The 72,089-nt window shown below is 41.2% G+C and overlaps 6 protein-coding genes across 8 annotated transcripts; 4 read left to right on the top strand and 2 right to left on the bottom strand.

The window, feature by feature from the left end:
* Positions 1-14,365: 14,365 nt before the first annotated feature.
* On the top strand, positions 14,366-32,532 carry RB195_014459 (uncharacterized protein; the record flags this gene model as incomplete). Of its 3 annotated transcripts, XM_064204739.1 has the most annotated exons (14): positions 14,366-14,435; positions 16,465-16,600; positions 17,571-17,668; positions 17,797-17,876; positions 19,385-19,483; positions 19,554-19,671; positions 19,727-19,812; positions 21,194-21,342; positions 21,688-21,824; positions 23,706-23,788; positions 23,849-24,009; positions 24,548-24,597; positions 24,659-24,787; positions 29,246-29,364. In XM_064204739.1, 14 exons carry the CDS (start codon positions 14,366-14,368, stop codon positions 29,362-29,364), a joined length of 1,515 nt encoding a protein of 504 aa, XP_064060622.1. The 3 variants fall into 3 exon arrangements, with proteins under 3 accessions (XP_064060622.1, XP_064060623.1, XP_064060620.1); XM_064204741.1 differs by lacking the exons at positions 23,706-23,788; positions 23,849-24,009; positions 24,548-24,597; positions 24,659-24,787; positions 29,246-29,364 and adding an exon at positions 22,506-22,648; XM_064204740.1 differs by lacking the exons at positions 14,366-14,435; positions 16,465-16,600; positions 17,571-17,668; ... (4 more) ...; positions 21,194-21,342; positions 21,688-21,824 and adding exons at positions 31,692-31,766; positions 31,902-31,958; positions 32,239-32,359; positions 32,478-32,532 and having other exon boundaries at positions 23,711-23,788; positions 29,246-29,326.
* RB195_014460 (uncharacterized protein) lies at positions 29,460-31,944 on the top strand (the record flags this gene model as incomplete). The annotated part of the gene is made up of 4 exons (XM_064204742.1): positions 29,460-29,536; positions 29,710-29,828; positions 31,715-31,766; positions 31,902-31,944. 4 exons carry the CDS (start codon positions 29,460-29,462, stop codon positions 31,942-31,944), a joined length of 291 nt encoding a protein of 96 aa, XP_064060621.1.
* Positions 32,533-39,371: 6,839 nt separating the features above from the next.
* RB195_014458 (uncharacterized protein) lies at positions 39,372-44,574 on the bottom strand (the record flags this gene model as incomplete). Its single annotated transcript, XM_064204738.1, has 5 exons — positions 39,372-39,469; positions 40,153-40,259; positions 41,784-41,963; positions 44,253-44,410; positions 44,479-44,574. 5 exons carry the CDS (start codon positions 44,572-44,574, stop codon positions 39,372-39,374), a joined length of 639 nt encoding a protein of 212 aa, XP_064060619.1.
* A 1,406-nt stretch (positions 44,575-45,980) lies between these two features.
* Positions 45,981-46,196, bottom strand: RB195_014457 (uncharacterized protein; the record flags this gene model as incomplete). Its single annotated transcript, XM_064204737.1, has 1 exon — positions 45,981-46,196. The coding sequence occupies one exon, from the start codon at positions 46,194-46,196 to the stop codon at positions 45,981-45,983; it is 216 nt and encodes a 71-aa protein (XP_064060618.1).
* Positions 46,197-48,247: 2,051 nt separating this feature from the next.
* On the top strand, positions 48,248-48,475 carry RB195_014456 (uncharacterized protein; the record flags this gene model as incomplete). Its single annotated transcript, XM_064204736.1, has 1 exon — positions 48,248-48,475. The coding sequence occupies one exon, from the start codon at positions 48,248-48,250 to the stop codon at positions 48,473-48,475; it is 228 nt and encodes a 75-aa protein (XP_064060617.1).
* Positions 48,476-53,762: 5,287 nt separating this feature from the next.
* Positions 53,763-53,978, top strand: RB195_014455 (uncharacterized protein; the record flags this gene model as incomplete). Its single annotated transcript, XM_064204735.1, has 1 exon — positions 53,763-53,978. One exon carries the CDS (start codon positions 53,763-53,765, stop codon positions 53,976-53,978), a length of 216 nt encoding a protein of 71 aa, XP_064060616.1.
* Positions 53,979-72,089: the final 18,111 nt, after the last annotated feature.

Genomic DNA, 72,089 nt, shown 5'->3' with positions numbered 1-72,089 from the left:
ATTTGAGATGGTACGGATTTCAGGTGGAGTATTTGTATACGGGATCGTAGATTATGGAGAGAAGACTGACTCCGTCCATTGATTGCTAATTGGCATAAAAAGGGCCCGGAAGATCGGCGTGTGCACATGCCTGGCGCGCTCCAATCGAACTCTTTGTAGGAAATAGCGCGCCGGAACGCTCGAAACCGTATCTTCCGGGCAGTTTTTACGGTAATTAAGAAGAAATGAAGGAATCACCCCTCTCCTTAATCTACGATCCCGTATACGAATACTTCACCTAAGATCCGTACTACCTCAGATTCGTGGGGTGATGTCTTTAATGATTCCGACGTGACGGTTTCGGTCTGACCAGTCCGGATTTCAACTCCATCGGAAATTTGCGAAACTTTATCATCCGAAGAATTAAAGAGTATGTCCAAGTGAACACCCAACACAACGCCTCAACAAGCTACTCGTCAGAGCATGGAGAAAACTCAAACCCAAAATATTCGACTACCTTGTTACTTCATTTTCACTGAGAGTAGAAAAGAATTGTTCGGAGTTCTTGAAAGAAAAGAGCTAAAACTGGTATTTGAAATTCTGTACTGTGTACTTACTTCTATACCTTTTGCAATGAAGGTCTCTGCTTCTTCTGTAAGGGATGCTGTGAAGTCGGGTCGAAACGATCTGAAGCCTGATACAGTTCCGTAAGAGGGGGATGTTGGCCGAAATGTTGGCCGCAATGAGAAGAATTGAAAATTTTGGCTCTGCCAAGGTGTGTATTTTACATTTCTCAGTAAGTGAAGTACCAACAAATTGCTTGAGATTTCCCTCTGCTTCCTGAGAGCTCTGAATCTTCCCAAGTTTCTATTCTTCTACTTTGGCTCCAAATTATGGACTAGACAATCTTCTTGAGCTGGTCATTTTTTTCAACCAGTTCAGAAATTGGCTAGGAACGATATTGATGCAAAACGCTAACCTTCTGCTCCATCATGCCTGTCCTGGCACACTTTTTCCAAGACTATAAAGTGCAACTCTAAGAAGTAGATTTTCCAATTACTTTAGCCAGTATCTTGTACTATCATACTTCGAGATGTGCAAGAAACATTTCTCCTCTGGAAAATTGGTATAATTTATTAGCGTTAACGTAACTGTGATTCTATGAATTGTATGTTGTCATTACCTGGACAAGTCGGAAGCATTTATGCTGTGTCAAATCTGGTGGCATTGACGAAGACTTGTGGTGACCTTCATTCAACACTTTAAGCATAAAGGATAAAGTGCACAACGTTGACCAATCCCGATGTTCATGCGCCTACGCGTTTGACTTTAATTCTGAACCGTATTAAGTTTATGAACATGCGCGCAGCATTACAATGGCTGGCGGGAGAGCCAATGAGTCAAGTTAGCGTTTTTATCCTCCAGGAAAAGTCCGGTACCAATCTATTGACTCCGGGCTTGGTTGAGACTTGGTTAGCAGAAGAGTGGTTGGAAACAACGATCCATCGTACAGCCGCAACGGAATCTCTTACCGACGGCGCTACACCGGCCCAATGTTGCACTTTATTTACTTTATTTCTGGTAGAAAGAGAATATCGACGGGTTTGGCCAATGTAAACAATTTCAGCATTCTGCTGCAGTAAGAGTGGTCGAAGCATAAAGTCGCTGTGCTTTTATTACATTGGCAACCATCATTGGTTTTCGCCTTTTCTTCTCAGGGACTGCGCATGTGTTCCCTTCCCTGAACGTGACTGATTTTGGATCTTGTAGTTGTTTTCTTCCAAGCTTACTATTCCTCTTTGTTATTATAGCTATTAAGTGTTGAAAATTAGTTTAACGAAATTTCTGGACAAAAAACTGAAAAACCTATTTCATAGTATTAAAACGTTCCTCTTTCGTCTTACAGAGTTATCCACACCTGAGTGAATGGTAGACAACACATCAAGCCATAGACCGATGACACAAAGTAGAAAAAGCCACAAAAGCAGCTGACTGCGGTGATGATTCCTCTTTTATGTCTTGCGTGTTTTCTTACTCCTTTGTGAGTCCGCAAGTTTGCGTAACGAAACAGTAGCAGCATTATTTACGCAGCGCAAGTAGCTTCTGCTTCTCTTAACCATTGAAGTTTCACACAGTTTCTACTAAGAATATTCTGGTAAGAACACATTTTTTAAGGAAAGAAACTGGCGCATCGTTTTCTGCACGCCTGCAAATCCCAAGTTTTATATTAGTGACGTCGTAGGCGTATAGTAGCGTCAAAACGACATGAACCACGTACGCGGCTCCTCTTGAGGCGCTTCGGAGCGTGCCGGTTAGGAGCGCGGTGATGACCTAGCTGGAACCACCCATCGCTGCAGTTTGCGACGGCCCCACCTCGGTCGCAACTGCTGCCTCCGCCGCGCCGTTTCGAGCGCGTACGGAAATACACCGCAACGACAGTCGTGATTCATGTTGTTTTGACTATAAAAAACTTTAACTATACGCAGCAGACATGCATAACCTGACTCACATCTTTCTTCAAAGGAGACCTGACTCAAGGTGAAATTCTTCCTTCCCACGATCGGTTTAACAACCATCTGAGCACCTTTTTCTCTATGCAGCTACACCTCAACTTAAATCTTTCGAGAACGGTAGCCAACCGTAGGAATGTCGTTGATTCGAATGACGAATTGGCCTCAGCAAACATCTTTACTGAGTAACATTCACGACTGCCGTGTAAATGAACGTTGCCGTTCATCGCTGTCGTTGTGCAACAAAAAAATCGATATGTGTAAAGTACACGCTTATTTCACCCAATTTTTTTTTATCATACGAAGGTTGGGACAATTTTAGTTTCGGAGCTTTATTTTTAGCGTTTTCGAACAAGTCATTGTTCTCAAGTGTTCTATAGATTATCTTCCCTGGATGTTCAGCCGTTTCGCGAACGGAGCAGTTGCGTGTCTTTCTGGCTGGCACACATCTCTTTCAACAGTCGGCAGCAATCGCACATTTTCTGGAAAAAATAACGTCATACAATTTCACTTTTTTCCATAAAAACACGACAACTTTGGGACGAAGAATCTTTTTTGATGAATCCCATTATGGAAAGGATAGACAATGACGAGGAGGCGTGTCGAAGCCCATTCTGGTGCAATCATCAATGATCCTTCAATTTTTAAGTTAATTCAAACTATCAAAACTTTTCAAAAATGTTTAAAAATTATTTATAATTAGGAAGGTGAAGGAATGCGCTTTCTGAAAGCTTTCACCTAGCATATTATTCATGTTTCAACCCTCACTTCGTTGTAGACGACGATAAATCTGAGTAATTAGCGCTGAAGACAGCATACCGCAAATCTTAGGTGGCAAGAGGATCGGCAGGAAAACCTAGAGATGGGGCTCCGGGGTTCCGGGGTTGTTCCGCGTATCCCTCATCCCTTCTTGAAGGCATCACCCCACGAATCTGAGGTGGTGCAGATTTCAGGTAGAGTATTCTTATAGGGGATGGAGAGAGGGGTGATTCCGTCCATTTCTTCCTAACTGCCGTAAAAAACGGCCCGGAAGATGCGGCGCCGCACAAGGCTGGTGCGCTCCAGTCGAACTCCTTGTAGAAAATAGTGCGCCAGAACGCCTGAAGCCGTACCTTGCGGGCCGTTTTTTACGGCAATTAGGAAGAAATGGACGGAATCACCCTTCTGTCCATAGTCTCCGATCCCGTATACGAATACTCCACCTGAAATCCGTACCACCTCAGATTCGTGCAGTGATGCCTTTAATCGTCGTTAAAACGGCGTAGCAACTATTTTTGATTCCTACGAGGTACGTTGGAACGCTCCTCTATGTACGCGTTCTGGTTCCTCCAGGTGCTTATTCATTTGTTTTCCTTGAATATGCTGAAAGGGACTCCTAATCAATTTCGATCGCTCGCACGCGGATGCAGCGCGGGCACAAGGGCGGCGCCTGGTAAACGATTCCACAGGAAAGAATGCTTCCGACGCTATCTTTTCTACAATGTTTTCCCTACTACGTCAATTTCCTGATACACCGCCTTTAGATTGAATTTGAACACAAGTTCGACCCAACAATCTATATGTTATGCATTTTTCATTTCTGTACCTCAATAAATGTAATATTTCCAACTCACTTACTAAAGGTTTGATGGTCATTTGGGTGTAGATTAAAAAACGACTTCGCAAAGGTAGTTTTGAAAAAGAACGGGTACGTGCAATGCGGTCCACTTAGGAAGAGGAATTGAGCGGGGTCCTCAGAGCGTAAACACGTCGGAAAGTGAATGAAACTTAGAACGTAGATCGCTAATTTCTGATCAGACTGCAATAACGGTAACGTGCACGATGCTGTTGCTACGCTTTGGAGAAAAACGATCCTACCACGTGCATTATTTAAGGAAGAAATCCGCCAGACAATTGTGTTTTCATACTAACTACAATTCACAAGCAGCGTTGCTGCATTGTACCTTTCCCCTCCTCAGTCGCGTACTACGTGGAGAAACACGGATGCCTTTTGAGACGCGGACGCAGGACGCGTGAATAAAGTAAAGCAGACAACATCTCTGCATACATTTCATGAGAAGAAACACACAAACCTGATTAATTTTCCTCTCCTTTAAGGCTTCGTTAGCTGAAAGGAAGCCGTACAACTAACATAACTTGTAAGGGTTCTCGTTTTTAATGCAGTCGCGTCGGTTCTTTGAACAAAGAGAAATGTGAAAGGAATGTTATTAGCTATGAAAGAAGTAGTATTTACGACAAAACAAACGGAGCATTTTATCTCGCTCGTCGACTTCTCTCAATATCAGAGAATCTCATATAGTAGAGTCAAAATCATCTTATCTTAGTGTCGCATTCTGTTGTCAGCTGTCTCGGGGGTTTTCACCACGGGACGTTCACTCTCAGCGTTGCTCTTCCACTGTCAAGTGAGCTTTCCGCAGCAAAGCGCTCGACAGCGGAAAGCTGCCTAGGAATCAGGTGACTCCATGTCTGTATGATAGTGGCAAAGCCACCTTTTCTCGAAGAATTTTCGAAGAATTGCGCTTCTCAACGCTCAAGAAGGTCCAAGAACTCGAGTCATACCGCGCTACTATTTGATATTTTTGAATACTACTTTGAAGAACTAAAATTCACGAGGCCTCTGTGTTCTCTATTTCTTCAAAAAAAAAACCCACAATGCCTCCTTTTTACTGTCTGCTATGTGGAACGCTAGTAATTTTCCTTCTGAATTCCTTTAGTGTACATATTCCTCGCACTCGGTGTGCTAATCGCCAATGCCGTGGTGAAGGATCGCTGCAGGAGTAGTGTTGAATGAAATGTGAATACGAGTCCATTTTCCATGTGACACATTACCGTAGTGTGTGACGCACACATTTCGCAGAATAAGAAGCTGTTAGCCAAACCAAATGCACAACTACACATGGATTTTAAGCTGCAAACACCCAGCACACAGGTAATGATATGCCTCGTGATCCCTACAGAACTTCGTGACCGAATCATTTGACAGAGTGTAAACGACCCGCTCTTGCGTTGTGATATACAACTTTATATGTGAGTAGTAAATGGAATGTGGGAGTTTTAGGCTTGTTCTAAACTAAAGGAAAGGATGGATACCCAGCACGTCCTTATCGTTATTTAAAGGTGACGCTCCCTGGACATTGTGTGTTGATTTCTGCCTGGTAGTGAATCGAGTTCTGAAAGTAGACTGCAGGTGTCACAGCTCAGAATACTGGACTTAAAATCCAGAAATCAGACGGAACATGAGCATCGGTTTGACCGACCGAACAACTCTTTGCATTCATACAAGTAATGAGATGGAAAAGCGTTCAGTAAATTCTTTGACTCACGCAATTTTTAAGACTTGCGTCATGGGATAATTTTTTTTAATCAAACCTACTTTGCGCGTATTCACTTCATCATTTGACTGGATGTAAAAAGTTTGTTTATAAATGAACTGATGGGTCCCACTCCATCTGACCTGTGAGGTTGTGTGGCATATTCTCCCTGTGATTCTCTGAAGCTTACCCTATTGTTGATGAGAACACAACATAAGAAATATCTCTTGAAGATAGGTCCTAGTTAGGAAATTTCAAGCAAAGAGATAACAATGGAAGTTTAAGTGTTGTATTTAAAGAACATTGGTGTCAGCAAAAGCTGCTAAAAGCTCTTTGTCCTTAGACGAGTAGACTTCGTGACTGCTCAGATTGAGTGTCACCTTAGTGTCCTGAGCTGATCGTTTTTAAAGGCATCATCCCACGAATCTGAGGTGGTGCAGATTTCAGGTGGAGTCTTCTTATAAGGGATGGAGAGGGGGGCGATTCCGTCCATTTCTTCCTAATTGCCGTAAAAAACCGGCCGGAAGATGCGGCGCCGCAAAAGGCTGGCGCGCTCCAGTCGAACTCCCTGTAGAAAGAGGGAGATCGACTGGAGCGGGAGAAAGAGAGGGAGAAATATTGCGCCAGAACGCCTGAGACCGTATCTTCCGGGCCGTTTTTTACGGCAATCAAGAAGAAATGGACGGAATCACCCTCCTCTCCATAATCTACTATCCCGTATAAGAATACTCCACCTCAAATCCGTACCACCTCGGATTCGTGGAGTGATGCCTTTAGGATACTAAGAGAGAACAAAGAAAATTGTGGATGTCGTAAACGTGGATTGGCTGATCTCTGATCCCTATGCCACTGTATTACGACATCTGTCGAACCACATGTCGGATATCTGAAACTTGGTGCAGTTGAGTAAGCGACTTGAAGTAGAACGGCTACCGCTTGCAATCGAGTTGGGACCATCGCTAGCTCCGCAGTCGAGTGAAACCAGCAATGGTCTCGCCCGGTATCCGACTTTGTAAAGGCATAAAAGAAGAAGTTCAGTTGTTACCACCTCCCCCTCCGTCCTTGAATTTGCGGAATTTTCTTGGTTTATCAATGCTCATTTCGCAAGCTTTCATCTCATACATTCAATGGAATATTTTCGAGGAAAACAACTTCATTGCGCTCTCTGGATTGAAAAATACCTGCTATAAAACATACGAGAACACAACTGTCCTCTTCATTATAAATCAGGACGTTCGGAACATTTCGAGAACACATTTCCGAATACATTCTCTGATTTTTCCGACATGTGATACAAATAAAGGCTGCGTTTGCATGCGTGGTAAATTGATTGTCAATCTTCTCCCGAAATGAAACTTGTTGACCTTGGAAGTCTTTGTGCTTCGGATATCCAACCACGTACGAGTCTTTCTTACCAACCAAGATCGCATTAGACAAATCCTTGCAATGCAGGGATACTTAATGTAGCACTGATCAGAGTGTCAATGCCAACCATAACAATGGAATAGTAAAGAAATGCTTACGATAAAAATCTTGTTCAGTTTAGCATTTAATTTGCGAGAAAATTAATTCAGGCCGCCAGAAGCTGTTGCAAGTCCTTTTCACAATTTCCATTTTCGAAGATTTTAAAGATCTTCTGAAAAGAAACACTCTCGCAAGATCCAAGGCAGAACAACTTGGGTTGATAGTCAGTTAACTGGCTTTCGAAGGGTGACGTTTTTGTTATTAAAAAGCACTTGCACGTTATTTTGAGAACTAAAGATTTGCAGAAAGTAGAAATATGACTTGTTGGCGACTACGATGGCTAAGTATTACAGGTTTTTTTACTCAAATGTGTTTTTGTTTCACTTACTTTCTTGTTAGGATGTACGTAACTTCGCTTAGTGCAGTAGAATCAGTAATTCTTTGACAGAAGAAAAAGTGGCGAATCCACGTTCTTTCAAAACACATCCCAATTTGATCTGTACTATAATATCTATACATCAGTAGATTCGTGTGTGCGAGCTCTATCGATTGGATATGATTAGAGCTCTTAAAATATACCACTAAAGCACTATGAAAAAATAACCTGCGGGTACACATTAACAAGGCTGAGTCCGAGATAATTGCGCCTAAAGGATGTGTGATTTTTGGAATGAATATATTTCTCGAAGAGTAATATGATTGTTACATCTTCGTAATCTACATACTATGGCGACCAGTTTGATCTCTCACAGCTGTAATATCATTGCTTCGAAGATGTTAAAAAATTGACTAAAGCAACATTTTTCAACTTTCAACAGGAATCAACGATACCAGTAGTATAAAAATTATTTTCTCAATTATTACAAAATTAGCAGGCAAGCAAACTATTTGTTCAAGGACGTTCTTCTGAGTTGAAACATGTTGCTTTAGTCAATTTTGCAACATTTTCAAAGTAATGTTGTTACAGCCGTGAGATATATCAACCACGTCTAAAATCATGTATTCCTGAGGCGACATTATATAGGAATCAGCCTTGAGCTGAAGCCGCAAAAATGTAACTTTTTCAAAAAGACGCGAATCCGCGTCTTTTTCGCCTCTGTCGAAGAATTAGCGATACACTAACAGCTCATATCATTCCAGAGAGATGACCTGGATAAAATTCAAAATGGTTCTCAAGGAGTAGAGGCCTTGAGGTTATAAAGGAACTGCAATTGACTTACTTTAAATAAGGATATCTATGTGCACGGATTGAAACCCATGTGTGAAGCTTGTATTAATAGTTAATTTGTTTACATATGGGATATCAAGAAAAAGAACAAAAACAAAGATCAAAAGTTTAGTGGAAAAATCCGCCATAGTGTCGTTAACACTCCCTCACATTAATTAATTAATTCACTTCAGTATGTCCTCATATTGCAGATCCATCAAACAAGCAGGTGCACTGAATTTTAGGCCATACTATTCAAGCGTAATGATCTTTTTTGAAAGGAAAAAACTAACCACCCTGAAATTGCAGAATTTCAAAGCACCAATAAGAATTTTTATCCCCAAAAATTTTTGGCGTGCAATATAAAAACGAAAAGGGCACTAACTTAGGAGTCATGTGCTTAATTACGTCTAGCAGAGGTTTTTTTTGAAAAATATTAGTTATCCTACTCGTTTACCGGCATACTAATCTATTACTAAATTGACTAGTCTTTTTTCCGATTCCAAAAGTCGTCTAAATCGTGAGTAATGACCATTTACCTACCACATGGAGAAATCCATACGTTTCTTAGAATGTGCTTCTTTGCTAAATCGGTCTCTCCTGGCAGTATTGGCCTCATACATGGATGTTGAATGGATTCAACTACATTCATTTTCTACGCTTGCTGCTCATGATGATTTATGAACTGCATGATTTTTAAACCAGAAGTACGCTGCAAATAGATCAATTTCACTGTGACTTCCTTCGAATTCAGTTTTACCGTCTGAGTTTACTCCGCCTGATATCCATGTTCCTAGAAACGAAATAACTCTCCTATCTCATCATCGTTCAGAGGAAGTTGCTTGCTGTGTTGGCGCTAGAAACCGTAAATATCGTCGTAGACGGCTTAGCGGCTTTGGCTTTGGGAGGACTGGAAGAGATTCGTTGCCAAGGCTAACACAGATACGATGTTATCGTATCGACTGAAGCGCACCTGCGCATCTCAGGTGAGCCGGAAATGTGCCGCATGTCAAGTAAGCAAGTTTTTTTTCTTTTGCTCCTTTTGTTTTCACAGCCCATCTATATTACTCTCAAAAACTACTTTGGGAAAACGTTGAGGAACAAGGCTCTCTTGGAATATATAGTAGTGCGCTCTTTTTTAAAATGTGCCATCTTTTGACTGAAGTTATTACCATTTCGCAAATGAATGCACTTGCTTTCCGCCATGCAGTGGCAACCATTTCTCCACAGGAAATGCTCAGTAGCTCTCCTTTTACAACGTTTCTCAAATTTTCCATCTTCCTTACCTAAATTCTGAATGTGAAAAGCGGGTTCGCATCAAGTCACAGTTTCGCTCTCCTCCTTGATCGCAGTTGGCTTGGGCCACGAACGATGTTGCACGATTTGCAGAAGCTCGAATTGGATACATTTCGTGCGATCTTCACCTTATTTCCTCTTCCTTCCCTTTCCTCGCAGAAGTCCACAAAAGAGGATTACTGACACAATCAGTCTTTACGAGCTGACGATATCGGTTAATGCTCTCTTACCGTCAGTCACCATTCTCATGTTCATTATAATTCTTCATTCATCTACAATGAGCTTCAAATCATCAGAGTCTTGGTGACCTTCAGCACATTTCAGTACTGGCTTCGGTTAACGATGCATTTCCTCTTGGTGAGTCAGAAACTAATGTCAAAGTAACATCAGTTGCTTCCATAAAACTCCTGTTATCAACTCCACAAGGAAATCTTACAAGAACACCATTGCTTGTGACGTGAGAGTTATAAACGGCATTCCAAACAAAAATTGTTGTATCCAAAACTATACTATAACAAACATCACACTCTATCGATAGTGCTCTGAATCTCCAATTTATTGAAAGCAAGGAAAGAAGGAAGCTATGCCCGCACACTCTTTCACTTCTTATAACGTGTTTTTGTTCCTTTTGCAAAAGAGTGCTGTTTAGTAGTAGTCTTTCAAAGATACGTAAAAATATACTAAGTTAAACTCGAAGGAAATTTCACGTTCTTCCACCTTTTGCTTTCTTTCTCATTCTCCATGCGCATGAGGTCAGTGTTCACGAGAATATTCGGTGTTGCCATATTTGCCATAAGAAGGAAGGAACAAAAAGTGGCTTACAAATATCAAATGCAAAACCCCATCAACAAATCCAGAAATAAGAGATCTCAATTCACACGCCAAAAGGACTCTTTATTCCCGCAGGACGACATGAAACAGCGTAGAATGAGGCGCTGTAAATGTATCCTACAAAGCTACTTCTTACGAGCGTAGGAGAAATGAAATCCATTCCATCAAACGCCTTGCTGCAAAACGTAGCCATATCATCGACTTTTTACATCAATACGGTTGAGTTGTCCGATCTGATCTTTGAGTTTCTAGTGGTTCGAGTTTTTGCTGTGATATTTCCAGACTAATTCCGGATCTTATACCCTTCTGGGAAGAATTCGATCAGCTTTCTCGAATCCTCTCTTTGATTTGTTTGTCTTTCGAAGTAATGACGAAATCATAGGTTTTTTGGCATTTGCTCCATAGCGTTAGTTTCAAACATGAGAGAAGTCAAACTAAGCTCTGTAACGAATTCGTTTCTGGTGATCAATCTGTTTTACCTTGTCTTGGGTCAAGAGAAAGGAACTATCTGTTACTGTTCGTTTTTGCTTTCTTCTGATTTCCAAAGTTTTGCTCATAGCTGGCGCCAACGACCTTAGTGGCAATGCTTTTTTCGTACAATGTTGAGCAAAAAAATACTCGAGTGCAACGTGTTGTGCTGGGCCCCATCCAATTTCTACTAACATTTCTATTTCTGTTGCTGATCATTCACTCATATATTATGTAAACTTTTCAGATTTCTTTCTTTTTTATGTGATGCTTATTTTTCATTATTTCTTTCTGAAACAATCCTTAATTTCAAATCTAAAGTTCCACATTGTTAGAGGAAAACATTGAACTCCTAGTCGAAAATATTTGCTTCCCCTGAAAAAGCAATCTTCTAAAGTGGGCGGAACGTGAACTAAAGTGCAGTTTTTATTGAATTTCCCTTACGAAATTATCCTCTGGTCTACCCGAGTTTCGAAAAACAAAAGTTCTCATTTGAACAATTTCATTTAAATTCCACTCTTCATAAATGTTTGAAGGCATCTCGATGATTATGCTTAATGAATCTTAGAGTGCTCTTCCTGTTCATTAGCTTTGACCGACTCCTCTCAATATAAATTTTCCTCTTCCGGTGATTTTCTTACCTTAAACTCAATTATTGAATCCATACACGAATTCTTACTTGAATAAGGATCACACATCCAAAGATATTTATGTACATGAGTCCATAAACCGGATGAAAAGGGTTGTGGATCTAGTAAGCTTTACGTCGCATAGGCCGATTTCTTGCTCGTGGGATGCCTCCGCCGAGCAGACCTAGACGCAAGGTTTCGTTTTTATCATTGTTTTCAAGTTGCGGTTCCCTTGTTTTGCGGGAAACGAATTTCAAACAAAAGAAACCAAGCGCAGATTTTAATTTTACATGGGTGCTTACATTAACATTTTCTTCTAAGAATTATTCTGCTTGTTCGTGACCTCCGATGGTGAGCAAAACTGCTTGCACTTTAGTACATGTTAAATGTCAAAGCTCTCCTCTCCCTAAAATGGTGGAAAAATGTAGGTACTACATAGTAAAAGGTGAATAGAGTTAAACATGCAGGATATCTTCAATTACGAATGAAACCGATCGCTGATCGGGTCACAATAATAAAAGCACACATGAGATCAGTGAGTGATTGAAATTACTTCAAATAATTATTACTTCTAACTATAAAGAGACTAGTACATTTGCTGATAGCCTTATTTATTGCTTCTTAGTTTTTGTGGGAAAATTTATTCTACATACCCAGCATGCTATGTAACAATGCTCTGTCGTTGCACGGCGTGATAATATCTCTAGATTATTTTAGTTCACAGTTCTAATTATTTTCTTTTAGAAACATGAAATACCCAATCCTAAGGCGCGAATGAAACATTTCACGTGTTTTTGTTTCGGTCGAGGAATTTCTAAGGGAGAATTGTGACGCCCTCTGCCAAAACTCATCGTGACTTCGCACTGATTACGTCTGGAGATTCGCCGTTCCTCATCAAATATCCTGTCGTAGGCTCCCACGACTAAATAAGATGGAGCAAACGCAGAACGATGCGACCCCTTACTTCGTATTCCATCCCCTTCGTGAGAAAGCGTGTCATATTGCTCGTCTCAGTATATCCTTCCCGTCCTCAACGCATCGCTTACCTCGCTCACACAGTCCACATTGAGCCTGCTTATCCTACGCGGGAGCTTTGGATTACAAAAAGTCGGCTCTGCTTGCAAATTTCAATAAATTTTCTGATTTGACCTGGCAGCAATGAAAACAAACTAGCGAAAATCCTCTTACTCTCACTTGTCTGTAGGTTTGTGTGATCATAATGGACGGTAGTTACACTGCATCTCAATTATCGGTAACTCCCATCCCTATGCTCAGCTCCATGCTTCGTCTCTCTTGAACTTTCAAAGCTTCCTTGGCAAATTCTTGTGATTTGTTTGCGTAAATTCGTGGTAGTGTTTGATGCTGGAAATATAGACGAAGTGGGAGAGATATCAAAAGTGTATGATGTTATCTGCTTAATCCCACTAGTTCATGTTTAGATTCATTATATGGGAACATATGTCTCCATAATCCATAATCCGACGTAGTTTGGAGTCGCAAGATAATTCGCAAAATAAGTGAAAAGTTGAATCTTAGGAATTTTGGGAGAAAAAATCCCTTTGCTCTCAGAATGAAGAAAAATTTAGAAGCTGAAAGAGTGACATAGTGAAAACCTTTATACTGCTGAAGTAGGACTTTCTTTTGTGGTGGAAATCTGAGATGAAGAATTGGAAAAGTTGGAGGGCAGGATTTCATGTCTGTAAGTAGCCGCATAGAAGTTCTGTTCCACCATCACAAAAGAAAACCCTACTTCAGCAGTATAAAGGTTTTCAGTATGTCGCTCTTTCAGCTTCTAAATTAAGTTGAGGTAAATTGAATTAAACTTGGACCATGTATGTATTTCATCAGTTTTTCCGTAAATAACTCGGTTTTTCCCCCTTCCGAACTACAATCCTTTTCAAAAATTCATTATAAAAATTAAGTTAAATTAATTAATTAAGGTAAAGTTTTTCTCGGTGTAATGTTCAATCTTTTTACTTACAACATTGCACCAATAAACGTTAAGCACTGACTATTATATAAACGATTACATAAAAACTCTCCATCTGCGAGATGATTCAAGCAAGAAAACGATTTGTAATAGCTTTAAGCTTCATTTGTAGGATAGGGATTAGCGCTGCACTCCATTTTACAACTTAAAATAACATTAGGATCGTTTTACGTAGGTTTCCATTCCAAATCCAACTACGGGTTTTCGTCCTAACAGGTCCTCTAAGTATTAAATCCAGTACTTGTTTTCTTGCACATTTATTGGAAAATTTGAAGTTGTCCCAATAAGTCTTCATTTTTCTTTTGCCTCATTTCAGTAGAATCCCAATATGTCAAAGCTTCGATGGCAGCCGGCCACGATGCGAGAACAAATCTCTCGAAAATAAATGTGCAGCGGTAGAATGCGCGCCGTTATTTGGCAGCATTCACGTGTTAATGAGCAAACTGTTAGGAGGCGGTGATGAATCGAAGGCTAGATAGGGCTCGAAACGCACGTTTTTTCGCCATAGCATAAATGAGGACTGGTGCACTTCTGGAGAAGTATCGAACAAAAAAGTCGTCGCAAAGATACATATTTGCTATCAATCTCTATTTTCTCTATTTTTTCTCTATCTTGATCTCTATTTTTTTTCTATTTGAGTCTTCATTCAGAAACATCCAACATCAGATGCTTTAACAAAAATGGCATCCGCCAGACAAGCGCGGTCGATGCGAGAACGACAACAACGCTATGAAAGGACAGACAGAGATGGTACGTCCTTCCGCTTATCTTCAGATTTTTGCTCGTGACCTTCCACATATTTTATTCGTATTTGGCTTAGGATAAGTCTTTTTCCAGTCCAGTGGTTTCCACATTTAGCATTTCCAATATTTTCCTCTGTGCGAAGGTACGACAAAATCGAAAATGTACCGTTTTTTCTCCGAAATTTCAATCATCATCAAAAGAAGAGATTTCTGTTCAACTTAACCTTTCCTCTCTACATCGTTAGCCAAGCGTTTGATCTCTTTGTATTGTTAATCTCTGTCTTTTTTCATGGAAAATCCGCAGAGCGAAAAAGGGCCGAAATAAAAGAAAAACGAAAGAAAAAAAGGACAACAGTAAAAAAGTAGAAACATCTTTTTAATACCATGTTCTAGTTTTTTGAATATAGAATAATGTATGCATGAACCATTTCGAGTCCAGCTACTCGCTTGACATCATCAAGCAATTATGGTAAGCTAGTGTTCAAATGAACAGTTTCCAAGAAAATCCTAAGGGATTTGTTCATTTAAATGGCTTTCTAGCCACTTCAGTCCAATTTATTTGATACTAAACTAAGATCCGAAAAAGTTTCTTTGCGCAAACTCCTTCAAATAAGAAATAGCATAGACTCCTGTTTGTTTTAGTTTTCTGATTCGTTTCTACGATAACCAGCTATTTTGGACGTATTCGGCACTCATGATTTATTTTGTTATCATGGGCGGATTCAGCGCAGTCGAAGAGCAACCTTTCATCTCTGATTCGAAAATTTTGTACCAGTCGATAAGTTGATACGCGCAAGTAATTGTAAGCTCCGTTGGGTTCACAAACCTGAAACGATTCTGAGGCGAAGTCGAGCGCGTAGGCTCATCCGTACGGATTGTTAAACACTTTATCATGTGCCCCCACACTTTATGCACTTGATTGAAGGACCCGAAGAATGTCAATATTTCTTTTTAGGAGCACCAAAAAGTTCTTCTCCAAAATCGACGACGAAACCCGAGAAATATGATATGTGCAGTTAGCATGTACTTCTCACCTTTAGGTTACAGCCTCTGAAACAGCCATTAAAAAATCTCCTAAAAGTAATTCATTGCCCGCAGAAATTGAAATGCTAACATGGCAACTTCTTTAGAGTTCTAATGATCAATTCAGCATTACTGAGACTCTTCCTCCTCATCAGGTCACATCAGGTGTATTTTCTTTATATGCCGAGCTGAGTTCGCTTCCTTCCATAGGTGAGAAGAATTTCCTCGAATAAATAGTGTTGGGGAACGATGTTTTGGTTAACGTGGACTGCAATGAAGGGTGTTAATAGTCGTGACTGACTATTGCACCACATACGTCATTGATTAGTTGGAAAAAGCGGAAACATTTAATCAGGATCAAACTGTGACTACATAGAGATCATACCTCTTTAATAAACTGAACCTTATCTGTTGCTCATCTATTTGTAATGACCATCTTCACGTCTCTAAAAGCTAAGACTGAAATTCTACGATGACTTTCTGTGAAGTTCAATTTTCTGCCCAAAGTACATCTCTGAAGCCTTGAGAGAGTGTTTTTGGCGCGCAGGCTATGGCTGTGCGTTGCGGCAGAGCGTCACGTTCACTCGGACGAACAATTTTGCGCTGACTTTATATTGTATAAAATAGTTGATGTTGTACTCCGTGGTTTGTCCGTGCATATTTCTCTTCGCTTAAGTGTGATTATTTATTATTGCATATGTATTGGAGTCGTATATCGTCGTACATTAGTGGTAGGCTCTAGGGCGAAGTGGCAGTGTAGTAGATTCTCATCCTCAGCGTTCGTTGCGAATAAAACAATAGAGCTCAAAGACAAGAGGATAGAAAATAGACAATGAAAATAGTCAAGAAAAGGACAGAAAGCAGAAAATAATATTCAATTTCAAATAATATTCAATGTTTTTAATTCCTCATGAACATGATGGTTTTTCATAACAAAGTACTAAAGAGATCCAAAAGTAAATTTGTGCTCCTAATCAATATTCTCTGATTTTTTTCCAACGAAAATGTTTTAGATATCACCACAGCAGATGACAGTGACTCTTTTATTCGTCTGAATATTGGCGGGAAATCTTACTGCATACGTAAAGACCTGCATACGGAAGAAAGGACACTGATGCATGACATCGTTGAGTCAACACATGAACAAAGGTCTGCCAAACAGCCTGTTTTTTCTAGCTTTTACCTATAAGTTTTCCATTTGCTCTCTCTTGTTTCCTCTTTTTGTTGAACAGAAAACTGAACGTCACGTAGCACTCCCCATTTAATCGCGGAATAGTAAGATTTCGAAGCGAGCTAAAAAAGAAGTGATTCTGCCCGAGAACTACATCTGTAAGACTCCACTTCCATTTCCATCGTTTCGTATTTGTAGAAATTACATTTTAGAAAGTGTTGTCCAGTGTGGCACATATGCAATATTTTTGCAGCAGTTAAGCTGCAAATTCCAGTGTTTCTCTTGCCTGATCTTCGAGAGCTTCTTTTCTATGCTTGTTTCTTCCCCTTGCACTTTACGATTCTGATCTATAATAATTTTGTCGTTCAGATGAGCGATGCATCTGCTAAGACTTTTTCCTTTATGCTTTTGTTCCAAGCAACATTCAATTTTCTAGTAATGCCTCATTGAATATTCATTGCTTTGTTTGGGTTCTTATTTTCTCAAAAGGCCCTAATTTCTCTAAATTCCTGAATTTTAGCGCCGACAGTACGATCTCCGCATTTCCTTATCACTTTCTATCATTACCTTTTTCCGTATTAGCCCCCGAAACCGACTCCCACTTCTTTGGAATCGCCCGAATCATCTTTCATAAATACAAAACAAAGTAAACTATCTGCTTGTTCTACCGAATTTCAAGTTAAAATTTTGTTTTAAAAAATAAACAAAAAATAAGAGTGTTGAAGCATAGGAATTGTACATAAGTGATAATGTGTTCGTAGATACTTAAGGGGTCTTCCTGGAAAAAAAAAAGTTCTGCAATGAAATAAACGGTTTATGGAGCCAAGTTTGATCTAATATTACTTCCAGCAAAACTTCTTTCAATTTCATCTCAGGTAGGCTTATGTATGATAAGAAGATGTACAGATGGAATGTGCCAGTTGCATAGTTGCAATCAGAAGTTTGCAGGCTGACTTTAGTGGACGGATGTGACCCAATTACTGGAGAATATTACCTCGAAAGAAACTCAAGGATAGCTGATCACATTATGGATTTTTTCGCAACAGGTATGATCACAAGCGGTTTATTTCGCATGGAAAGAATTATTCCAGGACTTATTTCATTTCAAGTAATGTTACCTAATCTTCTGTATAGTAACCACTTCTCTTGCATAATGCAGAAGCTATCTGTTCAGGCAGCCTTCACAAACCTCAAAACATGTGCATTGAGAAATTCAAGGAGGAACTGGCGTACTGGCGGATAAGCCACGACCACGTATGTTCTTAGAATCTGCATCAACAAATCTCCAAAATGATGTGGGACGGAAAATGGCATCATCATGCCTATTTATCTGGTACAACTTAAGAAGTCTTGCTCTTTTCTTGTCTCACGACAGCAATTTCCGTCTTCGGCTCGTCGGGGCTTATCTCTGAGTGCTCTAAGAAGGCCGCGTTCCATTCAATTGTTCTTGACAAATCCAATCACGCGGCACGCAAATCACGCAGCTTTCATGTCCAAAAACCACCTACGTAATCTCAAACCAGTCCGTCTTTATGAAATATCCGGGATGAGAGCAACGTCAACGGTGAGAGGTGTTACCAGAAGCATTTTAGAGAGATGTGACTCAGAAATAAACAAATAAATAAGCTCAAAAAGGGTCCGCAGCAAGCACTGTTGAAATCGTTAGTGACCAGACCTTGAGCTCTGGATCTTGCGCTTGAGTAAACGAAAACAACCAGAAAGGTTTCAGAAATAATTATCGCAAATGATATACAAAAGAACATAACCCGGCAAACTCCTGCTCAAAGCTTTTCTCAGCGCATTCAGAGTTTCTTCATATGCACTCAGAGATGCTTAAAAAGAAGGTAACACCAGTTGAGGACCGAGCGCCTGATTTCTGCATTGGAAAAGTACACCCTAGATAATATAAATGGTTGACCTCGTCGTAATGCAATTAAAGAACAACGCATCTTTTCACTCGTCCCATAAAGAAGAATCGTTGCAAAAAAGTTACTGCTTGTGTATCGCTTCAACAAATACGATATGACGCGAATTCCTTAAAGAGTTTCCAGAATATATATATATATATATATATATATATATATATATCTGCAGCCAAGGTCGAATAACTCAGTGGTCCCAGCTTACTGAGACTTCGAGACACCACAGCCAGTCATACTATCCTAATCCCGTGACCTTTAGGATGTGTGAAGTGATCACGGCTTTTACATGGTTGAAAATCTACTCAGAAGAGCTCAGTGGGTGGATGATAAAACAGACGTTTGAATGCACGTATTGTAGCGTTCTGACTTTGTATAAACTCCTGAGCGTCTACTGTGAGGCTCATGTTTTTTTTTTAAATAATTTCCAATCTTTTAGTCATTACAAGACCTCGTAAACTCGAAGTCTTGGGTTTTTTGTCGAGAAAATCGAGGTAAGAGAAAGCTAAGAAACTGCTGTTTTTCACTTCGAATCACGTTAACTCAGATGACTTGGGAGTGTGTAAGGAGCAAATAAAGAGAGGAAAAGAATAGAAGAAAACGTTGTTCTTAGTGCCACATTTTCTTCTAATAAACTCTTAACAGAAACGAGAAAAACAAACCGGAGCTTTAACTGTCAGGCGGGTTTTCGCAAATATTATTACGGTTATTATTATTACGGCTACGGTTAACAAATATTATTACAAAATAGAATGGCATTTTGGAAAACACCTTCTCTATAAACTTCACAGTTTTGGATCACCACATGATCTGGTCTTTCTTCTTCTCGAGTATTCTTTTAAGCTGTCTACCTGTTGTGCTTTCCCCAGAGATCTATCGCTGGCTAGGTCTCACCTACAACATTCGTCCACTTTCGACGACTGCGAAACGGATTTCGATGGGGTGAGTTCGGATTCTCTCACATACGTCGTTAAACCAGATTTATCGTTAAAAAGGAATTTTCAACATTCAGGCTTACTTGTACTCTTTTCGTCTCTCCACATGGCGTTTCCTCGAAGACCCTCAATCTTCCACGTCGGCGGCGATATTTGCCATATTATCAGTGCTCTTTGTATTCGCCAGCGTATTCGGTCGCACACAGAGTCTTACGATACGCACGTGTGATTTAAATGTGGTAAATTTCAGGTTTGATACTCGGCTCGATGCCGGAACTTCAAGAAGATCCGAGCAATGCATCGGCTTACCATTCCATGCATGCAAAAACTAGCGAGGTTAGTTCGTGCGGGTGATGACCTGGTCTCGATTTTCTTTAAAAAAAAGAAGGCATATCTTATGCTGTCGAACAATTCCTAGTATTTTTTTCTGGGTATAAGGAAGGCGACAGAAAGTTCAACTGATGCAAGGTACATTTTAAGATAGTTCGCATCTCATTTCGTTGTTTGTTTAGTTGTCCACGATCACGTCTGCCATCTACTTCTTTTTCGTTTAATAACACTGCTGTGAACTTTCCAAACCCGAACTACAGACGTGAACAACTAAGAAACATACGGGTCTCACCGTTGACTATGTTCGCAGGAAAAATACTGGTCGTTCATTGCTGAAATCAGATATGCAACTTCTACTTGCCGTCCTGAAAACGTTAGCACACGTTCCCTTCTGTGAACACTGATAAAGATGTATTTCTCCTCATTCTAAGACTCATTCATGTGGACAGCGTACTTTTGTACCACAGTAATTGCAGTAACCCTACGGAAGTAGCCGAACTCGTAATCATACTTCTTATAAGTAATCGTCTGATTTACCATGGAATTGAGTATTGGAGGCATGGAGCCACTGTTCCTGTTTCTTCTTCACAGCTCCGCTTCAGCGCACATCATAGTTCACGATATTATGGATTCGTTTTTCAATGATGGATTTAGCTTACGTTAATTATTTTTGATATCCAAAATAACTTTTGACGATGGCCGTCGGTTGATGTGCGAATGACGTTTACATCGTGTTTTCATTAATATTCAGTAGTTGAGGGGCCTCGAGAACTGTGTTTCCAGATGTTTCCAAATAAGTACAACCTTGACGAGGATTTTTTTGTCGAGCCAATGTCGTTTGTTTAAATTGTCAGCGTTGCCAGGATGCGAAGTCAAACATGAGAATCTCGTAGAAAAGGGAGGGCGCTTGAGATGGAACGTGATCGATAATATCGAACGAATAGTCCACGAACACACGCACATATGTGTAATTTCAAGTATATTCTGGGAAAATTTCAGAAACGTGCAGTTTAATTTGAGAGCTACCAAGATTGATTTAGAACACACTGTCTAGTTTTGACTCAAAGCTGTCCATATTGATGCAAAAAGTACTCATTTTCAATAGGACATGATAGTGTATTCTATGGCGAAGTCCCATAGTAGCACGAAAATATGGCACTTTTCCAACACAGCACCCCTTCAAATATATAATAGGTACGTTGATTTTGAGCGAAAGCAGAAATTTCTCAGGTTTTCGCTGTTCCTCAAGAACCTTTGATCATACAAACTGTGTTGACAGACATATTGATCTTCGAGTTATCGAGGAGGCACCATAAATTAAGAGGAAGCAAGGGTGTTTGTGCATACGAGCGCTTAGACGCTTACTCTTTATAGTGATTTCTTCCAGCTCGAGAAATTGAAGAAGTTTCCTTCGTCAGTCGCGAAAAATGAAGAGTTCCCCAACTTCGTCTATCGACCAACTGACAATCCTACGTTCGCATTGGTTGTTGTGGAATACGTGTGTATAGGGTGGTTCACCTTCGAATACTTCATCAGGTGTGGTTTTGGACGTCGCTTCCTGCAGTTAAAGATATTGTTTTCGAAAACAACAAAGAAAAAAAGTGAAGTGCAACAGTGAACTGTCGTGGAAACATCTATGTATTTACTCCAATCCATTATTTTTATGTGTATTTATCAATCGCATTGTTTTTATGTGTATTTATCAAGCAACAAGCAGCACTGTTAGGTTACTCTACACTGAATGCTTGTTCCTTTTTTTTGAAGTGCTATGAACAAAGAAAAACTAAAACTTTCGTGAACTGACTGTAGTGATTATGAGTTTATCAACCGTAAACCAATAGTGTTTCAGCGAATTTTAGAATAAAATGTTGACTCTTCCAGATTGCTAATCTATCCCAAACGAGGAGAATTTGTCAGGAAAACGTTGAATATAATCGACATGTTGACGATACTTCCGTTTTACTTGGAGTTGTGCCTACCTTTAGTTGGTATTCACTCTCACTTCAAAGAGTTCACAGGTTAGCTATAAAATAATCATAGTCAGTTGAATGTAGAACATACAGCAACGAATAAAACACTTCTTTCCTCGTTGTCCTTAAAACGTTGAATACTTCACTTCTGACTGCTTGACATAGCACTTTCAGTTCAGTACCTTCCTCAGTTCAATTGGTGAAAGAGATCGATTGAATTGCTGTAAAAAGTTTTATTATCCCAGAAGTCAGGGGAATTCAAGGCATATCACAAAATTGACAATGTTGGAATCTCTACGGGAAAGGATAAGGTTCGGGGTGTAGATTACGCTCAATTACCCCTAGTCATCCTGAAAAACGGCGTGGGAAATGGCCCTAGTTCCTGCGAGGTACTTTGCAACGCACCGTCTCGGTGTATTCGGGGCGTCCACGAGCGAGCGGTAGAGAATCAATGAGGTATCCTCAGCATTCAAGTAAAACCAGTAAATAAGCTGCTGATAGAACTTTAGTGACTCTTTTTTTTTCCTTTTTCACAATGCGCCGACACGTCCAAGCGCCGCTTTCCCAAACATCCTATTCATTGGTGGTAGCTGTAAAGGCTAGTGACAGAAACCCATCGATTTTCTTTTCCACGGTTGCGGATGCAGTGCGTATATAGAGAGGCACGTTCTAACGTCAACAGGGTGGGGAAAAACTGTCACCAAGGGCGTTTCCCACGCTGCTTTTCAGGACGATCGGGGAACGATCGCGAAGAGCGTGATCGCGCCCATGCTCGTGGCCAACACCCGGCACCCTTTTTCATCGCAGAGAAATTTCAACATTTTCCATTTCGTGTTGATTTCAAACAAGTTGTTGTTTCTCTCCAACAATAGATAAGGTTCGTAGTTATCAGAACAACATCTCGAAACACTTCATAGAAATTCAGGAGTAACAAATTTGAGAAACACAGGTCGTCAGTTTACCCAACGATGTAACTCATTACATCCGTAACATTGGAACTGCGTAAAATGGATTTCTTTGCTCGGCGGGTCTAGGGTTGCATTATCGGGTAATCTCACCACTTTTGCGTCAACATAAGCTTGCAGTGTTTATGGATCTTTCGATACCCAGTATTTTGCGTTCTTAAAGGCATTCTTGGAGTGGTGTAGCGCAGTTGGTAAGAGGTTGCGATGTAGCTGCGGCATGATCGACCGGACTGCGCCCTAGATAAAAACACTGACCTGTCACATCGGCCACCTGCCGCAAGTAATTGTGCAGGCTAGTTAAGTGTTCGTGAACCTCAAACGATTCTGAATTGAAGTGAACGTGGTGGTGCATTCCAGGCGGAATAATTTCGGACACTGTCATTTACTGGAATTCTTGGAAAGTACGTCTCGTACAGAACTTACAATTGAAATGAGCTCATCAACCAAAGCAATGGTGTTGTTGCACTTTTCGAGAAGCTGAAACTTGATTCAGCTTTCTGGCTTTCACTTGCAGTGGCCTACCATAGATATTCCATCCATGATGCGCTGTAAAGGGTTGTTAGACCTTGCGCTGATTACAATGATGCCACCGTACGTGGTAGCAGTGTCAAGCCTAGAGACCCATTCCTGCACAGATGTGTTCCACCTTTTCTTCACTGTGATCAAGTCAGAAAACTGTCGACCCAGTATCTACGAGTCAACCTTTGCACTTCCTACGTTCCTCAACGAACCTCCACTATTTTCGCCATTCGTTGTGATATGTGGTGTTCTTACACTTCAATAGTGTTTCCAGGCGAAGAACTTGCGAGAAGAGCACAAACATGGATCGGTAACTGTAATTTCGTTCTGTTCTATCTGTCTGATTAAATTCTGCGTCTCAAAACGTTCATACACGTCGTCTCTGCACGCAATACATATGTGGGAAATCTTTTGCTCACTAATTAAAAAACTACTTATGTTCCAGGAGCGATGTTGGTTGTTCGAGTGCTTCGTGTTCTTAGAATGGCACGTGTCTTCAAATTAGCACGGTACAGCAGTAGTCTACAGGTGAACTTCACATCTATTGGACTCTTATTCATGTATATAATAAAGTTCTTAATTCTGCAGACGTTCGGACAGACGCTCAAATCGTCAATAACAGAATTAAGCATGCTGAGCATGTTCTTACTCACGGGTATCATATTCTTCTCTACAATCATGTACTACTTAGAAAAGGACGAACCTCATTCCGATTTCTACTCCATACCAGCTGCATGCTGGTGGTGTGTGTAAGTGTTACTGCACTTGTGTAGAATAATCGTCTGAATAAGTGATTTTCTGCTTTTTTCCTACTGATGTAGAGTCAGTGAGCGGCGATTAATGCTTGGAAGACAGTGTCCCCTCTAATTCATGCCATAATGACGAATGGGACCTCTTGGATAGGTGTTAATAGAAATGCATGAAGTAGAAGTCGTGGAAAAGCTTCGAAGCGAAATCCCGAATCCGAGAACAGAACACCGGAGTGCATCATTTGAAGATAAAGGAACATAAGCTTGTAGGAGAACTCAATTCGTTATTGAAAACTAAGAAACCAAGTATTAATGCCTAAAACTTACACTGATAAATCGAAAGCAAGCAGTTTGTTAATGTCCAAAGCATTTTGAAAAAAACTACCAGTTTTCTTTCATTCAATTGAATAATCAAAGAACTTTCACTTCATGGAATCTTCAGAAAATAGTGTTGAGACATCCCAACATTGCTATTATAGTTTGTGTATAAAAGATGCACATCCAAACCCCTACATACTCTTTATAATACTTTTTTCAGTGTCACAATGGCAACGGTTGGCTATGGAGATGCGAAGCCAGTCACTGCATGTGAGTTCTACCAATACTAAGTCTGAAATGATCGAAATGAGTAACGCAACAAAAAATTCAGTTGGTAAACTGGTGGCCACCGCGACGTCCATATGCGGTATCATCGTGCTTGCTTTCCCGATCTCTATGATTGTTGAGAAATTTGCAACAGCACAACAAAAAGCTATCGAGTACGAACAAATCAATCAAGGTTGGTTCGGTTAGAAACAGGGACTGCCTTTTTTTGAAGGTGGCGTAAGAGGAAATCATGTTTGCTGCTCAGTAGCAGACGGAGTTTTGCACGTATGCGCTTTGCAAATAACCTTGGTGAAAAGCCAAAAACTGCTAAAAATCGAGGAATTCGTTCACAGGAAGACGTCATTTTCAGAAAACCAGCCCTTCGCGTCAACACTGAGACAGAATTAATGCTTCTCAAATTGGTGCAAAATAGCAACTCAACAGTAAATAAGTTACTTTAGAAGTTCTGCAGCTGCAGTTTTTGTTGCAAACGAACATAGAATAAGTCCGTAACTATTTAGCATGACGTACTTTTGCTCTAGATAGGATAAAAATGTTATCCTCACTATCGCCCCACCCATCCGGAGGGAAAACATGAGATAACAGCGTTACCCGCAAGTTAAGTTGATTAGTCGCAGACTACTAGTCGATCAAAATACATAACGTCTTGCGTTGAAATAACTGATTGACTAAAAACTTAAGCTTCAATTTTGGCCTTTTCTTTTCAAACTCAGAAATAGCATTATATGGATATATATGAAGGACGCACTGTGAGCCGTGAAAAGTTTGAAGAAAAACAAAAAGGAACGAAAACGAAAAAAAAAGTGGGAAACGACACAAGGCATCGAGACATAATATTGCGCAACCGATTGAAGGCATTGGAAACAATAGAATGGACATTAATGCACAATACACTATTGACTGATTTGCAGTGCTACATCCTGCATTCCAAAAAAAATTGAAAAAAATATTTTTTGTACCTACGGCAATTGGTAGACCGGTGTGTTCGTCTTTGAGGTTGAAATTCCCATATCTGGAGCGCGTGACAAACGCTGTGAAGTGTTATCAAGTATTACTCCTCCTCCATACACAACACCAATCTCAGCTTCAGCGACGTTATCGTTTTAAATGTTCTAAATGAAAAAAAAACATCTTGCTCCAAAAGTGTTCCGTTTTGTCCACATAGAACTCAATCTCGATAATCTGGAAAGAACAAGAATCAGTGAAACTGAGGGATCAAAACACAGAAATCTTACGGAGCGAGCAATTCGCTATTGAATGATCCCTGTTACCACTATTTATCATAAGCTACATAACACTTCGCCAACACTTTTTATTTGTATGCACATTTTCGAATTAGAAAAGAAAAAGCCACAAGCTGTCTTGTAAAGCACTTCGAAAAGGGTCTTCATGTGGAGTACATACAGAATAAATCCTACTAATGTGATTTCTATGTGGTGTAGACCAATTTCCTACTCCATGATGTCACAGCACGACAAGATCGTAATGAGAAAGGCAGCTGTTAGAAGTTGAATCCACTTCGTGATCACGATTATGTGACAATGTCAATCCATGCCAATTTCGCTAGCCTTCAACGACTAACCACCTCCACATGGAGCTGAGAGCTCCGGAGCGTTGCGAATGTGAGTTACTACTGAATCTACAAAGTGTACGATACAGCAAATAAAGAGACATTCACCTCAAACTTGGAGAACAAGAAATGTAACTTTGTGAAAATCCCGTGGTCAGTCTCATGATCCCATCCCATTTCTAGCCAGCTTGAAAGACAGGCAAACCGACCTCTTGCTCAGGTTAGAAAATAAAAGGCAATCAATGGAAGGTAGGAAGCCGTCTATTATTAGAACGCTTTAATGGAGGCAGCTTAATTCTGGAAATTTCTAAGATTGATCTAAGGATTTCATTAGCAGGAAATACGTAGGTTAATCTATTGCTTGGCCACATTGGCGGCAGAAAGAGAATGTTTGGATATTTGTTTTTTAGTGAGATCCTGCGGATCGCCCGCATATGTTGCTTACGTATCAATTTGATCACTTTGTCAGAGGTATTGTCTTACCGAGTTCATCCACATCCTTCCTTAGTTCATTACAAGCTTGCTGAGGTTTTGGTATTGTGTAGATCCATGAATAAAGCTGTCTCTATCCAATCATTCTTGATCATACGTATATTAAATACATAAGGTTTTTTTATCTCGAATAAATTCTCCACACTTTTTTTTCTGGTGGACGTTCGACTTAGCTTAACAACTTCCTCACTTGTTCTTGATCGAAAATACTCCAGCGAACTTGAAAAAACTGCCTTATCACGGTGTGATCCAACAAGTGTTATGAATGCGGTGGTAGTCATTTTGACCAAAAATCCCATTTTTATTCATCTATCGATTTTCCATCTATGACATTCCAAGCTTAGTCAGATCTCACTTACTTTCTGGAATTCTTTCTGGTCACTATGTGATACGGAAACGAAACCACAATCAATCAAATTTGTCAGAATTTGTGTTCATTCAAATTGAATTGAATGCAATTTCTTGGAACTAAACTGGGCTAAGCAATAAGCAGGAATGGTAGCCTAGTGGATAGCGTGATTCGCTCCTCTGCACTCGTTTCCTCGTACCATTCTCCTCTAGTTCTTGTTCGTCCACATTTCGTGTCTTCTCTCCAACTCTTTTCATTTCTCCTTCGGAAATAAGGTGGCATACACATGATTATTCCTGCTATTTTTTCTTCATGGTTTCCTTTGCGAAGTGAAAAGGATCAATTCATGAGGTCTCACGGCCACAATCTGAGCACACTGTTGAACCAAATACTCATTTGGCTGCATGTCGTAAGGCGTGGTGTATCGTCCATGCTCGGATATCCGGCTCCAACAAACAGGAAACATGTTGAGAAAAGAAATGCAAAAAAGTGACTTGATAGACGGAAGGAAGCAGCACCACTCAGACTCAATCTATTGCACCATCCAGTGGGAACTCCTGCCTAATTCTCTTTTAACTGCAAACTTCATTAAAGGCAGCACACCACGAATCTGAGATGGTGCGGATTTCAGGTGGAGTATCCATATAGATTCGTAGATTATGGAGACGGGGGTAGTTCCGCTCATCTCTTCCTGCATCACTGCAAGCAGCCGCCCCCAGAATGCTGCTTTGTACGACGCCATCTATTGTAACGCTCCACCCCTTGCGCCGTCCCCGCCCTGCGATTCGTCGAAAATCAATTCGGACTGCCCGATAGGCAGTAAGGGACGCTACGCATGCAGTGGTGGCGCGCTGAAATGAAAGACATCGTACAAAACAGCATTCAAGGGCCGCCTGCTTGCAGTGATTCCGGGGGAGATGAGCGGAACCACCCCGGTCTCCAGAAACGTATAAGGATACTCCACCTGAAATCCGTACCACCCCAGATTTGTGGATTTGTGGTAACCTATGCAGCCTTTAACCATACTATGTCGTTAACCTCACCTCTAGCGTCTTTCTCCTCTGCTCAAACCTCATTTGAGCAGTTTGCTTCCAAACTCTGTATGTACTCTGAACATAGGCCTTACCATGGTTATGGTCTCATCTCTGAATCAGTACTGACCCTGGCTAGGAATTTGTGTCGAAAATCTTCGTACCTCCTTTCTCTTTGCTCTTTGTAATTTTTCATCTTTTTTTTTCGAACAGTAGTGTATGAATCAGATAAAATAATCTTCCTAAGAGTCCTTTTACATTAGATTTACCGTTTGTATTTTTTCTAAGAGCACAGGTTGCATCAAAGAGATCCTAGCTTGTAGGGGTCTTATTTTTCTGTTATTGTGCACCATTAGCATCCTACATGGTCGTAATACCCCTCTGGGTACTTCAGTAGTTTTTCCTCATTGAAATGGCCTCTTCTCAGAAGTTTCGATCTGCAGGAATTGGATTTCTACAACTTCAGCCTCAATTATTGCGTAGCTGTCCATGGTAATACTGCTTCTAGGATGGACTCAGGATTTTATTATGACTCCGGTCACAAGAAAAGTTACATTACAGCAAGCGGTAATTAATTACAAAATAAAAAAGACTGTAAAAACACCAAAAAGGCGGTATGGGGAGTGCTTCGCATGATGTGAGGGGAGCTCAGTGCACACTTTCACAGAGAATGCACTGTGACCACACATCACAACACTGTTTATGCCGACTGTATACGCAGAATCGCAGAATCGGTTCTCGTCTACGAAAAAATATGCCAACTAGTTTCTACAACACTTTTATAACGCACAGAAAAAGAAAAGGTATCAAATGCCGCTGAACTGTTGTTAAACTTATGCACTCTGGAGCAGTTTTGTCCCGGTTTCTTCTAATATCGACCAGCTCTCAGAGGTCTGCAGGAAGCAAATCACATGTTCTAAAGGTGTGAGAATATGTCTCACTTGTTTGAAGCGCAGGGGGAGAGAGAACACCCATATTTGTTCTTTTCCCAAATTACCTTGAATTAAACGAATTTCCAGGGCAATTCACCGCTATTTCATTAAGTTTCAGAGAAGGTGTCAGCTCTTGCGTTTCACAGGTATGTCAAAAGTAGCTCAGTAGTGCACATCGCATGCGTTCTTTTCCCCGAGTTCTAGCTCCCCTGTACCGAATTACAGCAAATCTTTTTGCTTCATCTTGCTTTTGCAGCTCAATTATCCGCTGTCGCCAACAACTACCTCTTGAGGAGATTCCCGACGAGACGGCGGAATCGAAGAGAACGAGCTAATGGTACAACGTCTACTCCGTTCATCAAAACCGTTGCCTAGGAGATTATGATTAAGAGAATATATTAAAGTGTAAAAAATAGTGATGAGGGATAGAATATGACTGTACCAATTGGAAACGGCATATCTTAGTTTATATGAATGAGGGATATACGTATAAACGTACAATGTTTCCCTCGAGCGAGGCGTTTCAAATAAACATGAAAAATACTGAGTAATCTCAATATCGAATAAGATTTTCTACCTGTCTTCAGCCTAAAAGGACTTCGGAATATACACGTTATCAGATATGGAAATATGCCTCTGGTTTAACAATAAACGGGTTGAGAGACGACACATTGTGATGTATTAGGGTTACGCGTATCATTAAGTTGACGTAGTGTGGAGACCTGATGGAAAACGTAGAGTTTGGGTTCTGAAAAACGGGGTGAGAAGGAGCTCGTTTACACGAGGTGAGTTGGAACGTGCCACCCATGTGCTCGAGCCGCATCCACGTGAGAGCGGTGGTGAGTCAAGAAGGTCTCCTCATCAAACTATTTACTTAAGAGCAGCGGATAGGCTGTGAAGGGGATCGGAGCTTGTAAAATAAAAAAGTAAAGTAGCTCGTAGGAACTAAGGCAGTTAACACGCCTTTTTTTACGATTAGGGAGAGCTGTGCGTGCCCACGCTTTGATTCGTAAACTCCAACCAAACTTAATGTCCTGCACCAGGCTTCCTTACTACTTCGATTTTGTGACACGTCACCGAGAACGACAAGTTGCTCGGATATGTTTCCAAGGGTCCCCTCGAAGACTTTAATTCTTAGGAATTGTGCTCATATCCCACGTTTTCATGTTGTGCGTGATTATGACTCTTTTTAGCTGGATTTCAGGACTTTGCTAGGATTATAGACGCAAAAACGTTGGGTACATATAATGGAGCAGACATACCCCATTGAAAAAATCTTAGACATTTTGCATCAGTATAGAAAAAGAACTCAGAAGAGCTCGTCGTGCTCGGTAGAGAAGGACCAGTGTCCGCCTTCACGAAGGACGCAGTGTGTCACACAGGTATACAAGACACGTTCCAGATGGACTGTGTATTGTTTTCCTATTTAGTAGAATTTTTCTCTTCTTTCCTCAATATTCCTATCGGGAACGTCTTGCGGAAGTCTGATTGAATACATACGGCGCCGAACTTAGCAAGTCTTGATAAAATCTATTTATGGATGACTCATTGCACGATTACCACTATTAAGTGCAGCAGCCTGATCTCAAATTCCGCCAAAATCATCGCAGTAAACTAATAATACGCTGCAGTACATGTAGTTTTTGCTGGCTTCATAGCCCACTTTTGTTTAATTGTCCTGTCGACGTTCCAAATGCATGTTTTTCAGTGAGATCGGAATCACAGCTAAATTGTTCCACAAGCTTTCCCTCTCAGTGAACATTTTTCACAATGTATATTAGCGACAGAGCATCTGTTAAAGATAGGAAACCAGACCTTGGATGGTTCGCTAGCAAATTGATAGCATTAACGTTCTCATCATTCTCATCAAAGTTCACATAGCTTCAGCCCAGTAAGCATGAATCTTGATCGCGAGCGGACACTGTTCCTCCACCCCATCAACTCATGAGTACCATTAATGCTTCCGAAGAACGCCAACTTCACTTCCACCTTGGTTATCCAGATTTGAGTCCTCTTGATCTATGAGTATAAGAATTTGCGTCGAACGAACAACTTTGCGCTTTACACAGAAGCAGATGGAGGTGCGTCTTCGGCAGAACCAAGTCGCAATGCACTCGACTTGCTTGATGCAAACATGAAACTAGAGCAGGCAACACCTTCATGCGCTCTTCTTACCTGAGCGCAGCAATATAAAGATTGACTATATAGTCATCAATATACTCACACTGTAGGCTGAAGCGCAAAGTACCACTCCCCAATAAAGTCCTCCAATGACATACGAGGTGGGGAGAATCGAGTGGCCTTAAGAGCAAGGGGAGCCTGAATTCATGTCTCGTATTCAACTATGCTTCACTGCAATCAGAGAAGGTGGTATTCTGATAGTAAGACACCAGGAAGCTAATGTTATGCAAGTTTAGAACAATATCTAACAACAGTTTTTCGATGATACCGCAGTCGAGAATTGATGTAATTATTGAAATATGATAAGAACTGCGAATCTCGTCCAACATTACTGTATTTGCAAACTTGACCCACAATGCCGAACGCCTTGAACAGACTCGCCGGCAGCACCTAATGGAAAAAGTGGAAAATTTTAAAAGTCAAGACCACGAGTTTCTAATGAAAACCAAAAGAAAAAGAACTCTTCCTCTTTTTGTTCAGTGTTTGTTACGTTTAGCGGTGTGATCGGCTTATTTGTTTAGATACTACACTCCACCCAATTAAGGACTTGATCAGAGTGGATGGAAGCAAATTTCATGTCAGCGCGAAAATATCAGGTCAGCTCTGCTTCGGCAGTACCGCTGCTTGCTTGTTATGTGAATCTGGATCATAGCCACTGTCATGCCCTGCGTAGTTGTCACCACGTAGGGCGTGACAGTACTTTAGGAGATGAGTTTTACGTACTCTTTCAGCTATACGATTCACGGCTTGTCTCGTGGTTGCGGATGTGGTTGAGGCTAGCGACATCAGTCGTTCATTTCACCTTTATTTCTGTGAATTCTGTGTGAGAGGGGGCGATTCGGTCCATTCCTTCCTAGTTGTGGTAAAAAACGGCCCGGAAGATGCGACGCGTACACAAGGCTGGCTGCCGGAACGCCCGAAGCCGTATCTTCCAGGCCGTTTTTTACGGCAACTAGGAAGAAATGGACGAGATCACCTCTTTCTCCATAATCTACTATCCTGTATACGAATACTCTACCTGAAATCCGTACCACCTCAGATTCGATGCCTTTAACTTGAGACAGTCAGGCACTCTCTCGCCACAGAGCACATCGGTGGCTAATCGCCTGTATGATGATGGAGTCCCACCTCATCCAACAGCGTTCAACTTCACGTGCAAGGTTGCCGTTGGTGCAATTGTCGAACTGATGTATTTTAATTGCTCCTTCAAAAATCTATGTCCTCATTTTCCTTAGTCGTCATATACTCGGGCCTTTCGACGTGGAGAGAACTAGCCTACAGCGCAAGACTCAAATTTGCTGTTTCAGCCCTTCTTTGCCTTTGAAAGACAACGTGATTTGTAATAGAAGTGGTCAGCTGTGATTGTCGTTTTGAAATTCCGAGCTTGCAACTTCCTCACTTTGACTCCAGCAATTCTCCCTAAAAGAAGTCCTTCATCAGTGGGAATGATACCTTCAAGACACGATCGTTGCAGTGCTTCACCATTGTGCTGACGTCCTTAGAGCGGTGAAAGACACTTATACTTATTTCACTGCTGGTGGTTGAACTACTAGAGAGGGTGGAATATCTTTAGGACAGCTTTGCTAATTTTGGCGAAACTCTGGACATGGTGTCGCAGGAATTCTGCTGTCTAGATGGTGCAGTTTCTCAAATAGCTCATCGCAGAAAAGAAGTTGTTTACTGATTAAAAGAAAACCAGTAGCACCAATGAAGTGCCCGTACTGCTTGACCCTTTGTCGAAAAAAAAATTAGCCGAATCAAAGAAGACTCACATCCTTTAACTATACTTTCATTGCTGCCTTTTTGGCATCATCGTCAACACCTCCATCCGAATTCTCACATCACCGAATTGGACCAAGGTAGGGAAAGTACAATGCTAGTGCTTTGTGCGCTTAGGATGAGGAAGCGTTTTCAGTTGTCTGCCAATGCAAGATCTGGACAAAAGTGCATTAAAGTCTAGAAAATATATTGTACGAAAACGAACTTCTTTCTTGACTGTAGATTGTTCTCCGTTGTCGGTTACATATATGGCATCTCAGCTACCAAGACTTTTCATATTGACTGTATTCATTACTGTCCACTCCCAACAAACTTGCTTATAAGTCTTCGAGCATAGAGACAGCACACGCGGAAGTTTTCCTCACAAAGTGAGGGCACCTCGTTATTGCCCCGGGAACGTTATGGCAAGCGTCGAGCAGATCAATGTCTCTAAGTTAACCTAGCGTCTCAAATTCCTGGATTTATGGCAGAATTGTCCGTTTCCCTCGTGATATTTTCAATTACGTGTCAGATTCTAGCAACTCATGAAGAGAAACATAGAAAATCTCTGGTAAATCCGTCACCAAGAAAGAGTTACTGCTACATTGGCGGAAAACACATTCGGAACCATTGGAGGTGAACGGCATCCATGTGCGTGCTGAGTTCTGTTTCCGAGACTTCCGACGTGGTATTCGTTGCGGTATACTACTTGATACTGCAATCTTGCGGTTTTATTTAAAGGCAGCATGCCACGAATCTAAGGTGGTGCGGATTTCAGGTGGAGTATCCATATATGGGGTCGTAGATTATGGAGACGGAGGTAGTTCCGCTCATCTCTCCCTCCACTGCAAACAGCCACCCCCAGAATGCTGTTTTGTACGACGCCATCTATTGTAACGCTCCACCCCTTGCGCCGTCTCCGCCTTACGATTCGGCGAAAATCAATTCGGACTGCCACGATAAACAGTAAGGGGACGCTACGCATGCAGTGGTGGCGCGCTGCAATGGAAGGCATGATACAAAACAGCATTCTGGAGGCGTCTGTTTGCAGTGATGCAGAGAGAGATGAGCGGAACTACCCCCGTCTCCATAATCTAAGACCCCGTATACGGATACTCCACCTGAAATCCGCACCACCTCAGATTCGTGGTAAAATGCACCTGCAGTTTTTGCATGTTCCATTTCGCAACTGAACAACAAACAACGGCAGAGTAGTAAGAGTCCAAAATCCAGATGATATATCTCCCACATAATCTTTCCCAAAATCAGAAACGTTCAAGGAGACAACACACTACAATGAATTATCTAATCCAACCATATGGCAGAAGCTTCCATATGGTTGGATTAGATAATTCATTGTGGTGTGGCTGCATGTACGCTACTGCAACTGTGAAGAAAATTGACTAAGAACTTGGAGTATGTTTTTCGAAGTAGGCTTCTAAACTAGGTATATATGAAGTAGGAATATCGACACAAGGTATTAGCCAGAAAAGTGAGGAACGACGTCTTACCCTGTTTCAGCTATGTAATAAGCACACCTATGGACAAAGTAGTCTAGCCACCTATATACAGTACAATCAACATACAAATTTCCCTGCAGTCGTTTCTACTAAACAATGGCAAGAAGAGACTGCTTGTGTGCATTTTGCAAATCACTCTGCAAAAACTTCTAGAGGCTAGACTTGGGGAACGGTCAAGAGGTACCCGTATGATGTGCCGCCGCGTATCCAGGAGGCTAATGAGCGTTGTTAATTGCACCGCGCGTCTCTTGATACCGCCATGATCGCTACAGTAACCTGGTTGCTCCTCTTGTGCTACGTCTTCAAGACGCCCCGCCCACGCCACCCTCCTCATCCATTTCGCCGCGTCTGCCACTCTTACGACGATTTTCTTTCCGCCGCGCTTTCAGCTCTTATGATGCGCTTTTAAAGTCGAACGGAAAGGAAAGTACCTGGTATTAGATGTTGTTTGAAGGTCTTACATAAAGTAAGTGCTTGTAACTTTTATAAAAAAGAAAGGAAGAATGAAATAGGTTTGTATAAGTGATATGCCATTTAGAAATGCGAGTGAAAATGAAATTATCCTGTCTCGACTTGCTAGGTGGAAAACACTCATCCATTTCTGGGAATGCGAGATATGTTTCAAAAAATGTCTCACTGATCGGTGTTATGCTATCTTTTTCACTTTTTTTCTCTAATGATTTTTTTTTTGTTTATCTAGCTGGGTAAAACTGGCATCCAACGATTAACGAGGCGCGAATAATGCCTCGCAGACATACACTGTACCTAAAATTATTTTTCAAAAAAAAAAAGGTCTTTTTTCGCCACTAATACAGCTAACCTGTCATATTGATTTTATGCAGAGAATAGATAGAAATGAAGCGATAAAACGAAAGGAGTTTGAAGAGCCATACAAAGTTATAAATAAGGTTATATAAAAAAAAAAAAAAAAAAATTTTTTTTTTTTTTTTTCTTTTTAAAATTTTATATAGATATAATGTTTATGTAGAGCAAGTATTGAAATATGCCAATATTTGACATATTTCAATACTTGCTTGTACGTCTTATACAGTTTTATATAATATTTTAAAAATAGTTTTATATATAAAATATATAATATATTGTATAAGACGTACAAGCAAGTATTGAAATATGTCAAATATTGGCATATTTCAATACTTGCTCTACATAAACATTATATCTATGTAAAATTTTGAAAAGGTAAAATGTAGAAAGGAGTTTAAAGAATGTGTACAAAGTGATAAGCGCATAAAGTTGCTGTTATTATAGCTGCTGCAGTTGAAGGTTGAACACGAATTCGTTGAATGGCATCGTGACAAACACATACTTATGCACTGCTAGTTTATATAGAAAACTTAGGGCATGAAATGTGTTAAATTATGAGATGTTTGAAAATATATGCGTGTTATTCTTTTCCCTGGAGCATCTTTTTGAAATAATTTTTACTTATTCTTCTCCTTTATTCCCAATAATATGCGCTTAGTTTACTATATCCGTACATCAGAATTCGCCTCGGCAATTCGTTCTTCACTCCCTCCCTCCCCCCCCTTCAAAATTCGCACTATCCACCGCTCCCGCGCGGCGCGCCCGCGGGGGGTTTTTTTTAGGGGGATAGGGGGGGGGGGGTTTTTTTTTTTTGTGGGGGGGGGGGGGGGTTTTTTTGGTGGGGGGGGGGGGGCGTTTTTTTGCGGGGGGGCGCGGTGCGCGAGGGGGAGGACAGGAGTGGTCAGCCGGTTTTCACGGGTACCTCTTGTCCCGCACCCGCTAGACTTTTGTTTTTTTTTTCGAACTTTCAAACTTTCAATATTTTCACTTTCAAAACGCGAACTTTCAAAACCATAACAATTACTGTTTTTTTAAATTGAACGTCGAAGTCTGCATGTGCAAAAAAACCCCTTATTGTGAACTCTATCGGTTCAATAGTTTTATGGTACAGAAATTAGCAACCCGCCAGCCTCCCACCGCTGCAATTCCAACTGGTAGAAGACTAGGATGCAAGAAAAAAGAGAAAACAATAAAAAAAAGTCTGCGAACTTTCAAAACCATAACAATTACTAAGAACACAAAGCAACGAAGGCTCTACCACTGCAATAAATGATAACTGATATCCGGATCTGGAACCTCAACCAAAAACGTCCACCAAACCTTTGTTGAAACGATTATTTATCGACCCAGACTCGAGAACGGCATCCACCCTGTGTAATCGCATAGCATACAGAAAATACAGAGCATTGAATCTCACAGAATCTCGCCGTTATTCGCATGGAAGAATTAACAGGAAGGCTAATCACCAGTACACTCAACCTGCAAAGTGCTTGTATTCGATTTCTGTTTAAAGGCATCACCCCACGAATCTGGAGTGGTACGGATTTCCGGTGGAGTATTCGTATACGGGATCGTAGATTTTTGAGAGAAGGGTGATTCCGTCCATTTCTTCCTAAATGTCGTAGAAAACTGCCCGGAAGATACGGCTTCGAGCGTTCCGGCGCACTATTTCCCACAAGGAGTTCGATTGAAGCGCGCATCTTCCGGGCCGTTTTTTACGGCAATTAGGAAGAAATGGACGGAATCACACCCCTCTCTATAATCAACTATCTCGTGTACAAATACTCAACCTGAAATCCGTACCACCTCAGATTCGTGGGGTGATGCCTTTAAAAGTGATAGAATGAAACTGTAAATGTAATCAAGTTAGGGTACAGTCCAGCGAATTGTACTGGACTACATTAGGTCTTATGTGGGCACTGGCAGATCTCCATTGAGCACGACAAGTTCCTCGGAGTTCCTTTGTTTTTGTTCATGATACTTCTCCACTGTTTTTCGTTTGGCTGGGAAAACAAAAACTATCAGGTTCTTTCTCATCTATTACTTATGTGGTCCGTTCCTAATCCAGATTTTCTCTATTTTGTTCTCTTACGATTGGATTTCCGCTCAATTTTCTTGTGTAGTTGTGTAAGGTGAGCACCGTTCTTTAATGTATTTTTTGTTTTTCAAGTTAAAATTGTTACCTGTTAGTTATGAATTAGGTAAGATCAGCCTTCTTCTCAAGCGAACTTTGATATTTTGCGACTAGTACTGTAATTAAGAACGCTAATTATGCGTAGTATACGAAGCAGTGGACCAGAAATTAATCCCTGCAACCGAAACCCTGGTATCTATCTGCAAAACAACAGAACTAATGGGAAAGGATTTAGGATTATATAATCTCATTTATGCGCTATTATACAAAAAAAAAACGAAAACTCATCAGAAACAAGAAAACGAGAGCTCGGTGGAGACGGTTCATTGTCGCATTCACTGGCGACGTAACGTATGAGACTATTGTATTCTCACCGCAAAAGGAGAGAGACTAAATAACCAAAGCGGTAAAAAAGTCTAATATATAAGATTAAGATGTGATTTGATTATTATCACTGTCACAAATTCATTTCTAAACAGATTAAGATTTACGTTAAGAAAACAGAAAACAGCAACCGTAATAACCTTCTGTTGCAAAATAAAGTCGCGAGAGACAAAAAATCTCTCGGAATAAATTCCCACAAGAGAAAATATTATTCCTGATTTTGAAAAGATTGTATTTTGAAAAAATACCGAAGAAGATCAAAACTGATCCGATTTGTTTTCCATGCTTTTAAACTCTGAAACGTATTCTACATTTCTTCTATTTACTTCGCGTTGTACTTTATGGGTTCACTGGCTGGCTGTGTATGTATGGTCCGGTCAAACCGACATGAAGCACTAGTGTAGTTACTCGAACGGTCGCGCTGGAGCAGCGCTTTGTAGCCGCTCACAGCGTCCTGCGAGCGTTCTGATTGGCAATTCGCGAAAATGCGGGAAGTGACGTGATCCGGATCGAAATTGTCCGCATTTTTTTTGTTTTTCTTTCACTTTTTTGCTTTTTTCTCAGGTTTTTTGTCCTTTAAGTTCCTTTTTACGTATTTTTGTTATGTTTACTGTATTTCCATTTGTATTTCTTAAGATATTGTATCGTTTCTGTTCATGTCTTGCTTTTGAAATATGGTAGAAAATTGTGTTTACTTCCATGTTAATGGTCTTTGTTTCTTCGCCTACGCTCCCTCCTTTACGAACAAACAAGAACATTAACATGAAGTTTTTTAACACACGAACAAAACCAATACGATAACTTAAGAACAATACAGATACAATATAGATCTACATAAGAGGAGCAAATACAGCAAACATAACAAAAATACGAAGAAAGAAATATAGAACACGAAAAAAAAAACCAGAAAGAAAAGCAAAAAAATGAAAACAAACAGAAAATTGCGGACAATGTCGATCCGGATGACGTCACCTCCCGCATTTCAGCAAATTGCAAGGCAGACAGCTCGCAGGTTAAAACCGCGTTGCTCCGGCGCGACAGCTCGTGCAACTACACTCGCTTCATGTCGTTTTGACCCGACTATAAACTCCTTTTTTGTCTGGGGCTATGTTGAATGTTCTAGATGAACCAAGAAAAGCATATTAACGTCATAGATAGGAAACCTAAGCAAACTTAATGAGGATCTGGAGATACAACTTCTGTGCACTATGACCTTCTTTAAGCTGGACACCGCACTCGAGGTGAATAAGAGGAAAAACACTACGAAACTTTCCTCATGTTCTCAGGACAATAGATGTGGGACAGATAGATATAACAGATTTTGTTAAAGTATAGATTGAAAATGAAGAAAGAAAACTGATAACATCGCTTATAACTAACCTAACACATCGAATAACAGCCAAAAAAAAACAGTGGTAGAAAACATCGAAGGAAAATACACAAGAAAATGCTCAAAAATATTCACAAGAAGGATTTAACGAACAACAAATGTTCAGCCAAAGTCAGTTCAAGATGTGATAAGAACAAACGAAAAATCCCTACACTAAGAGCGGGTGAGGTCTCATTCATTGTGCATTCATTCACATCTCCGCACAACAAATCCTGGAGCAGTTCGATTTGTGAGAACATGGGAGGCGGCGTGCTAGTGAATACGAAGAGTAAGTAGAAGATGGGGCCACTAAACAACTTATAAAGGATACATGTTCACAGGAAAACCGTGTCTTCAGTGGGTAAAATCAACGACAAAATGGTAACAGTAGAGAACGAACTGCAATAGAATAAAAGCGTGCAAACGTTGTAAAACTGCATAACTTTTGAAAAAAAAAATCGAAAATACTGTTACCAAATGAACAAATGTGTGTTTGCAATGCAATAGGTGGAGCAATGAAGACTTTTTCTGCAATACAATGACTAGGAATGATATCAATAAAAAGGGTAAAGTCGCTGGCGGATCAAATCTCTTGGATGCACAAGGTTTTTTTTTTTACTGCAATTCGTTATCGCTGAGGTTTTGGCCTATACAAGGACTTGCGGAGGCCAGGCAATTATCGAGTCAGTGTTTTTATCCTCCCAGACAAGTATTGTACCGATTTATCGACACCGAAGAGATGAAAGGCTTGGTTGACACTAGGGCGGTTTCGTACCATCGTGCGGCCACAGTGGACCTCTAACAGACTGCGCTACACCCACCCCTTTACAATAATATTCCTTCCGAAAAAAAAATGAAATTGACGAAGCACTAATATATGCTAACGTTTGGGAAAGAAATAGCAGAGAAATCCAGAGAAATGTTACGCCCAACATAAACTTGTTCAAAAGAAGAGCGACAGAAGTGTGGAAATCAGTGTAGAAAAACCTTACCTGAGCACAAGTGGCGGTGGTTAAATTCTGTGTTAGGATAAGTACTCTGTGAAGAAAAGCGTCTTGCAGAACTCGGCAGCGAAGCGGTCGAAGTAGGAATTGGACTACTAAAAACACTAAGTGTGTATAGAAAGTAGCTAATAATTGGTAATCACAAGTAATTTTTTAAATTAAGATTAGGACTAATCTCTACTCATAACATTATTGCTTGATTCAACCACCGAAGCGTAACACACGCAGAGAAAGCAACGGGAAGAAAACAAAGAAGTTAGGACGAGATTGTGCTGTAGACGAATTAAAGACAGCATACCGCGAATCTTAGGTGGTGCTGATTTCAGGTGAAGTGTCCGTATGCGGTGTCGTAGATTATGGATACGGGGGTAGTTCCGCTAATCTCTCCCTGTATCATTCCAAACAGCCGCCTCCAGAATGCTGTTTTGTACGACGCCATCTATTGCAACGCTCCACCCCTTGCGCCGCCTCCGCCCTGCGATTCGTCGAAAATCAATTCGGACTGCCCCGATAGGCAGTAGGGGATGCTATTTGTGCAAAGGTGGCACGCTCAATGGAAGGCATCGTACAAGACAGCATTTAGGGGTCGGCTGCTTGCAGTGATGCAAGGAGAGATGAGCGGAACCACTCCGGTCTCCATAATCTACGACCCCGTGTACGCATACTCCACCTGAAATCCGCACCACCCCAGATGGTGCCTTTAAACTCGATAGTGGAACTCGACTACGTTCTTTGACCCATCATGGATGCGCGGAAGGAATCCACATTTGTTTTGAACACTAAGGATAAAATGGACATTGACGTGGTACAAAAGCAAAGAGTATCTCGCGTTAATCAACAAGCTTGTAATGCGCCAACGCGTTTACTTTAATTTAAAGTCGTTTGAGATTCTACGAACACGTGTTCTGCCTAAGAAATGACTTGCGAGGCGAGCCGATGTATCAGGTCAGTGTTTCATCTTCCCAGATAAGTTTGGGAGCAATTTTCGACGGAGGGATAAAAGCATCGGTTGGCACTAGCGCGGTTGAGAAACATCGATCGTCCGGTCACAGGCTAATCTCTTAGTGACTGCGCTTCTTCTGCTTTGGGTTTTTTTTTTGGCATTTCCATCCTCATTCTAATAATTCGTCCTTAGCTTTTTAACTTTGGTTAGAATATCGGTACCCCGACATCTCGCTCTTTCGTCAATGTTTACGTCCTCCTTTGTCCACACTACTTAAGTGTGCAGGCGAATGAAAAACAAAACCACCAAGCAAGAATTTTGCGTAAGAAGGTTATTTGGTCAGTATAAAGGTGCTAATACCGCTCTGACGCCGTGAAGTTTCACATTTTATAATTATCACCACGATACCTACGTATTTGCATTATGTGCATTATGTTTTCTTACACTCCCGAAGACAGCGCTCCACTTTATAAAATCTAAAAAAAGGAGACCAAAGCTAAGGTGACGTGATTTGTTGCAGTCCGCTATCTCAATCTATTTAGAAATTAAGGTGGCACATGGAAAAAAGGTTAGATTCCTTTTCTAAGTACATTGAGTGTAACTTGAAGATCAACATATAAAGTAACTCATGGAAACAATAGATAGAACTACCAATGCTTAGAAAGGAGAAACTTACTCTGTGTGATTCGTTAAGCGATGGTCTAACAATACTTGGCCAACTTCAGTAGGATGAACTTTCCATGAGGCGTCAGTTCCATCATCTGGGAGACCAGTTTGACGAGTTTCTTCCTGAGGCGACAGTGGACCGCACATTGGACTGAACCGAGCACACGAAGAAAAGCGGTGAGAGCTCTCACTAAAGCAACAGGGGTAAAAAAATCTGAAATGCACAAAGGAACATGCACATGTTTACCCCCCACGGTCAGCACATGTTTGTGCTGACCGTGGGCAAACTTTAATTTGTTGCGTCCTTCTAACGCGATATGAACCCGTCTCATCGTAAAGCGCGATAGAAAAACGCAACACATAGAGCCCTGCTAACCAGGACCTCTAAAGTGGATGTGGGCTGTTCGTTGTTGTATCTTGTTCGTTAACGAGATTATGGAAAGAACTTGGAAGTTTTCACTACGACGCAGGTTTATTTGCTCTTCCAGATTAGCACCGTCACACGACTAAGTGTTTCGCTTGATCTACCATGTACGTGGTGGTAAAGCGTCCGAAACATGCTTAAGTGTAATTTAACACTATATTCATAACCTATAAATATTCATCAGATTTATAATTTACAAATGCTTGTTCCTTTTTTTGGAAAAACAGGAACAATAACAACGCTCACATAATTTACAGGAATATATTTATTTCTTATACCAGTTCGTCATCTTGAGCTTTCCCATCAGAAATAAGAAGATAACAGCTATCAACTAGCAAACTAACTATCCAATTGAATCGAGGAAATCGATATAACAGGTGGTTCTGTGGATTTTTGCTGCAAATTAAATAGTCGTACCATGCGTAACAAGACATAACTAATTCAATTCCTTCAAATTATTATAAATACAATTAGTTAGAAGTTCCATGAGTTCTTTCGCGCAAGGAGAATGGGTAGTGGTCTGTTCTGTCATTTTTGACAACTACAGCATACCGGTAGTTGTGTGTATATTTACTGTTTTTTTTTTTTTGAAAATTTTAACCACGTCCAATCTATGTTCTTCCCTCTTCAACCCCATTCCAGGTCAATGCTGAGCAACTGAGACACAAAAGAAGAACATAGATTGGGTAAAATTCTCGAATAAAACTCTGTAAATGAAGACATAGCACGCGACTACGAATGTGCGTTGCTATTATCTACAGCAATCTTTAGTTGGATGAAAACGACATGAAGCTCAGTGCGCATGCGTAGGCAGCTACACTCGCAGCGGCGCGATCGAGCTAGCGGTTGGAATCAAGGTGGTACTATCGCGAACTGCAGCCATGGGAGGTGTTAACAAAGGTCCCACTTCGTTCGTAAACGCTGCGCTCTATCGACCGCTTCGAGCGCACCAGCTTGGGGGCATCACCCCACGAATCTGGAGTGGTATGGATTTCCGATGGCCAAAGACAATACGGGGTAGTAGATTACAGAAGCGAATGGCACGTCGCTCATTTCTTCTTAATCATAGTCGAGAACGTCCCGGAAGATGCCGCGCGTACACAAGTGTGGCGCGTTCCAATAGAAATTCGAAGAACTCGTCGTAGAAAACGGCGTGCCGGAGTGCTCGAGTTTCTATTGCGCACGCGCCGCATCTTCCAGGCCGTTTTTTTACGGAGATTACAAAGAAATGAGCAAGACCCTATCCGTTTCTGCAATCTATGACCCCGTATGGTCTTTGACCAACTGAAATCCGTACCAATCCAGATTCGTGGAGTGATGCCTTTAAGCAACTGCACCTAGCTTCAGGTTGTTTTGACGAGACGGGACGAGGAAGTCAACCGCACTCTTGCACAAAGCTTGTATGGTGAGGCGTCTGTGGTGGGAGAAGTAGGCAGTGATGTAGAGTCCTACACATTTAGAAGTACTTAACTATGCAGGGTTGGATTGGTGAATAGTGGTTACACCGTTACAGCGTGCTTAGAAAACGGCCGAAACTGCATATGTACAAATGCGAATTCCAGCTGTATTTTCATCTTCTGCCTCCTGTTTCTGTTCCAAGTAGGAAAGCCATTTCTGTTTGGCCTTGAGAAGAATAGGTGAAACAACAAGAAGAGGTGGTAGTTTAAAAAAAATGTCCGGACATGAGGAAGGCGTACGAGTAGGATTAAGAGGTGTTTGCCGTCCTACAGTGATGTTGAGAAAAAAAAAACTTGTTTTTCAGCTAATAAGACAGCTTCCATTTGTGTTCTTAAGATATAGATATTCTTAAGATACCTTAATACAGGGTCGTGGACTAAAAATTTTTCTTTGTTTTTAATACTTATAAGAAGTGGCGTCTGACGTCTCACACCGCACCGGCACCTACGCTTTGGAACTTCTCACGTTCTACCACATTTTCAATGTCGTTTAACGAACGGAAAGAGAACACAGGATATCATTAGATCAGATCAGTCCAAAAACGAAATGTAGCTAATTGTAATTGTGGTTGCACTTCAAAATACCAATTGAACTCACCGCAGAGGCCGTATTTGGATCAGTTTTGAATTCCTAATCATAGGCTGGAGATGAATCATGGAGAGGACGACGGACTCCACATTTCTGAATATTACAAGCGCATGCATCAGTGTACCATCTGGATTCTCCTTGAAAATTATCTTTTCCACTGGTCCAACCTTAAAATATGGTCTATGGTGCTAGTCAGAGCTGCTTGTGTCACTTCTTTTCGTAATGTTCAAAATACCTGCTTCATTAATTCGTATAAACCATCATCAGTAATGGATTTGTCTATCATCGACACGAACACTGTTCGCTCCCTTCTATCGAACGGGTTATTCATTGCTGAAGTCTAACAGTTATCCAGTATTAATGAAATTGCGGGAACAACGCATTACTAACACGTACAGTGAAATCGAAATATCGAAATAATTAATTATGGAACAAAATAGTCTTTTAAGCTTCTGCCGGATGTTAAGAAATAAAAGAGCATGGAAAATCGAAAGAGAGTCGATTAAGTACATTTGCTACACAGTCCCAAAAGTGTGGAGCACAAGGACCCATCCAAACTCTGCAAACCGTTCAAGTGTACGTGAAATTAGGGCTCCCAGCAGGGGTTAGCTGCTGTAGGAAAGGGCCGCTCAACCGCGCTTTTAATTCTGGAAGCTCTGTCTTCCTTTTTCCTCTTAGTAGCTTTGGCGTTCATGGAATAGATCCGCTAACACATGCTCAGATCTTAGGGGCCCGACTGACTTAGTGATAATTCCAGAAACAGGAACGCGGCTGAATTTCCTCCCCACAACTACACGTTGCCCCTTCCAGCAACCTAAAACTGCTTCTATAGTCCCTCCCCAAACGGGACACGGCTATCCACCTTGGCGCCTTTGATTTGCCGCGCGGCAACGCCAATGGCAGGGCACCAAGCCGTACGAGTTCACAGAATCGCTCAGAAAGCTAAAAAAAATGGCAAATACATTGCCGCATTTTTATTCCTAACCATACGGCTGAACTGGACGCGTAAAATCTACGAAACACCGGATCCTACCACTTGTTTTACTAACCTTCGCAAAGCGCGTTAGCACAACCTTGCAAGCTGATAGCTGACTCATCTTATACTACTTGGAACTGAGGAATACACAAGAAATCGCCGAAGGGAGGCCGAGAGGGATCGACGACCAAACTGTAAATCCACGAGAAAGTAGCGCGAGAATCTCGCGGCACTGACGCTCTGATTAGCTGTGCAGGATTCTCCGTAATTACACGAGCTGCGCAAACTACAGTCTCGCCAGAAATTCAGTACCTGTTGCGCTGCATATGCTTCCTAGCAGTGCGTGGATGTCTATCTGTCACTGTGGAAGTTTCGCTCAACTCCGCTCTCTAAGATGAATACAGTCACCAGCCGCATCACATTGATGTGCCTGCAGCCATCTGCGAGTGTTTGGGAACCTTGCCGACTTGTAATTAGCCGCTCATCTGCGGATAACGCATCATAGATAATTAATTAAAATATCAGGTCGTCGGGAAAGTCATGACATATTTTTCCTGTTTTCTAAAGTCATTTATTCGTATTATTAATTATGAACAAATACCAATCAGTGATATACTGCCCGTTTTGTTCCATGACTTTTTGCCATCTTTCAGTGAGCTTCAGATTTCTCGTTCATGGAAGGATCTCTCTTTATCGGCGCTAAACTGAGACCAGCACCATTTCGTGACGGAATGTTCTCTTCGCGAATGAAAAGTGTACTGTCATTTATCTGCTTTGCTCTCTTGCAGATCAATAACGTAGAATTTGGTACCCTCTGCAGCTCCGAGAAGGGCATGTAGGGCAGCGTCTGTGGCAAATTTTTCATGGCGAGTTGCGCACGTATCGCTTTGCTCCAAAGTCAAAGACGTCCTGAGCGACCAGAGATGATTTGATTGTCTCTTACCGGTCGCCATCACTCCCGACGTCTGCGAGAGCATCGCCTAGTGTGTAGGGTACGGTGTGTATACTGGAGCTGCAGGTGCAGACTTTTCCCCGTACTAAACAGCTCTGCTATGGCGAGCTTAGCTTTCATCGCAAGTCGTCGTCCACATGGTGTGTTAGAATTTAGTTTTTCTTATTTTCGTCGGTGACTCTGTAGCCACTAGCGTCTTTAAACGACTGCAGTCAGGTCAGAATGAGCCAACTTGTAAGGGAATTGCGGAAACTGTTTTGCGCTACCGGTGCCGCCACGCGTTTCTGCTACCGAGACTTTCTACGTTCGTAAGAAGTAATCACATTTTTGCGAAATCATTCTCGTTTTTTGCCCTGAGACAGCCACTGTCATTGAAAAATGTTCGAGCAGCCACGTCCGTCACCAGCACTCAATCTCAAGGACCATCAGTTCTTCCTACCGAGTATACATTCCCTGCATCCAACTTCACTATGAATTCATTAACTGAATTGTCCTTGGATGCTTTTTTTCTTTGTAGTAGTAGTAGTAGTTGTAGTAGTAGTAGTAGTATATATATAATATATATATTATATATATATATATATATATATATATATATATATCATGCTGTATAATAACACGCTTTCTGTGTGTGTCTGTGTCTGTGTGCGTGTGTGTGTCTGCGTGTGTATGTGTGTGTGTGCGTGTCTGTGTATGTCTGTGTGTGTGTGTCTGTGTGTGTCTCACGAAAATACTCCATGATGATGCAAAACTTTGCAACGGTGAGGTGCCGAACATCGCCATGCAGCTGATAGGCAAGCACTCTACCTCTTCACCTCTGTCCAAAGCTGTGGAAAAATATCTACTGAGTTTGATAAGGCAAATTAGTTTCTCTCATATGTTAGTGAGGATAAATACAATTTTATGTGAATGTATACTTCCAAATTTGCAAAATATCATGCTATATAATAACGGGCGTATTCTGTCACGTGTGTGCGTCTGTGTATGTGTGTGTCTCAGTCAAGAAGTTCCAAAAAGAGAGGGAGACGGGTACCATAGCGTTGGTTTGGTGCGCTCTAGCCTCAACGCGGTAGAATTGGGCGAGACGGGACCTACGGCGTCGAATTCGTGCCCCGGACACAGATAGCTGTAAAATGGGGTGGGACGGGTCCCACGGGGTCGGAATGGTGCGGCGGTGCCAGAAAGCTAAAGAAAGGGGAGAGACTGGATTGGTGCGTGAGATCCACAACGCGGTAGAATGGGTTTCTGTGGTTCCTTCGCATATCTATTTCCCAGCACGTCTCTCTGATGCTGCTAACATCCTTTTTTTCAAAAAGAGGAAAAGCGCGTGCGAAATGCTTAGATGCAGTATATAGTAGCCAACAGTTTACGCGACCTGACGTAGAACGTCATTAAACTCATACTTCGAATGATGTTTCCAAATTGTGAAGGTTTGAGGGAAACATACTCTCCAAATATAGAACTGAGCGTTTAGGGAAAATCTTTCATCTATGCTGAAATTTTCAGGTAGAAAAATTGAAGGAAGAGTTGATAGAAAAAAGCAATTCTAATTTTACAAAAATGTGGCTACCGTTATTTCTTATTGATCGATGAAGGCGAGCGAAGCGAACAGCAAAAAAAGCCCGAAGTCAGGCTTTAGCCGGACGTTCACTATATATATATATATATATATATATATATACATATACATATATATGTATATATATATATATATATATATATATATATATATATATATATATATATATATATAATTTGCAACATATACATAAGATATGTATTTATTTGAAAATAAACTTAGTTTTGATCATTAGCATCTATCAGTAGTATATCTAAGGTAGTCGGTACAACTACTGCTGAAAACTATCATAGTTGTTTTAACATTACTTTAGAGCACATGACAATTTCTCTCAACTGTTATCTACTTATTATTATGTTTATTATGTCTATCGGAAACCTAGCAGTGGTGAAAGCTAAGCTCACCATGACAAGGGTGTTTAATTTGAGGAAAAATCTTCTTGCCACTCCAGCATATTCAGTGCGTCAGTACCCTGCAACTGGGCCCTGCTGTCTCGGATGTCGGACCGGATGGCGATACGTGTCGACTCGCCACGGAGACTGTTTTCTTTCAACGCGGGAACAGTTTCCACGGACGCTGATCTGCCTGCCCTTCTTGGAGCTGCAGAGCGAATCAAATATCACGTGATTGCTCTGCAGGAGACCAAGTGCAGAAGGAGCGACGTACGACAGATGAATGACGGTACACTCGTCATTCGTGGAGAGAAGGTTCCGTCGCGAAAATAGGCGATGTCGGTTTTCTAGTGTGCCCATATGTCGTCCATCTCGTCCTCTCACGAGATCCTGTCACCTCGTCTGGCCATCATCTCCACTGGTGATGCTCCCCCACGGATTCTCCCTTGAAGATGAAAGTTGCTATCAAGAGCATGAAACCAGGCGCGGCCCCTGAATCTGATTTTATATCGACGGACTTTCTTGGGGCTGGTGGCCATCCTCCTCATGTAATTCTAGCGGCCGCATGACGTCTTATCTTCAGAAAGAAAGATTTCCAATTAAGTGGGAGACCTCGCAAAACATTCTTATTTATAACAAAGGTGATCGAGAGGACCTTCGGAACTACCATCCAATATGCTTGTTGAGCGTCTTGTACAAAGTATTCACCTTGATCGCCCTCACATGCATATCTAGGAAGCTGGATGATGCCCAACATCAACAACAAACTGGATTCCGTCAAGGAATCAGCTGCATGGACTACATTCAGTCCATGTCGAAGGTTGTAGAGGTTTGTCATGAATGCCTTTTGTTCTAACGTTTGAGGTAGCCTCCGTCAGCGTAGAAACGAAAGCAATACTAGCAGAGCTTGTCGATCAACGTGTGGACGCGTCCTATAAAATTAATTTCTTGGGGAGAAAGAGGCGGACCTGTTGATGGAACATTCCTCTCCAATACTCGTTTAGCGGACGACGTTTTTTTTTTTTCTTTTCGAGAAGTACCATTGAAACAGAAACGATGATCAGGAAATAGAACAAAAAGGGAAGAGAGTAGGACTGCTCGACCTGAGATACAACTCGAAGGCTCCCAAATCGTGGAAAGTTCGCCATACCTCCGATGATCTTTGAATATGGAGAACAACTAGAAGGAAGAACTGAATAGAGAATTGCCCGACGTTCAACTGAGGGACCAAGATCTCTATGCCAATCTGTTCGACTCGACAGTCCTTCCAGCGCTCTGTTACGCAGCGAAGACGATGGCAAACACCGCCGATATATATTCTCCTGTATTAAGTCGGAGCTTCGAAAACCGGATAGATGTTGTGTGCGCCGGTTAAACCGGCAAGGGAACGGAACGAGTGGAAAAGACGCTGGAACCAGCATGTGCAGTGAAAAAGAACCATCTAAGTACAATGCAAGTAAGTTATACACTGCTTACACACGCTCAAAATGGAGCTATCAAAACTGCATCTTGTATTGTGTAGAGTCCTTATAAGGATAAACCACGTATATATAACCACTTCTACCACAGGCGAACAGGTTGGGGGATGGGATCAGGGGGATGTATACAAAATAATAAGCACATAAATTTGCTGTACGTATGGTTGCTGCAGTTGAAAGTTGAACGCGAATTCGTTGAATGGCATCATGGCAAACACACACTTATGCACTGCGAGCTCATATGGAAGAGTTAGTCAAATGTCGAAATTATGAGAGGTGTGAAAATATATACATGTTATTCTTTTCCCTGCAGCATCTTTTTAAGATAATCTTTACTTATGTGAAGTTACTTTGGATAGAACGATTTACTTCTTCTCTTTTACTTTCAATAATATGCGCTTAGTTTGCTATATCCGTACATCAGAATTTGCTGCGTCAACTCGTTTTTCACTTCCCTCCCTTCAAAATTCGCAGTATACACCGCTTCGTCTCGTCGCGAATATCGCGCGCAGCGTTGATTTGAGAGCAATAGGTAGGCGAGATTTATGTGATCTCAGGCAGTCGTGGGGATGTCTAGGTGGTAGAGCGGGAGCCGTAATTACGCAGAGGTGCGCGGTGCTGAAGGGAGGACAGGAGCGGTCAGTCGGTTTTCACGGGTACCTCTTTTCCCGCACCCGGTCCCAGTCCTTTCCATTTCTCCATCTTTGTGGTGTCGTGTTTTGTGCTCGTGTTTTTCGATCGATAGCCACGTCACCACTCGCCCGCGTTATACCACCTCGCACCATCTGACCCTGGCTGCCTGCCCCTGAGCCCGAACGCAACCACATACCCCGCCGAGGACCGCAACCACTGAGCCGTTGACAGGCCCTTTATATTATTCCGCCGTTTATGTCGTGCATTTGTGCATTACCGTGTAGTGTCGTTATAAGAATAAACCACGTGTATATAACCACTTCTATCACAGGGGAACAGGTTGAGGGTGGGATGAGGGAGCAGCCGGCCCCGAGTCCTACTGCCGATGCCTGCCGCTCCTCCTCGGAGCGAACTCGGGGCACGACATGTATGACACGACTCTCGCTTTCTACAGAACGGTGTCGAAAATCACTGCTTCTGATATGGTTGGAGAGACATTGAGAAGCAATCAACTACATTACTATTTTTAATTTCTCAGACACATATTTCCTTATGTGCTGATTATGACTCCTATAACGGCGATACACTGATAGTGACTCCTGGCGAAATTTTACTGAAGCTTCTGGACAAATAACTTGTAAAATCTTCAGTAATTTATTCTGAACTCTAGCAAAGATCAAGATGCTCTTAAGAGCGCTTCCAAGATGCGCAAACTTTAGATTTTCGTTGTCTAATGGAATAATATCAAGTGGGTTATTTGATTACTTTCGGCTCACCTTCCTAGAGCTTCTCCTATTGAGACTGCTCATCTGGCACTTCTGTTCTCTTATCATCACTAGACGAAAAAACCCTTTTACTCTTCTCTTTTCGTTAGGTACCTCCTACCAAAGCGAGACTCGGTTCCAATCGTCAGCCTTCCCCCCCCCCCCCCCCGCTTCGAACACAATTGCTTGGTGAAGGCGCCATTTTCAAGTCATTTCGACTCGACCATCTAAATATTGTGCAGCTGTTTATTGTGACAAAATACAAAAAAAAATTACATTTTCTTTGAAGAACGTTAGTGCCTTGTAGCAAGATAATATTTTCAAGATAATTTCGTGCTCCTTTCATGAACAATTTTTAACGAGTAAAAGGGATTGTGATGACACATTATTCAACGATTAAACAATATTAAAAAGGTGGTGGTGCCATGTGCAAAACATATGTATGATACAACTTAGAACACTCAAAAGATATGATAGCTTCATTATCAATGTTACACATTGTGCGAAATGGTGCACACATTGAAATTGTGATAAAATTTCAATTAGGTTGTGTTTCTGTCGTTGTGTGGGTCACAGCCGACTACATTAAATCCGATCAGATTTTCGCAAAATACAAGACCTAAAATATGGTGAAGTGGAGGAATTGTCATTTTGTCAGCCATGGAAAGCATCTCAAATACGCTCGTAGTGTCACTACATTGCTGAGGAAAATATCCAGTTATATTTGTTGATCATGTGGCACGAAATAAAATTACTGAGTATTGAATACCATTTTTGTTGTCTCGTTGTACAAAAGCATTAGGAAATAAAGTATTAGAAATGAACTAGGACAGTATTTTATATCAGAAATATGTTCCACGTACTAGAGCGTGATATTAGTCCTTTTCTAACCGTAGATTGGATGTAAGATTAAGAAGTACAGCGTATTAGGTCTGATGGTAATGACAAAGAAAGTACGTTGAGATTAGAACTTCAACAGGCGTGGGAAAGTTGGGTTTTGTATGCTTTCGTTGAATTGCTTAGCTAATGGCAACATGACTTTGGACATTTGCACATATGTGAATAAAAATTGCATAATTGAATCATATCAGCATGTTGGAAATTTTCATGTACACCCACTCCTCAGTACCTTTTCACAATTGCAAGAGTAAAAGTATCTAATTTTTGGGGAACAGCAGAGAGGGTATCGGCAGATTCTCCGCGAATGTGTCTGCCTCTTATCCCCGGGCATACCCACTGGACATTACGTGTCCAGTGGATATGCAAAGGGATACGCGAACATTTCTGACGAAGCCACGTTCGAGTCGTTCATGGAGATGCAGACAGTCGCCCCAGATGCTCTTCTGGCCATAGAGACGCAAACAAGTACACAGTTATGGGAAGGAACATGTAAAGAAGAATGTAATGAATTGTCGGAATTAAGGATAAAAGGATAAAGTGTGTGGTGTTAATCAGTCCGCTTTGGATGCGCCTATCTAGCTTGTATTATACAATGACTTGCGAGTCCATGTATCGTAACAGTGTTTTGATCCTCCAAGGCAAGTGAACCAATTTATCAACCTGAGGGATGAAAGGATTGGTTGTCGCTAGGGTGAACCCCCGATCGATCATACTGCAGAAACCCTTATTGAGTGCGTTACACCGGCCCGTGTCTGGAAGGATATTGACATCGGACTGTGTGAGACTGTCGGAACTACCGAAAATTTAAAGAACAGTGTAGTTGAAAGCAATTGACACATTGAGTGATGTTTTAATAAGACCCGCATATCTCCCTCACTAGAGCGATCACTGACCCTGTCAGTAGCGAGACTACGTGGCGTGTCGGTCCGGACAAAAGCCTGCATTCATGTGACTGGGAGGTGCAAGGGAGGCAGTTTGAAGTCGGCTCCGAAAAATAAGCTCCACTCCGGTAGAACGCACCGTTCTCTCAAAAGCTCATGGGACAAGAGACTCGCGACTTGCTTATAGGTTCCGAAATTATATGCATCTCACAGTAATACGAAAGAGTTTCCTGATTACTGAAGAAGGTCTGGTACGGCAGGGCCAGGAAAGGCAGGGTTGCGGGAGTTATGCAGGCTACTTGGAGAAGAACTGTTCTTAGGGACATGCGTAGAGGTGCTAATGGAGTTTGTGCTCTTGTCAACACGAGTATGGCGAAGAACACGACTCTTTCGAACAACTTACTACCCGAATCGGACATCTACGGATGAGAAGATGTGGTCCAACACCAGCCTTGACAATCGCTCCTACATCAAGCTACGAAAAAGAAGTCGAAGATTTCTATACAGACCTAGAGGAGTTCTAAGAGAAGACCACACTTTCTATACGGTCATTGTTGGTGATTTTAACGCCAAGATTGGCCTCAGAAGAACGCCTGAGGAACTTCACATGGGATCCACGGCATACAATGGAACGAATAGGTGGACAGGCTTTCTGAGTTCATCATGACGACTAAGACCGTCTATGGGAACTCGCAAATCCAAAACCCTCTTCTCTACGCTGGACGTGGGACTCAGTGGAGAGTACCATACTGAAATTGACCACACTATCGCCAGTAAAAGGTTTTGCCTGACGGATGTCGCTGTTGTGCCAGTTTTATACGACATCGGACCATCTTCTCCTCTGGAGAAGATTTTAGTTCATCCACGAGAAGAGAACGCCGCGAAGTTCAGAGAGTGAAGTCCCATAGTTATCATTAACTGGGGTCTTTTCGGTACTCTAGCCGGCTCTTGGGAAGATTCCAAAATGGACAGCATCGACGCGGAATACGATCGGCTCGTTGAACATCTTCATGACTACACGAGGAAGGCTCGGGATTCTAAAATCGACCTGAGACGCGTGTCTCTGGAAACTCTAGGGCTGATACGTCAGCGTGGAGCTGCACGAACAGCAGGCAACAAGGAAATCACGTCTGAGCTCGAAAGGTTTTGCAGAGATGCGGTAAAAGAAGACCTCGAATAGGAAAGAGCACAGAACTGTTGGCTGAAGCTGCAGAGGCGGGAAAGAGCTTTCGCTACGTCCTGAATTCGCCAATCGAAAGACGAGAATGAGTGCTCGCAGGAACTAAAATGGAACACTCATAGCGTCAAGAAGGGGAATGGAGAAAATCACCCACCACTTCACCCACAACTCTGACCTCTCCGACAGCCATGCCCACCTACCTCACCATCTGAACGAGGACGGACATGTCATTCCAGAGGCTCTCCCGTCCAGAGTACGCATGCTATCATCTCGGTAAGAAATCGTACGGCACCTGGTCCCGACAGGGTAAGATCTGAGTATCTGAAGAATCTTCCGCCAGTTCTCATCAGCACCCCGGTGATGTCCTTTATGCGCTATCTGTCGGATTGCAAGATCCCTGAACAGTAGAAGACCAGCGAGAACCAGTTGCGTAAGAAATGAGATTCACATGACATCAACAACTTATGCATACTGGGCAGCTATCGCCTGGTCTGCTCACTATCAGTCATCTACAAACTCTTCACGAAACCGATCCTTAACAGGATTGAAAAAGTGCAGGTGAAATACAGCCATGGGAACAATCAGGGTTTCGGAAGGAATTTAGCATGGTTGTTTCCAAACGTTCACACTGTTTTGAAACTCATCGAGGTATCGCGAGAGTACTAGATGCTGCGATGTTTGTTGAAAGCCTTGGAGTCAGTTGAGACGGAAGCGGTCCTGGGAGCAACCTGGGTTTCCCTGCTAAGTATTTAAAGTACTCCGAGATTTGTACAGTAACTTCACGACTAGAATTTCGCCATTCTACAAGAATATCATTATTGACGTGATGAAAGCTGTCAGGGTGATACAATCCCACCTAAAATATTCACGGCTACTCTAGAGAACCAACTGCGAAATCTGGAATGTGACTGATGATGACTTCTTCGATAACATCTTGCATCAGCCATGCGGAACGAATGCTTACCGAATTCGGCGACGAAACATGAGGATGCATTGGTCTTCAGCTGAATCTGCAAAAGACGATGTTAATGCGTCACGCATGTGCCTCGGATGTTCCATGCACGCTGTAGGGAACAAAAAAATGCGACTGCACCAGCTACGCTACGGAAAATAAGTATGAAGAACGACCTGACCCCCGAGTTGGTCAGGAGGAAACGTGCAGCATCAGGAGCGTATAAGAGCATCGACGATTTGATGATGAAGACTAAGAACAACCGTCTCCGTGCTCCCCTCTTTAACACCACCGTAGCTCCTGTTTTGACCTGTGCTTCGGAAACCTGGGCACTTCGCAAGCAGAAAAAAAATGCGGCGAGCATCATTGAACCCTCAATTGAGAGAGTGATGCTAACAGTGTCCCGATTCACGCAAGCGAGGGACGGGATTTGAAGTTCTATCCTACGTCAGCGATCGAAGACTAAAGACACCGCCGCGTAGTGCCATGGAAAGCAAAATAAGGTGGGCCGGACAGGTGATGCACTTCAATGACAACCGTTGGATCAGTGCCGTAAAGGACTGTGTACCACGCGATATTAATCGCACTACAGGAAGATTGCCGACTCGATGTTCAGACTTCTTCACAAGGTCTTTGAGAGAGAAATGTGATTCTTTTCGTATCCCATGCGAAGGAGGAAACTATTGGGCAATTCTGGCACGCGGTAGGGACAAATGGAATTATTACTGGCCCTCACTCGACCTGTTCGATGAACAGCGGGAGTCAGGGTGATCACAGTTTTAATATGAGAACAGGAGCAAACAGGGGTTTTGTCTAGATTTTACCTTAAAAAAAGTCTTGTCAAATGAACTCTTTTTCTTCGAGGGGATCAGAGATGCAAAAGGTCCCTTTGTCTTGATATCTATGTTTCTTCGTAATGGTAGCAAGGTTTTGGTGAAACGTTATCATTAGCCTGACGTATTAACGACTTCGTCTTTTCAAACGCCTGAAAATAGTTTGAGGACTTTGATGGTATGCACATCCCATCAAGCTCCTCTCTCCTTGCCAACCTCCGACATCGTTCTAAGTACATTATACAAGAACTCCAAAAGGTGAACAAACTGACCAGTCTCACCGACTATCGGGCTGGTGAACCACCGCGTTCTTACAGATTGTCAACCAAGGCAAATATCTACGCACTGCGCAATATCCTTAGGCACTGATGTCTGGATAGTGTTAAAGAACTGCATGTGGGACAATCTTATGGCTTGTAGAGTGCTGCAAACGGCATGAAGTCTATTGCAATTGATAAGCACTCTTTCTGTTACTCATGGATAGGTCCCTGACGGAAATCCAATATGCTTCCAATGCCTTGCTGACGTATATTTCTTTCTCGTTGGCTATTATCGTGTACTTTATTTCAAACTCATTTCCATCATGTTTCTCATTCTTGTGGCGCTCTCGTGGTGTCATCGTGTTCCCACTTCTTTCAGCAGCCAAATGCTCTTTTGAACCCAGGCTCAGCATCCTTCCAGTTTCTCTAATATAAACGGCATTGCGTGTGATGATAGATTACTCCGATCTTCGTGCAACCTCCAGCTTTACCAAATGGACAAACAACGCAACACTGATGCAAATTTCCTATCGTACCGTATTATTACGACCATTACGAACCAGCTGTCGCTTGATGCTGTCGTTCGGGTTGCTCATTAATGCAACATCATCTTCCAAACGAACTCGGTTTGTCGCAGCAGTTGAGGAATCGGAGAGGAAGGCATGCACGGGGGAATCCTATCTTTACATGCAGTTGTCAGTTTCATTAATAGTTCAAGGTTGGGTGCTGGGTTTCGATCTTGTGTAACCGTTTAAACTAGCTATGCTTATAAGTAGTTTCAAAGTTGTGGCATGGAGCCAGCGTTATCTGAAATGCGAATCAGACACGGCATTTCCATTTTTTCAGAAAAAAGGAAATAAAAAAGGCAGCTCTCCCCAACACGGTCAAAACAGCCACAGCAATGTGGACAAGAAAAAGAGAATGTGAGTAGTCACTGAAACTAGCCATAAGCTAGTTTGAACGGTTACGCGAGATCGAAACCCAACACCCAACCTCGAACTAGTAATTAAACAGAAGACTCCACGTGAAGGTAGAATTCCCTTGTGCATCCCTGTCGCCTTCGTCTCTTTAACTGCTGCGATAAACCGGATTTTTTGGAACATAGCTGCAAGATGATGTTGTATTGGTGAACATCCCGAACGACAACATCAAGCAACAGTTGGTCCGTAATAGACGTAATAATACTGGCACGATAGACAAATGTGTATCGGAATGTTGCGTTGGTAGGCGCGCATTTGGTAAAACTGGAGTTTGCACGAAGATGTTAGTAATCTATCACATACAATGCTTGACATGTAATGTCATTTATATTAGAGAAACTGGATGGATGAGCCTGCGTATCAACAAGCATTTGCCTGCTAAAAGATTCCGAGAAGCTAATAATAGAGATTTCTAAGTTTTCCAAGATGGCCAGAAAAAAAATGAAATAAAATGTTTTTATTGCTAGGTTTTCGGAACAATCGTGTCTTCCATTCACCGCTTGACTAGTATATTTCTTCGCTAAACAATCACAGCCAATTTGCTTGTCCATCTTGTCTTGAGTGGGACATATAATGCAGCAGCCATCAATGTAACGGCAGTACAGGAATTCCAGAATGGGCTTTCTACATTAGACATGAATGCTACGGCTAGTGTTGGAGCTAATTTTTGCCACCGGCCAACCCCTGACCTGTGTAATAGTGTCCAACCCAAGATAAAATGGGGCACTTTAAGCATTCGTCTAGGAGCGTCATAATTTTCCTTATACAAAGGAACCACCAAAACCACTTTTTCACATTTACAAAGAAGAGCTTTTTCTTGTTGAGCTGAATCCCTTATTACTGGTTCTAGTAGCCTTTTTGTAAGTTTGTATTTAGCTGAGTTTTTTTCATTTTTAATGTTACAAATACTTATAGCTCTTTTGAAAAGGATCAAACAGTATCACTCTCTCTGAAAGAGAGCAAAAATGGTCGAATGCAAAAATTTCTGTCTATATTGTCTTCAAACAGCGAATAGTATGCTAAAGAGGATCGGAGGGGAGTAAAAGTGCAGTTGCTTATTCATGGCTAATGGGCTTATTTCTGCCGCGTTCTCCGTAATTATTATTCAGCTAACGTCGTTTTTCAAATGCCACCTGTTTTTTTTCTGCAAATATTCAAATTATTTGCGAGACCCCTTTTGGGATGGAAAAGTGCATCTTTTGTGACTATGAGTCTTTACTTTTCTTTCAGTTCCGTCTGATGAACCTTTGCACACCTACATCCGTCATGTGTAATTGAATTCCGTTTACTTTCTTGCCATTTCCGGAAACACAGACTGAAGTTGGAGAGCGAATTCATGACTTCATTGATTATTTTTCCCTTCATAACAACAAGCTTTTGTAGGTGAGTGTAATTGAAGAGCCCACATTCGATACCGTTTATAAGATAGGAATTTCAGGGAAGATATTCTCGAAGAAAATTCCAAAAAATTGTTAGTATCATATACGGAAAAACCCAAATACGAAAACCACAATTAGATCCCATATGAATATGGACGTAAAATGAATATATTTTACAAAGGCATTTCCGGGCCAGGTAAAGTGCCTTAACGATCATGCAGACTTTTATCCTCTACTTATATTATTTATGAAACGCATCTTTGCAAATATTCTCAGCTTTATTGCCTACTTTAAGAACCTACTTTAATTTAACAAGGAAAGGCATTTTTGTATTGATAGCTCCTGAGGGTCTATAAATCATCATAACTAAGGTAAAGGATATTATTTGATTTAGATTTCCGTGTAGCTCATAACCGTGAAGCTAGAAATTACTTGCAAGCTGAAAAAGAGATAGAAAATTGATTTATGGGATGGAAGTTGTATCAACTAATTTGTTTTATTTTATTCCCTTTCTTATGCATGTGCACTTCCATTTACTCAAAGTTTGATTTCGTGAAGCACTACACAATAATTGGTATAAAACACACATTAAAAATTAAGAATTCTGAATTTTGAATTTAACCTAGAAAGCGGGTTGATATTTCTAGTACTAAAATTCAAAACTGAAAAGCAAATTTTTCAATTGATAACTAACTTCCATTTAGTCCCATGTTTCTCTCTGAGTTGACATGTCACACTTCCCGTTCTGGTAATCGCTGGTGTTTTCAACCGTGTTGCAGTTGTCCGAAAATAGGTCTGACGTCGCAACACCCGTTGAGCGCTGAAAAACAAATGTATCACATGGATCATGGTCATTTATCCTCTAACGAGTCTGCGGAAACAAACATAATCAAAGTGTTCACGAGAAGCCATCCTTTCAGTCACCTTCTCCTGTCCCTGTGTTGCTTCTGCTCTTGGGGTTTCAAGAGTTGTTTTTAAAACCCCATCAACTATTTGATCCAGATTCAGTTCCACGTATTCGTCAGGAAAATCCGGTGTACTAGAGATCTCAGAGGTGATCAGTTATAGAAACGCTGCAGCATAACTACTGCGATTACTGCGTCAAAATGAGAGCACCGTAGTATTTTGCAGACGTGAGCTTCATATGAGGTTTTTTTCCTGTGGTCAAACTCACTTTATTTTGCAGAATCTTAACTCACAGTTACCATCCAAGAAAAATAACAAAGGATATGAGCCTCTATAGGTTTGTTCTTCTTCTAAGAATACCTTCAGTGAGAAAGGTTTTTACTAGTTTTGTGATAGTGTGCCTGCGAACTTTACTAGTTGTATTCCCGTGCAACGCTGTGGTCTACAAAACGTTTCCTGCTGTAACTGAAGCAGCAGCAGTATCTGATATGTTCCTTCATTATCTAGCCCACGTCTCGCTCTTATTTCATTTTTCCCGGAAATGTGAATCTATCTGTACGCGCTAGTATGAAGGAGTAGGTTCATAGGAAAACGATCCAAAGAATGCTGCATCGAATTTTAAAAATGCTATATATATATATATATATATTTATATTTATATTTGCTTTTTGTGGCTGAACACATTTTGAAAAAACCCCACTTTTGGGCACCTTTTTCGTCTCTTCAATCTTAGGGTTCTATGGCTCCCAGTTACAAAAAGGTCAATATCTTTGAAGATAGATCAACTATTATTTTGCACCAGTTTCAAATGCTTCTGAAAGCAGAAAAAGAGTTCTGAGAGATTGGTAGGATCCCCCGTGTCTCGTAACTACGTATATCATTTTAAGTTATGATGAAGAAGTTGGTGGTGTAAATGTACTTCTTGATCACTTCTGAGGTTATTCTAGAGAAAGAGAGAGTGGACAGCGGTCATTTACACATAGCCGATTCACAGCAGCATAAGGTAAGTCGTAATTTTTCGTTTTTACATGATGTGCTATAAATTGTAACACTGCAATTCCACAGCAGGAATGGTAGTACTAGTTGCTAGATGTAAAGAATATCTACATACTATGTATATGACCTCATCTAGTGCCCATTCTAGTAACAGGAGGACTGCTTATAGTGGACAAGGCACCACTCGTTCATGCTGAACCATCTAAAATCTGTGGGGTTATTTTTGGAGTTTTCTTGGAAGAAGAAAGAACTGATCAGTGTTTCTCCGCTTGCTATCAGTAAGGAGCTTGCCTTCAGCTTTGCTCATCGACCATAGATCAGCTTCAAAGCCTCATTCCCGTGTTGGTGTGGACCGACAAGGAGTGTGTCTGTAGTGTCTACATAGAGTGGTATCTGCAAAAGAATGTTAAGACTCAAACACGCAGGAACGGTCACATTTACAGAGGAGCAAGACGAATGGACGAAAATGGAACCGAAATAAAAAACACAAGAGAGGAATTGACTCTGTTCATGCACTAATAATAGAGTTGTTCATCTGCTGGACAGCGTTGGAAATCTGAATATTATCCACGTTATCATGAAAGGATACAGAATTTTCTCAAGTGAGAAAGGAACAACAAACTAAGGCAATTCTGGAGCTCTTCCTTCGATTGTACAAACGCTGTTGACCTAATATGTATGTAGGGAGTCTAAATCAAACAAATATCTAGATTATCATTCTGCTTGTAAGATCCCACCTGTCTACACCACAAGAACGAAGTGAAGAATCTGAAAACGCGAAACACTTCCAGTAGGCGACAAAGCCATGGGATGCTGGGGTCTTTCAGAGATTAGTGGATAATTTTTTGGCACACCAAATCAACTTACTGATATACCACCAAACGTTGGTGCTGGAATTGGTTGTTTAGGGCTTAGCGGTGAAAGTTTTTCCAAAAAAATGCTTCCTGCGATGAGTGAGGACAATAGTTCAGTTCCTTCATTCCCGTTATTTTCATTTTTTTCATATTATCACTTATCTCTATGATATTGCAATCTTTTCTTTTCCTGGATTTTTGTCAAATATTACCGCACCATTTAATAAACTGTGAAGGATTGCCAAAAAAAACTGGTCCATCCTTTTACATCGTGAACTTTCCACACTTTTACACTGTCTATGTGGGTCTAGAGGGGTCGTCGTTGAACGTTTTGTTTCGAACTGACGCGTTCTGTACCTGGCGGTTATGGGTGCTTTTATCTTGTCTTTCTACACCACCATTGATGGAGTTATCGACAGAACATTGGTCTCAGATTATGGGTTTCTCATGGTTTCTCATACAATTTGTGTAATTGTTTATCAATGCTTTGGTTTTTGCGGGGCAGGCTTCCAAGTTTATCATCGTCATCGGCACTCCACTGGTGAGTAAAGAGAGGTAGGATAACAGAGCCCGCTCCTATAAGAATGTGTGGCGCATGAAAGTGAATATATTGATGTGATGATACAGAGGGAAGATTTCACCAGCTGTGGGACTCCTGGTCTCATTTACAATAACGCCTAATGAATGAACAGCAGTGAGCTGAGTGAACCATTGAGGAGTTTGTGTTGAATGTCTCCACCCATTACACGAATACTAAGGTTAGCTGGTGCACAGGCTCTTAACTAAAATGATATTGCGAAGATATCTAAGTACGGTAGAGGTTCAGCGGCTATTGCCGAACACTTCCTCATTCGCCGACTACTGTACATAAGTTCTACCTATTCTCGTTATTCTTAAATCTTTCACAAGCTCTGATTGCAACTTTGCAACAGTTAACTTTGACACACATGTGAATCTGTTATACGGGTTCGTGTCATCGAACTGCGAGTTCAGCACGCTTGAATAGGGCGCAAATAAAGCAAATAGCAGCAAATAAACCCCTTTTTAGACACTTGTGGACCGTTTGAATTAAATTTGGTGGGGAAATGAAGCTGTTCGGATCTTATTCAAACACCTGCGTCCACTACAGTGACTGGTTGTGATTGGCCGCATTTCCGTGCGTAAGAGCGTTATGACAGTGCACTCGGAAAGCATTTGTTCTGCCTTTTCGGCAAAAAACTTCTCATTTCAATCTTCTACTGAACTGAGACTTATCAAGTGAAGAAGTTGAGGAAATTTGTTGAGAATCAGCTTTCTAAATACTTTACCAGAGCCAAGACTAGGTTCATTCATTCCTTAATGCTACACATAAACGAGTCTTAATATAATATCACGTTGTTTGTTCTAGTTGTTGACGTCCTGGCTGCTCTCTTTGCCCGGTCGTCTTTATTTTGTTGCTACCTAATCTCCAGTATTTTCTAATACCCTGTCGTCATTAGTGATATAGAAAAATATAAATAGAGAGTATTGTGTAGGCTAGGTTCTGTTTTCGAACGGGGTGTTGCACGAATTATTGACAAAAACTCTCCATTGGGAATTGACGATATGTTAAGAAGCGAAAAGCTGCGTGGAATTATGGCGTTCATCATCGACACTGGAAAAGCACATGTCCTTCGATGATGCTTACTGCTCTATTTGTCAGTTCCATCGAAAGCACTTTTTCCATTTCTTAAATCTGTTTGTGTTACATGATCTCAATTTTCTAGCTCCTATTTCATTCAAAGATCTGGAAACACGATCAGCAGAACATTGTCGTACGGTTCTCTCTGCTTTTCTCACTCATAAAAAGGTTGTTTATGTTTGCTACGTTTGGACTTTTCCCCCGAAAAGTGGTTTTGCAAGTCCTCAGCTAGTAAAAGAAAAAAGAAAGGGAAGAGGGAAGGAATGTTGACCGCCTTCTTTCATCTGCTCTTGATATTCTGGAAGCATTCTGCATCTGCTAATGAGTTTGGAGGAGTTTGAATCCGCCCTAGAGGTTATTGTTATTGGATTTATTTCTGTGTGTAATTTGGCTTTCCATCTGCGCCCTTAATACCTTTCTCCGTTAGAGTTTCATTATCAAACCAAACGCACTACCCCTCTCTCCGAATGAGTTAGACTCAGGGGTTGAGTACGCTCATAATTTACGATGGATGCGCATCCTTTCAGCTTTAGGAAAGGAAAAAACGTCCTGACAGTTCAGCTGTTGCCCAATTACTAATCCACAATATTTTTAGTGGGACAAACGGTTGTCCGTGGTCCTCGTTTATAATGGATGTCAATCAATATTTTCTGTCTTGTTTTTGGGGATTTGGGATCTTGTAAAAGCAGCCGTAGAAATGCATTAATTAAGTTTTTCTTTCTCACGCTTTCAGAGGCAACTCGTCTTTCTTTGTCCACCTCTTTCTAAGTTACGGTAGCATATTCGCCCAAAGTACCGCATAACCTGAAAAAGCCTTTACACCGATTCTCCGATGTTCACTTAACACGAAGCGCTCAGTTTTCCTTGGCTAATCTCTCTTCTCCGTATTTGCATTGTTTCACAGCTTTTTTTTCTTTTTCGGTCAATAGTAAAAAATTTAACCAGCTTCTTCTTGTCGATGGTTCAAAATCACACATATTCAATCATCAATAATAAACGAATTAACCGATAAGTTCGTGTGAGACCTATTCGGGAAGACAAAAACGCCTAATATGGATAGATCAACAGCCTCTGAAATTTATTGCTTATACCGCATGCGCTTTGGTTACCTCACACCTGTACAATTCTGAATTAATGTCAAACCCGCTTACGCATCACAAAGGGACAGATCAACTCCAAGCGTTTTATCATTCCTCCAATTGATTCTTTTTTCTAAGGATCGGTTACAGTAAACCTATATGATGATGACTTTCCATTCCTCGTTCTTTCCTCCATTTTCAGTGACCAGCTTATGTAGTTCACAAAAACCGGGTAAAGGGTATTAAATATTATTCATGGCTTTTCTTGAACCAAAGTTTGCGTTCAGCATTGTCTTCCGAATCAATAGTAACACAAACACATTTGAATTTTTGACCATTTCTGACCAGTGGTCCTATCACGTTTCAACTGCTGAAACAGCAAGAATTTCATGCCATCAAATTTCATCTCTTTTCAAAAGACGCAATCTTCAGAGATGTTTAATTTCCTAACTTTTAAACGTTTTCGTACATACTCAAAAACATCCAAGCAAGAATTTGTACGAGTTTGCTAGCAAATTCATCTCACGGATATGTGATTACTGTGCTCGTCAGTGTCATTATTTCGAACGAGAATGAACTCTCTCCAGTTTTTTTTCCGTTCCCTATGATCTTACGCTTTACATAACAAGTGACGCATTTCAATTACGATTTTCTTGATGTGAAAGTGGTAAAGAAGTACATGTTGCTTCAATCATTTATTATATTAATTTTCAATCTCCACTAATCCTTGGTGTTATGAACCTAGAAATCTTTTAGGATTGAATCACTTTCATCTATATCGACTTCAAAAGATTTCAGATTTTCAGTTCGTTGGAGGCTAAGGTCTGCAGCAGCAAGTTGATAGAATTAGAAATTTAGAGCACGATATTAGGGAGTAAATGTATAATAGTATTTAGTAATATTCCAGCCAGGATAGTTAAAATTAACTTTTCTTTGCGTTAGGTTCTTCAGCAGACTTTTGTACAATAAATATCTTTAAATTGAAGCAGACCTTTAATATAACGCGATTACTTGATTCTAGCGTTCTCCTTCTCGAATCTATTCAATATCGCCGTTGAAAAAAACAAACAAAAAAGGGTAAATAAATAATCCACCCATCGCTCGGATAGATGTGTACAGCTTTAAATAATGGTATGCTATCCATTTCTTTGATGTTTATATTTATCCACATACAACAAATCCCCATCCATCTTCTCTTACGATGCATGTGGAAACTTCTTTTACTGAAAAGCGCATACATACATGTGAGAGCCAGCGAAGAAGACCTCCCATTTTTCAGAATCGTCTGCTGAGTGAATCACCCACGCGAGCCTTAGATGTAGTAAAACACATATTTATCGGGCTTTGCCGGCGATCCTAATTGTAGGTGTGGTTGAAGACGTCAGCTTTGTTGTTCTCCACCTATATACACAAAATACAAACATATGCGTTCGCCATACCGAGTCTCTCCAGGAGTCTGCTCCTAATTTTTGAGAATTGTCTTGTTCGTGTGAGTAGATTAGTGCTTCTTTGAACTACTTCTTTGTATTGGTGTGCCTATGAGGTTCTTGTGTGATATCTGTATAATATGCTTCATAGTGCAGCTCTTGCGCTATCTTCAGAAGGCTAAACGGATTCTGACCCAAGTGATCCTGATCGCTTGACCTGTCAAGTGCCGCACCACACACCACATGGGCTAGAGCTTCAATAACTATTAATGGCAGAGAAACAAATATCATGCATATTGATGTCCATGCCCAGTGTTCAACCGAGCGTGCGGCTTCTGGTAGCACGTGTGAGAGTCAGTTGCACGAACGAAAGGGTTGCTTCGGAGGATCGCCAGCGAGAACATGACATTCGAATTACGCATGCAACATTGCGAAGTCATTAGTCGTCGAGCTTTACAAGTGCAACAACGAATTCGTTTTCGGCAAACATTCACTTCTTAGGGCTTCTTTTAAGAACCTGAGATGCCTCCAAGAAGATACCTGTTGATACTTCTCTTTTCTGAGCAAGTAAAATGTATTTCCAGTCGTAATCATTTCCCTTGTGAACATCTATGCTCTTCAAATGGCGCTATCAAGCTTCTGCTTTTTTTCACCATATGCTTGGTAATCTATTCTTTAGGATTTCCGTCAATTTCCCAATGTAAGTCACATTGCAAGCATTTAATCTCATATTTTATTCACGTTTGTGTTCAATCGCCTGGTTTTTCGTAAGGACATCTTTCATGGACGCCGCATGTTTCGCATAATCTGTTTTTATTATTTTATCTGGAGACCTCGTAAGCGCCCTAATATAAAATTTAGAAATAATCAATTGTCGGATTTCCAAGACGCGAGAACACATGAACTATTGCATGTGTTCCTTTAAGTTATTTCCTAATTGGATGACAAGCAAAAGAATATAGGCGAGAGTTCTTTCTAGTTAAAACTATGTGCATTCAATTCTCACAACCATTTTGCTCAATGTTCTGAAGTTTGCTCATCCTCTTACCAGGGATGCACCTATGTAGACCTGTAATCAGACTCGTATACTAGATTCTCTTGAACACTTGATGGAAGGGGATTCTGATCTCTGGACTAATGTGGAATAGACGAGCATTCAGTGACTTCTTCTACAAAATTGAGGGTGTTGGGGTATGTCCACAAATATATAGAGTAAGGGGTGAAGGCCATGAGTGAAGTCATCGCGCTTCTTCGCAATAATCCAGAAAAACAACGTGAAGAACGTTTGAGGGAGGGGGAAGACGTAGGCACTCTCATACTCGTAATCTACAACCCAAACCTCCACACACAGCCTAACATCGTCAATTTCGTGAAATGCTTCCTTTGAAAAATTTGAAATTATATCGCACATATTTTTCTTGTATGTTTCTTCGTGGCTTTCCTCCCTGATTCGGTTATCGGTGGATCATCAATGAAATTTCCCCATCATGGGCTACCACCTAGGTTGCTCACGGAAAGCAGGAAGAGCAGGAGGAAACCCAAATATTTCCAGCTAGTGCTCCTGCAAATAAAAATAAAACCAATTAATAAAACCAATTGAATTAATAAAACCAAAAAAAAAATAAATTAATAATAATTAATAAAACCGAATAAAACCAATTATACGTTTGTTAAAGGCATCACCCCACGAATCTGAGGTGGTGCAGATTTCAGGTGGAGTATTCGTATACAGGATGGGAGACTACGGAGAGGGCGGTGATTCCGTCCATTTCTTGCTGATTGCCGTAAAAAAACGGCCCGGAAGATACGGCTTCATTCGTTTTGGCGCACCATTTTTTTACAGGAGGTTCGATTGGAGCGCGTCAGTCTTGTGCGGCGCCGCATCTTCCGGGCCGTTTTTTACAGCAATCAGCAAGAAATGGACGGAATCACCTCCCCTCCGTAGTCTCCCATCCCGTACACGAATACTCCACCTGAAATCTGCAACACCTCAGATTCGTGGGGTGATGCCTTTAAGCATCGCATTATTCAATACTCATTTTCACCTATTTTTATTCATTCTGTTCCAACCGTGGGGGAGAGAAACTATGAACGTATGACATTTTTTGAAACCATTCTTTTCGCCGGAAAGAAAAAGTGTATTTGCGAAAATCGCAAACTTGAGATGGGCCTTGATGAACTGCAGGAACTAAGGCAGTTCCGACTTCAGCCTGTTAAATCAGGTAAAACATTGATTTGTTCTTTGAATTTGGTGGTACCATTACTCTGACGATCGACATAGGTCCTCTGTCAATATCGTGAATGTTAAAATGGATGGAAGATATATCGTGGATATTAAAGAGATTTTAGCAGGTGCCAGCCCCACTGATGTCATCCTGTCCTTCTTACTGCAAAAGAATTGTTGTAAAATTTACTAAGATGATTGCAAGACTTCTTACCAGAGCTGGTCGTAAAACGATTAAACGGGTTCTCAGCTGAACACCTAATCGCCTTTAATCACAATCTCCTAGAAGAGATGACAAAATTGACGCCGCAGCAAAAAGCAAAAATATGGGGAAATTGTCACTGATCCTTCTTGAGTTCCTGTTTCTACAACAACTTCTTCAATGCTTCATCTGTTATAATTCGGGTAGTTCGTCTCAATGTGCTTTCGCTGAAGAGTCTTCCACGTTTCTTGTCATACCATTTTCACGGCCGCTTTCGACAAGGAAGTGTTTCGCAGGCTAGTGCGTCGAATTTTCTCAGACCGCAGGGCACAACTTGCGCCGCTTATCGTCTTCACACGATAGGAACCATAACCAGAAAAAAAACATGTTGTATATATAATTACTTAATTTGAAGCATGTTATGAAAAAAATCCTGGACTGGAGTATTGTTTTACTTTCGTCGCATTTCTCTTCGTTCTCTCAAAATTTAGGTGAAGAAGGTTTGGGAGAATTGTTGTTGTTGCTTTTTCTCAACTAGCTCACAAAAAAACTAGAATTCTGTTAGGAACGTTAGTTAAAATATTTTAGAAACTAAACATTGTTTTATAGAACGCACCCTCACCTGTTCTTCTTTCTGTTTTGGCAAAGTTACATATGTTTATTTAAATCTAACCAATCCGTACCAGTCCTGGACTCATTCCCTATCGGTGTCAGTGTAAAATCACCTCGAAATAGCGCGTAAAAGCTGTAAGTTTGTTTGCATTCACTCTTAGTTATTCAACTTATTGCCTTGCTTAAATTTCTGTTCCAATTTAATTAGCAAACTTTTATTATTTTTGGAACGATTGTATTCTTTTTTCTTGCTTAGTAAGCGACCATACCAGAAAGAATGAAAGGAGGAAGGTAAAAGGGAGTTTTGGGGATCCATCCTGTCCTGTCCCAACTACACGCTTGGCCCTGTCTGAGATAGATGCTGGGTTTACTAAGTTCAGGTGCACATCCCTTAAGACTCTAGCATTTCTTCGTATTTGCAGCCAGTAAGTGATGCGCTAACAGAACTGCAGTTGGAATATTCGGTATTTTCAATGAAATATGGTTGGAAAATAAGAAAACTAAATAATACTGCAAAATAAGAAAACTCGAAAAAAAAAATGGTTCTGGGTGGTTATGAAGTTGCACATTTTCTTTATAAACTTCGACCTGGTAAAAGTCTCAGATATAGCGAGTGATTTGTGTGGCTACGAATTCATCTTCGCAAGTACAGATATACATACGCACATCAACCTCGCTAGCGGTTATTGCAGTATTGCAGTGCTGTGAAATCAGTGTGGGATAAGACATCTAGTGTCAAAATAATTAATTGTATTTCTTCTTTACCCGAATTAATCCATCATAGCATTTCCGACATGCACATTATCACTTCTGCAGTTTATTGAACTATTAAAAAAGTATTCATCAGAGGAGGAAGAACGGGTCTGGTTGGTTGAGACACACCCCTCTCAAAACGCAGTAAGATATGCATACTCAATTGTAGATTTCCTGGCATTTCTCCTTCACCGCCAAGAGCTAACACATTGACAATCTCATTAGGAAGGAATTCATTCTTTCAGAAGAACATGCCCTCGAAGTTTCCGTCACTTGACAAATGCTTCGGCTGCAGGATTCTTAGCATTTTGAACTAAAGGATTTTCTGTCTACCTAATGTTACGTATAAGGCTGAGTCCTATAGTCTTCTTTCATCCAATGTTTTCACGTTTTGCGTCAATAATGCGACTACGGCCACGACTCTGTGATGTTAACCACTAATCATTACGAAAACTATGATCTAACACTTTCCATGGGGTTGAAATGATCAATATCTATTTCTTATCTTCACTTATTTTCTTATGCAGCCACCAAGGATTTGTGAAGGACTGTGAAGGAATTTCCATATATCTCCTTATTCTAATGTTTGCTTGCTGTTGTTTCGAATGATCTTGAAACTCTCAAAACGTGGCAAGCTTGCCTTCAAAGAACTACTCGCTCGCCTCATTTCTTTTATATAAATCAGTATCTGAAGAGATCTTGTCGACATTCTCCTCCAGTTTTTTTAGATTTTCTTAATCGATACATAATTTCTTTCTGTTTCCAATTCGTTGAGATACGCATGCCCGCTGTATACAACGACCTTTTACATTGTACTTAAATACTGTTGGAATTATTGAGATGGTAGCATTGTCATCGTTCTTTTAGCCCACAAACAATTCTTTCTTACTTGGTCCCCCTCCTGATTTTTCATGGTATTTGCAAAGAAGAGGGGCTTCTTGGGCAGGGATTTGAGCTGTACACCCGCTTCAAGTGTCGCCTTGGTTTTCAGAGATTAGTTGCTCATATGAGGTGATCTATGACTCTTTGACACTAATTTGCAATGAAATAGAAAATCCAGAATTTGAAATTTGTAATGTCAAATTGAAAGGGACCGAAATCTCATGCAAATGAGCGTGGATCTATTCTTGAGTAGCGTTCTTCTGAATTCCTAAACACTCGTTCAGAACAAGATCCGCAATGTCTTGTTCGCAAGTTGTTCGTCATCTGCGCAGTGGTTGCCGATGCGTGGGTGGGCGTTCGTAGAGTGACACACTGGAGTTTGACTTCCCCGCTCTGCTGCTAACGAAGCTGAGCCGTTTTGGTGTCCAATGCTGTCGATTCTCCTCAAACCCTCTCTCTCTCGCTCTTGTTCTTTAGAATGCCGTCCTGCTAGTGTCCATGTTTCCATACGGATGTGATGCTCATTGAAATACGCAGCATGCAATTAAGTATTGCTTCTCATACTCTCCGCATCTTGCTCATGCTATCAATTATTCCAATTCGATTTCGTTTCATTATTGTCCGCCACTGAGCTGCTCTCGACCCCAGATAAGAGCTCGTAGAGGTCATGCGCAGTCTCTAAAGGTGTCTCAAAAAAGATGAAGCTTAAGTTCTCTCCAACTCGTACCAACTGCGGAATGAGTCTATCGCATAATGACATAAATTCGTAGAGTATTCTTGAATTGAAAATTTTCATTGAATACTACAAGAGCAGTGAAGAATGTCAGTCCGTCATATGCTCTTCTTCACTGTTTTCACATACGGGACACAGATCACTCGAACTGCTTCGCTGACTTTATGGCCCTGAAGGCAAAGACAAAAGGACGTTGATTTTGCGAGGCCCCATTTTAGTTAATGTCACATTATTTAAGGTTAAATGGTTCAAGAAGGTTACTAAAAATAAAGAATAGAAGGATAAAGTTTCTGGCGTTAATCAATCCGCTCGAGATGCGTCCCCACGTTCATTTCAATTCAGAATCGTTTGAATTTTACGAAGTGTAACTGGTCCATACAATAACTTGAGGTGTCTAGCCGATGTGTCGAGTCAGTGTTTTTATCTTCCCAGACAAGTCTGGCACCTTTTTATCGACCGCGGAGGGATGAAAGGCTTGGTGAGCACTACGGCGGATTCGAACCTTTGATCGATCGTGCAGGAAGCGGAACCTCTAACCGCTACACTACACCCGCCCTACTAAAGTAAGTGTAGCAAATAAAGCTCTTTACAATATGGAAAATAATGGACAAATTGTATCTGGGCGAAAACAGGGACAAAAACTCTTCTCACTTTTGCCACAACCTGAAAAATAGAAAATGATCTTTTTTGTATTCCTAATATAACTAGTTGTCCATTATAAGAAAGTGAAGTTACTTAAGCTATAGATGAGGGAAGTGTTACATTTTATAAATCTTTGCCTCATCGTTATAGGAACGGTAGAATTTTATCCCAGAATAAGTAGGTTGTTATGAACATATTGGTACCGTACTGCTAACACGAGTTTATATGAGCTTCGTAACTTGGCAGAGAGAAGTACCATGTACGATGCCTTCTACTGCAGCGCGCCACCGTTGCACGCGTAGCGTCCCTTACTGCCTCTCGGGGCAGTCCGAACTGATTTTCGACGAATCGCAGAGCGGAGGCGGCGCAAGGGTTGGAGCGTTGCAATGCGTGGCGTCGTACAAAACAGCATTCTGGGGGCGGCTGCTTGCAGTGATGCAGGGAGAGATGAGCGGAACCACCCGGTCACCATAATCTAAGACCCCGTATACGGATACTCTACCTGAAATCCGCATCACCTCAGATTCGTGGTATGCTGCCTTTAAATAAAACCACAAGATTGCAGTATCAAGTAGTATACCACAACGAATACGTCGGAAGTCTCGGAAACAGAACTCAGCACGCACATGGATGCCGTTCACCTCCACTGGTTCCGAATGTGTTTTCCGCCAATGTAGCAGTAACTCTATTTCTTGGTGACGGATTTACCAGAGATTTTCTATGTTTCTCTTCATGAG

Source organism: Necator americanus, chromosome V (assembly GCF_031761385.1).
Source record: "Necator americanus strain Aroian chromosome V, whole genome shotgun sequence".
In the NCBI taxonomy this organism is placed as follows: Eukaryota; Metazoa; Nematoda; class Chromadorea; order Rhabditida; family Ancylostomatidae; genus Necator; species Necator americanus.
This window is presented reverse-complemented; position numbering and strand designations above follow the sequence as displayed.